The 71,758-nt window shown below is 46.4% G+C and overlaps 1 protein-coding gene across 1 annotated transcript; it reads left to right on the top strand.

Moving 5' to 3' along the window:
- The first annotated feature begins 48,509 nt into the window (after window positions 1-48,509).
- Window positions 48,510-63,258, top strand: LOC100757422 (F-box/WD repeat-containing protein 12). The gene is made up of 10 exons (XM_027409923.2): window positions 48,510-48,624; window positions 51,665-51,702; window positions 53,622-53,782; window positions 54,145-54,263; window positions 56,208-56,417; window positions 57,923-58,081; window positions 59,410-59,620; window positions 60,000-60,175; window positions 60,257-60,384; window positions 61,215-63,258. Exons 1-10 carry the CDS (start codon window positions 48,535-48,537, stop codon window positions 61,321-61,323), a joined length of 1,401 nt encoding a protein of 466 aa, XP_027265724.1. The 5' UTR covers window positions 48,510-48,534; the 3' UTR covers window positions 61,324-63,258.
- The last annotated feature ends 8,500 nt before the right edge of the window (window positions 63,259-71,758 follow it).

Genomic DNA, 71,758 nt, shown 5'->3' with positions numbered 1-71,758 from the left:
GGTCTAAAGCTAGGAAAGTTAAGTTCGATCCAGTGGAACCAAAGCCTCCCTCTCCTCTCTCTCTGGTTTGAGCTGGAAACTTATCATGTAAACTTGGCAAAAGCAGTAGCTGTGCTATCCTGTCTCCAGGAGAAATGACTGTAATCCCTCTAGGAGATTCTACCATGATCTTTACTACACCCATATAATCAGGATCTATAACTCCAGGATGTACTCGTAGACCTTTCAATGCTGCAGATGATCTTCCTATAAGCAAGCCTACTGTGCCAGGCTCAAGGGGTCCCTTAAAATCAGTGTCAACGAGCTGGACCCCCATTCTGGGAGTTAATATGAGTCTGGTGGTGGAGCATAAGTCCAGCCCCTCGGAGCCTGTAGTGGCTCTCCTTGGTCCCTCGGATGTCGAAGAGAGGGCCAGGTTTTGGGACTCTGCTCCTGGTTCTGATCCTCCATGGCCCCATATATTTGTGGGCCCTGGGGTCGTGGGCCCCGTCGTCCGTTTTTTGGCCAAGCTCCTCCATACCCCTGAACAAGAGGCTGGCCACTGATGTCTTTTACTGATCTACAATCCTTAGCCCAATGATTTCCTTTTCTACATCTAGGGCATAAGCCAGGTTGCTTAGGGCGTGGGGTAGAGTTATTGACTTTAGTAATTCCTCCTTCTGGGCATTGCTTTCTCAAATGCCCTTGCTTGCCGCATTTAAAGCAAGCGCCTGAACTTCCGCCTTTCTTAGTTAATTGCATCACAGCAGCTGCTAGGCCAGCATTGGTCAGTGGGCCCCCTAACTCCCTACAGACCTTCATCCAGACCTCAAGGCCTTTACCCTTATATGGAGTCATTGCAGCCCTACACTCCTTTGTACATTGTTCATAAATCAGCTGTTTGATCAAAGGCATAGCAGCATCTGGATCCCCAAACACTCGTCCTGCAGATTCTACCATTCTTGCCACAAAGTCTGAAAAGGGTTCCATAGGACCTTGTAATATCTTTGTAAGATTTCCACTGACCTCACCTTTGTTGGGCAGAGACCTCCAAGCCCTAATGGCTATTTGGTTAATCTGATCATACACTTGAGGGGGGTATCCTGTTTGTTGCTGTGCAAAACGTCCTTGACCAAGAAGCATGTCCACATTCCAGGCTGGATTTCCAGTCGCTCAGTTAGCCACACCTTGATCATTGGCAAATTTAATTTGGAAAGCTCTCCAATCCAAATATTGTCCTGGCGATAAACAAGCTCTTACCAAATTCATCCAATCACTATGTGTCATACAGAAGCAAGTGATTGCTTCTACCTGAGCAATTGTAAAAGCTGCCGTCACCCCATAGGTGCGTGCCGACTCTGCCAGAGCTTTGACTATTTTAAAGTCAATCGGCTCATGATATCTCTGTTGGTTACCATCTGTAAAAACTGGATAAGCCAGTGGTTAAGCAATCCGGAACTCAGTGCTAACAGTACGCCACACTTCTGGACAGAAGGTGGAGCAACCAGGAGCTCCTACTTCCTCTTTCGAGCAGTAGGGGGGAGGAGCAGTAGGGCGGTGCCCTTGCTTTACAGTCGCCATTTTAGGGTGCTGTTTTTCTGGTACTTTTAAGGAATGTTTTTCCATGAGCTCAATAATCTCTCCCTCCTCATCCTCCGTGAGGTCCTCATCCTCACATATATCCTGCTCTGATTCTGAATCCTCTCCTGGTTCTTTTAATTCCTTCCTCAACTCTCCTAGAGAAGGATAGACTCGCTTCTTATTCCCTTTCCGTTTTTCCTTTCCTCTCTCACTTTCTGACTGTTCTGATCTTCTTGAAGCATTTCAAGGGCAGCTTGTCCATTCACTATAGCTTTCTTATGTCCCTCTTGGTCCTCTAGACAGCTGCATACCAGCCACCATACCGGCCGAACACACGGCTTCAACATTCCTTGTTCCCAGGCAAAATCCAGGTCTTTCCCTAACTTATCCCAACTAGCCACTGAGAGGTTGCCTGAGGCCTCGAACCAGGGTGCAATGGTGTCGCATTCATTCAGGAACCTCTGCAACGTGGCTTTAGTTAACCTTAAATTTTTAGAATGAAGCAGCTCTTGAAGAGCCAGAAAACTTGGATGTGATTGTGACGATCCCATTGTGCTTTTGTTTTAGTTTGTGCGCTCCGAAGGCATGCAAGTCGGATAACACCACCAAAAAACAAAAGCCCACACTGCAATGTTAAAGAGCAGCCAAATCACCACTATAATAGCGGGGTCCATTCACTTACTCTCACTCTGCAAGTTAAAGCAGGAGCGAGGTGTTTTGCTTTCGGTTCGTTTTTGCTGAGAACAGTCTTGCTCTTCTCCGGAGACTTTACTGCCTCTTTGCCGAGGGCTTTTATTGCTCCTCTCCTAAGACCTTATCGCCTCTTTCCCGAGGGCCTTATTGTCACAGTTACCTTGGGAACTTACCGGACCCCGACTGTGAGAAGTTCTGATTCCCCGTGCGGGCCACCACTTGTCGTGTCCACCCTTGACCAGCAAGAACGACGCAACACCGAGGAACCTTCTTCTCACAGTTTAATCGGGAACCTTGATTTACAGTGAATGGCGGCCCCGGGTAGAGGAAGACAGGGCCTGATATAGTCTACATCTACCAATCACCTAACCCTACGTGGCGCGCCAGGATAGGTTGTCTCCAAGCAGAATTAAGAGGATACATGGCCTTTACCAAATTAGGAGTTGTTTACCACAGAGAGTGCTCGCCGTCGGGCTGGCAGAAGGCGGAAACCGGCGCCATCTTTTGGGCGCAGTACTTTGCAGCTCCCAACAGGTAAGCAGTGTTCCTCCATGACCTCTGCTTCAGTTCCAGCCTCAGCCTCCCTTGATGGACTGCCACCTGTGAGATGAAACAAACCCTTTCCTTCCCTAAGTTGCTTTTGGTCAGTGTTTTGGGGCAGTAACAGAGAAGCCAGTCAATATATGTATCTGGTCTTTGCAGCAATTGGGGTGTCGGGGGAAGGTTGCTTTTCATTTTCCTTGTTTGAAACGGTCTCAGTGGTATCCCTAGAAAGACAGGAACTTACAGCTCTATTGTCTCAGCCTCCCAAGTGCTGGGATTCCATGTGTGCAGCACTGTGATGTAGCTGGTGGTTTTTTTTTAAATTCCTTGTTCTTGAATTCATACGTGTATATACAATGAAATAGGATTGGGTCTACTCCTATTTCCACCCTCCAGTTTGCCCCAAAACCTCCCAACACAGCCCTTCCCAACTAAATGTTCTCATTAAGTGTTTCTGTTTTGCAGTCCCATGTGTCTGCATTCCAGTGGTTGGTCACTCATAGAAGGCCAGGCAGAAAGAACACAGCCCCCTGAGCTGCATAAGAAGCTCAATGGGATGGTTTCCCCCTGAGCTTCCTGCTGTTCGTTGTTTGAAAAATCTTTAAGCTTCCTGGTAAATAAGTGTGCTACTTGGTAAATAGTATGCATTGGCCATTTATTGACACTTGCCTGTTGTTGGGATTAATTTGCTTGGTAATGTGTCCCGACCCGAAGGACGTCAACCTGGGGCAGGGGGTCCTAGGAAGGAGGGAAGGGGACAAGAGACAGAGAAAGAACAACCACAAGACAGGATTCTGATCAAGTGGCAAATTTTATTTTTCTCAGGCTAGCTTATATAGTCGGCAGAGCAGGATCTGGGGAGGGGTAGAATGGGTTGTTTGTGCAACAGGTGTTAGTGTGGGCAGGATTAGGAAGCCACAAAGAGAGGATGTTTGGCAGGGTAAAGAGTTCATGAGTAAGAGGTCCAGGAAGGGTTGCCTAGTTGACTGAGCCTGTGGGTGGAGGACTGGGTTATGTTGTTCCCTTTGGGACTGAGGTTCTGAAAAGCTGTTATGTAAAGGTTAATATATAACTTTGTGGCCTAGGCCACATGCCAAACCCTGAGGTCTATGGCTCCCAACAGTATTGTGTTTCAGAAACCTATTTAAATTTTCACTAAACTAGGAAATGAATAGTCAAAAACAAAAACAAACAAAACTACCTGCTTGAGAACAGAATTAAGAATTTGCCCAGTGCTGTCTAGCCAGAATCCTCAAAATCCTTTCATATAATTCCACTCCCTGGCAACTAAGCATTGAAATATATGAGCCTCTGGGGACCACTCTTGTTCAAACCACCACAAGCCTCTGCAGATCTTAGCATCCTTCCTCCATCCTGAAAACTCACACTTTCACTGAGGTAGTAAGACTACTTGTCACATTTTATAAAATTGTTTCTCCTTTCCCCTTCATCCCTCTTCTGTGGTCCTGAATGGACACACTGATGCTCCATGTATGAGTCCTGGAGGGTGTTTGTCTGCTTTCTTCATTCCCCTTACTTTCAAATGTTACCCTGCTCTACACAGTGTCTACTCAGTTCCTTGATGCACCGGCATTCCAGGAATCAGTGTTTACCAACTCACTACCCACCCTGTGCCTCTCTGAATGTACTTTGTAATTTCTCTTTGTAGGGTGGCTTTTGTGTGGAAATAACTTGAGGATAGGATTCTTCAAAACAGCAACTCATGTTTTTATTTCATCTCGTTGGCTTTGGATTTCCCACAATATCCTGGCTATGGGACTCTCATTTCCCAGTGGTCCCAGCTCAAATCTGCCTCTTGTTGGGGGAGGCTTCTCAGGGGGTTCATACCATGAGCCAGGCTTAGAGTAAACTCTTCTTATATGTATGAGTGGGAGCACCACAGTCAACAGCAGTTAGCTTTGTGTGGCAGACTTGCCCACAATGCTTCAGGGCTGTGAGCCCCATGGATTCATTTCTGGATTGATAGTAAGACTCAAGACTTTGACAAAGATAAGTGTGACTGTCTCTATGGTAGGAACAAGATTTCATGGACCTGATGTGGAAATTCTCTCATTTCTTAAAACCACACGTGATTTCTTTCATGACCCTTCACTTCTCTTTAAGAGAAACCTACAGCTTCCAATTCCAAGTACATTAGGAACATTCATGTATTTGTCTTTCTCACTCAGGATACCCACTCTCTTTCACACACACACCCCACCATGGCCAGCTACTTTTTGGAGCTATTCCACACCGATGCTTTGGCTTTGACACTTCTAGCCAGGGCTCCTCTGTTGTATTGATGGATGTCTTCTGAGGCCCACAGACACGTAAATCTGCAGCGTGGGCACAGGGCTACCAAATTCTTCACTGTTGGTGAGCCTATGTCCAACCATGTTATAGCATCAGAATCCTACACCCTGCCACAGGTCAATTTTTCTTGATGACCCAGGAAAGTCAAGCCACAAATGAATGCAGAGAGCTTCTTAGAGCAACCTCTGCCCTGGCAGCCCAGAGCTGTCAGTTTTAATCCTTTCCTTCCAATTACTGGCTCCTGGGCACTGCTACACCCCTCTTGCAAGTTCTCAAGACATTTACATCCTTCCATAATGTTTTCTAGCATGTGTTTATCACTGACCTGAGAGAGCTGCTAAAACTGCATGCGATATTCTTTTTCCCTTGTGGTTTAATTTACAGCCAGCCCTTTAAGCTGTTGGCTTCATTTCCTGACATTCAAAATAAGAGATTTGGACTCAGCATTATCTAAGCCCTCAATCAGCTCATAGAAATTCCCTCCTTAGACAACTAACCAGGCTACCAGGAGCCAGGCAGCACTGACTGAGTATTTCAGGGTGGTGGATGCAGCCAGAACAGCTCACAACTAAGATCAGAATTTCTCTTCTTCAATCCAGGCAAGTTCCCCTTCTGTACTGAGGCACATTTTCCAGAGGTTTAAGAAGGCAAAAGTCATAATTCACCACATTTCCAAAGGACCAATCAGGGGCAAGCATACATCCTGATGTACTTCCTGCCTGCATATCTCCTGCCTATGTCCAATCAGGCGTAAGGGTACATTTCCTGCCTACTTGTGATCAAGCATGCCCAGGGAAGATAAGTCTAACAAACTTGTTTAGGGGATTGAAAACATGTGACTTATTATCTCCCATAAACAATAGCTTCCAGCATTTCAGGAACTATCTGTCCTTGGGGAAGGGGCTTGCAGATCAGAGGCATTTTTGTTTCATAGATCTGTAAGGTACAGTAATTAAGACTTAAAATGTAACTTTGGCTCTCACAGTCCCCCTTTGAATTGCATCCCGAGGCAAATCCTTGACTGTGTGATGGATACCTGCTTGAATTGGGATCCAGCAGCTTAAAGGTACCCAGTTAGGAATTACCATTTAGTTAAGGCATCAGTGATGCAACAGCCAACAGCAATTAGCAGAAGCAGAGGGGCCAAAGGCTCTGTGATGGCTGATATCAGTTAATATCTAGAAGTGTTACAATAAATCTTTCCACCAAAGCCGCCTGAGCCAGACTGACACGTGGGCAGTCTCCACCAGCCGCCGGAGTTCTGCCCACTGCGTGGATGGACAAAATAATACAGAGACATATTAAGTACAAATGCTGCTTAGCCAATGACTAGAATTCTCATCTGTTATCTCAGTCTTCATTATCATAAATCTATATATTTTATAAGACTTATCTTATTGGACGCCTTATTGGCGTCCCTCCTTGCCGGTGGATCACATTGTGCTGCTGGAGGAGCAAGGGGAAAAAGGGACCCTTCCTGTTTCTCCTTCGCTTAAATATGAGTCTCCTTGCTATGTCACTTCCTGCCTGGATCACCGCTTCTCTACTACATTTCCCAGAATCCTCTTGGACTCCTAGTCCTGTCTAACTTGCTGTCTCATTGGCCAAACAGTATTTTATTCAACAATCAATAAGATAAACATACACAGAACATTCCCCATCATAGAAGGAGTGTGGAAATGAGAATGGGGACCAGTTATTTAATTTATTTCAGGTCCCCCTTTTTGCAATGCTTTTTTTTTTTGTACAGCCAGATTATCTCTAATAATTCCTGAGTGGTTTACATAAAAACAACAATTTTCTCTTAAAGCCATACAATAATCTCTCTGTTTTATATAGAGCAGGTTGAGTGCCCTATCATATTGTAGAACTATTTCAGCTAATGAATCTACCTGTTGATAGATCTGGGTCTATTTGGTTCTAACAGGAACCTTCCCTGGTAGCCAATAGGCACTATAGGTAGCCATTTTGTCCCTCATGCCAGGGAGTTTCCTTTTGCTCTAAAATTCCAGCTTGTTGGGGGACAAGGGGCAACTTGTAACTTTTGTAACTTCCTACTGAAACTAGGATGTTGTTGTCAGAGCCCAGGAGGGCTGGAATGCTAGTCAAAAGCTGGGAGGGGATTCAGGCAATGGGGCATTCATCAGAAGCAGCTGGTTCACTGACCCAGCTGAAGAGACAGGGAGCATTCACACTGGCTGCACTGGTCCACATCAGCTTTCAGCAAGTCCAGGGCTCACAGTCATTTGGAGCAGGTGGTAGTCGACAGCTGATGCTCGGATGGTGTCTCTCGTCAAGCAGAAATCTTCTGAGAGAGATATAGACTAGGAACAGAAGTTAAAGTTTAGAAACTTAAAGGAAAATATTACATTTGGAATTCTCAGGCCCATAGTCCTGGTAGTTGGGGGAGGGGTGGAGTCTCAAGACTAGGGGAGAGAGGGAGAGGAAAAGCCAATCCTCAGGAATAGACAAGTGGGGAAACTCTTAGGCAGTACTTATCTGGAGTCCTTTTGATCTGTAGGGGGTGGATCCAAGTCTTATGACTCTCTCAATTCTCTGAAGCTTAAATTATTTTTTAGTTTACAAAAAGACATAAAAGTTTTAGATATACTAGCATTACCAATCTGTGCTGAATTCCACATTGTAGAAAAAGCAGGTAACCGATGTCTGTAAAACAGTTAGACTAGACTCACGCCTTTGAGTCCTAGCAAAGGTTTGGGTTTTAAAACATGAACATTTGTTCCTGTTCAGAGAGCTGGATATGTTTTAGCCTGATGAAAAGCACCTCTAAGTCCATACTTAGAAGACAACCAAAGAAGTTTTAAATCTTAAGCTCGTGACTGAACAGTAAGTAGTCAGTGCTCTACCAGCGTCAGAGAAGGGGAAGAAAAATCACTTACTTATACCTTTACAACTTGTATTTCTACATCTGAAATCATTTTCTGAGATCCTCAGATCTTCATAGAGCTTAAAATATTTTCTTAGTCCTTCAAAGGTTGATAGACTTTAATTAACCCTTTGTCTTTCCATCTAGTCATTTACCAGAGACACAGACAGCTACTGCTGAGAGCAGTAATTGCAAATCATGCTCCTTTAGCAGACAGTTACATATGAAATCTGTTTGTCCTTTAATATGAAGCCTGTTAGCAAGGCTGTCTGCCTTTAGTCAACAGGATACCTACTAGCTCAAGAAGAAGCAAGGATTAACTTTTATATACAAAATGAACTTACAAGGAGGCTGTAGGCTTGAGGAAGAATTTGGTTGCCTGCTGCTGCTAAACTAACAGAGCTATGGTCAGCCTAGCCATCAATACCATCAGAAATCTGAGAAGGATAAATTATAGCTGGGAGTATAATCCAAACAGCCCGAGTATCAATTAAAATGAGAGACTAGTCCATTACCCAGATGGTCATCCCAGGCTGCTGTGAGCTCCATGGTGGGGGGGGGGGGCAGAGGTATCAGGGCAGCATCAGTCTTCAGCCTCCAGTCTCAGAAAGTGAGAGGCTTTCCTGTGGAGAAGGAACATGGTGGGGATGGGGGGGGGGATGCTAATCTTACTTTGTCTAGGCAAAGTAGGGCAATCAATTCTCCAGTGACTTCCTTGTCCACAGTTTGAGCCAGCAGGTACAGCATTGGGGCATCCTTTCCCAGTGGTTAGCATACCACAATCAAGGTAGAGTCATCATGGTGCCCCATCATCCATCTTGGAGACATTGGGGTCACTGCCAGGAGCTGGGGATCTCTGTCATAGTTAGCTTTTTCCACTAAAAATTTAAAATACCATATTCAATAGAGCTCTGACAAAATTGAAGAACATTATCTATTAATTATATCTGAGCTAAACAACCCTAGCTTGAAACTTGAAAACACGCGTAGGAGGCTAAATAAAGTCTTTTTCCTATAATTAACTACATTAGTGTTGCAGGATATTTGGTCAAAGTATGAGCCCTGAAATATTGTTATTTACTGAAGAAAACATGTTTCTAGTTGTGGTATGGCTCAACCCTAGCATACACCTTTAATCCAGGAGCTTTCTGCTCATTGTAAACAGGATTAAATAAAGTCAACCATGGGTCAAGTGGCAGAGCAAGCAACCAGTTGACAGGAAGTGAACAGAGAATTATTAAGAAAGGAAAAAAACATAGAGAATAAGAGCAGGAGGGAGTCAAGGGGTGGTTGGAAAGACACACACTAAGTAGAAGGGAGGGACATTCAGTTTGAGAGGCTTGCTGTTCTTGACTGAGGGTTTAAGCCTTTGTCCTGGGGAACATGGGACTTTGTGCAAGCTTATCTGTCTGCCTAAAATATTCATCTCTTCCATCATCCAGGTGGATGGTCTCGTTCTCATTTGAGCTGAAGGCACATCCAAGATCACAGCTTCTCATCAAATGCACGAAGCGCCATTGCCAGAGCTGCTGTGAGCTGCTGCTCTGTTTGGAGACAGTGTGACTGAACAGCAAGGGCTCTCGTGCCGGTGAGTACAAAGCCCAGATTAGTAGAGATGGGGCATAGACAGTGGAGAAGACTTACAGTCGTCCACAGGTTAGGAGAGCATGAGCATCATGCTGGAGGCAACATCTTCCTTAAACACTGAAGCATATACTAATTATTTTTCAATAAAAAAAACTGGGGGCCAGATATCGTGTAAGAACCTGAATGATCAGAGAAGTGACGGAGAAGCCACCATTGACCTCCTATCTCTTCTATCCTCAATTCAAAAAGGACTGAGGTCCTCTCTCAGCCCAGCCTTACTACTTCCTGTCCCTTATCTGTCATCAGTCCTTCAATACCTCTATGCTTAATTTTGTCAACCAGTGGCTAGCTCTGCCCTCTGACTCAAAGCAAATTTCACTGTTAGAATGCAACCCAAAACACACACACACACACACACACACACACACACACACCAGAACGCAGAAAGCACAGGGCTTTTGCCCAGAGGTAGATGAGAGAGTCTGATCTTGAGCATGCTCAGTAAAGGAGAGGAGTACCATCCTGAGTGCAAGTGCACTCAGCTTGAGGTCATGGACAAAGCTCTAGAGATTTAAGCTGTGTGGCAGCTGTTGAGATGGCTCAGCAGGTAAAAGCACCTACTCTGTAGCTTGGCAATCTGATCTAGGCCCCAGATCAAAATGATGGAAGAGGGGAACGGATACCCCAAGCTGCCCAAACCACCACACAAGTGCCTACACGGTGTATACACACATATTAATAAATGTATTTTAAAATAAGATTTAAGTTATAAACAGAAAGTACTGTGGGCATGCTTAGTTTGCACTGTTCATAGTGAAACAGGAAGGTGTCTACCTTGCTTTGAGGCAGAATCCACCACAGTGGACTCTGAGGCTCATGTTGTAACCTCTGAAGCCTGGGGTCACAGGGAGCAGTTTGAGCAAGGGCAGCCACTTCTACTAAACTTCATGTTGAAAAGCTGCTGGTGAGCTGTGTCCACTCTCTGGAAGGAGAAAATGCAGTTGTAACATGCCAGGAAGCACAGAATGAAAACAAATGCAACGAGTCAGCTTGTGTCCCCCTGGCCTTCAAATCTGGTCCCCTCACTCCTCTGCAGGTTGTACAGGGATGTTCATGTCGCCCTGGAAAGTCTTTTGGCAATGATGTCTGTTCACCATTACCCTCCAACTCTGTTCTCTGGGTAAAGTTTACTCCTGCTTAATTGTGGCCCCTGTCCCAGCCCTGGGGTCAGGTTGTGGTGCCCAACCTATGGACACATAGCTTCCTGAACCCTCATTCTCTATGACAGGACAAGGCTCTGCTTAAGTGCGATGGTGCCTGTTTTTAACCATGTGTGGCCGTATTTCTATGCGTGGAGCCTCCAGGCACATAGAGCACAGTTGTCACCTAGGTGGCACTGAGCAGTGGGTAGTTTCTCCAGGCTCCTTGTGCTTTCATTGCAGGGAATCATCCTTGTAATGGGCAGGAGGCTAGCTCCTGGAGTGGTTGACAGACAGTCCTCAAAATAGGTCATGAAGAACCAGATCTGCTGCTCAAGGTCCTGAAACAGGATGGAAAGATAACACTGAAGGTTAACTAGTGGTCAGATTATAAACGAGGTGGTAGTTCACCCCACCCTGAAACTGGGATGCGAAGAGGTCGGTAGTCCATGAAACAGGACCGAAAAGAGAGTAGGTACCACGGGTCAGTGGCTGAAGCAGCTTCAGCTCTCTTCAGGGAGCTGCAGGCAGAGGCAGAGGTGGCAATGTGGGTATGCCATGGGAGAGCTTTACTAATAGTGACATCATTCCTCCAGCATGCACCTGGATGTCCCCATTTGGGCATCATGTATCACAACAAACAGTCCGCCAAAGGTGTGGAGGAGGTGCTGAGGGGAGTTCTGGGGCTTCTGGTCACTCATTTGAAGTTGAGGACTTTTTCTGGTTCACAAACATATGACCCTGGCTGGCATCAGGATTCTCTGCACCCTGCTGTGGCTCTAAGTCTTGGAGACTTCTCTTTTGAAAGGTGATTTAGTGGCAGCAATATAGCCCAACTCACACCTGCCAGTCATTGTGATAGATGTGTCTTCCCCAAACCCAGGGCCCAGGACAGACCATATGGTTGGTACTAAAGGTCATGGAGAAAACCACTGGCAGCCATCATACTAAAAATCAGGATAGGAAAATGGTGTACATCCCCCCAGGGGTGGTGACTTGCTCATGGTAATCTCCAGGTCTGTCCTGTCTTTCCATGTAGGATGACTACAGCAAATAGCACTGTCTCCTAGATACATAAGTATGCTTAGGCCACAATTGTGTCCCATTATTGGGGTATATGAAGTTCCTTGTAGACTTGGATGATGATGTTACTTGGCATAACCATTCTGACACCCTCACCAGTTTGACCTACATAGCCACCCAGGAATGACAGGACGAAGGACACTTTAAATCCAGATGCACTATCCAGGATCGTGTACAACAGGAATATCAGCAAGCACAACCTCCAAGTCAGGGACATGCTGTTCCAAACGGGTGGGGGTGGGCACTGATGGCAAGCTGTAGAACAGAAAGCTATCGTATTGTAGTGTGTAGAACAACATGGGGCATATGGTGTAACAGAAACCCTGAGCTATGTGGTAATATAACTGTAAAGATGACCCCAAGACAGTGGTGGACCAGACTACCTGATACTAGGAATGTCCCAACGTACTAGGTCAGACCAGTTAGTAGTATTCATGTGGATTTTTGAGGTAAGACTGGCCACACCTGCCAGGTGACTAGATTGGCCATTGCACTTGGCAATTCCCCGTATCTTGTGGAGTTCAAGACCTGAATGGTGCAGTGCAGTGTCTGGGTCAGCACCCACAACATTACGTGGCTTTATGCATGTTTTGTTTTGTTTTTTTATTCTTAGTTGGGGATTTTAATTCCAGGTGGGCTGTGAGATCACACCTGTGACAGTCTAAACGAGAACGCCCCCATAGGCTCAGATATTTGAATGCATGGTCCTCGTCTGCACTGCTTGGGAAGGATTAGGAAGAGTGGCCTTCATGAAGGAGGTGTGGCATTGTTAGAGGAGGTGTGTCGCTGGGAGTGGGTTTTTAGGTTCCAAAACCCCACAACAGGCTGAGAGTCCCTCTGCCTGCTGCTGGAGGTCAGTATGTAGCTATGAGCTGCTTCTTCAGTGTCAAGCTATGCCTGCTTGACTGCTGCCATGCTCTCCACCAGGATGATAACAGACTGACCCTCTGAAACTGTCTGCAAGCGCCCAATTAAATGCTTTCTTTTGTAAGAGGCATCTTGGTTATGGTGCCTCTCCACAACAATAAGACAGTCACTAAGACAACACCTCCCACCGTTTTTGTTTTTGTTTTGGTTTTTGAAATAAACGCTGAGTCTAACAAAAACAAAACCTACTTCAGCTGGAGCATCAGTGGACCTTATTTTTCCCCTTTGCCCTAGATCTCAGGATGGCAGTGAAGAGCGGGCAGAAGCATGGCCAGGGGTCATGGTTTCTCAGTGGCGGTGAAGCAGGAGCACCTTACAATCCAAAAGACCCATACTCTGCCCCCTATAGGCGGCAGGCCCTCCCAGCGGGCCACTGAGACCAGATACCAGAGTAACTCAGCCAGAGTCTTATTGCCAAGACAGATTTCTCAAAGAATTTCCCAAAGCACAGGCTGTAAGATGGGTAGCTTTTATACTTCATCATGTGAGGCTCCCCATTTAGGAAAGTGGCTCACTGTTAGACAGGTGTGGCCATTTCCTAACATAACCAGACAGGAAGCCCAGGAAAAGTGCACCCCACTGCCTTGGAGGAGGAGTGTTGCAGAGTATTTGATCTCATCGAGACCCCATGAGTCTGTGATAATAAAGCTGACCTTGAATCAGGAGGCAGAGTCAGTGACTAGTTGACAAGAATTAGTCATAGAGAATATGGATGACACAGGACACAGGTAAAGAGGCACAGGAAGGAGTGGGGAGGGTCTTAGAGGTCTGTGGGCTTTTGGTCCTTCCCTTTTTTGGTCTTGGAAGTGTGGGGAGAAGGTCAGCTGGTTGCTCCTCTGCTGCTTGCTTGATCTACCAGGTTTTCACCCCAGTGTCTGGCTTCCAAGTAATTCTTGATGATAGAACAACTTAGATAAACAGACAGAAGAGGAGGGGTGAGAGAAGAAAGCAGATCTGTGATTAGGGTCAAACTCCCTTGCAGCCAAGAAGGAAAGAAGGAGGCATGGGCTAAGCAGGTGAGGCAGAGGGGCCTGCACTGGCCTGTAGTTGCAGCATTGGTGAGGACTGTCCCCCCTGTGCTGTGTGAGGCCCCCTTGTTGGAAGTGAAGGTGAACTTAGTGCTGAAGACACACCCATTTTCAAGGCCTTCTCCAACTGCCTCTCCAAGGAGCAGGCTCAAGAAATGCCCTGACTAGATAGAAGATGCCTTCAAACCTGCAGAGGAATGGGATACAAGGTCTTAGTTCAGTGTACAAAATTGGCTCTCCTCACTCCAGAAGACTATCTAGCTCTCTGCACAGTGTTACAGACATGTGACCAGACTGAGGCTCGGGAATCTGCAAAGAAGATGAGACCTGAGCTTTTACATTCCTAATAAGGCCAGTTCAGTGACCTGTCCTTAAGCGAACTGAACAAGCAATACTGTGAACCAGAAAAGAAAGATTATTCCACGTGGCCACATTTGTAAGATGGACAGAAATAGAAACTCTTCTCACTACAGCTCACCTTTAGGGTCCCACATAAAGTAAAGCTTAAATGAAACAAGAGATGTGCATGATTAAGTGGCCTGGCCAAGTGTGGTTCCCTGCCTATCCCATGTCTCCTGCAAAGTCTCCTGTCAAGTAACACATCTTCTGACAGACAGGCTCCCAGACGGTTCAGCCCCAGGGCTTCAACCTTTTTCTCTTCTCACCTGGGGAAATTCCAGTTTTTGTCTTAATAGCTTCATGATCAATGTTAAAGACACCAGCATATCTTTGGAATAACCCCATTTCTTTTCTAGGCAAGCTGGTTACAGTAAAGACCTTGGTCATTCTGTGTCCAACTCCAATTTCTCAGCAGTCCAGGGCTGGGAGGAGAATTCCAAAGAAAGATCTGGTTCCTCTGAACACATGCTTTTAGTTAAAAAAAAGGTAAGTTAGTTTAGGAAAAATAGTTGTTGGGTGGTTAACATACTTATGATAAAAAGCAAACAGGGTCTCAAAGTAATAAAGTAAAATTCTACAAAAGTCACACTGATTTAGATGCCTTATAAACCCTAAGAAGAAATCAGTTTTTAATCTAAAAAACAATTTCAAAGTGGCTTAAATCTTTAATGACTTACGAAAATGTGGAACTAACTGGTGCATTTTACCTTTGTAACCATTCAGTATTTAAGATGCTATGTATGCTCTCTGGGTTTTTTTTTTTTTTGTTTTAGTTTTTCAAGATGGTTTCTCTGTGGCTTTGGAGGCTACTTTCTGGGTTTTTGATACAGCCTGTGTTGGGTTATAAAAAATTATCTTTTTATAGAAAAATTGGGAACAAATTTTAATTGTAATAAGAAAACCACCACTTCAAGAGATCAAGGTTATAGGTGTGAGGTATATTTTGGTAAAAAAATGAAAAAAAAATGTCTTATACGGTAAGATTGTCCCACAATAACAATGCAAAAGGGGGGAGGAGGCTGTTGTACAAAGATTGAACCATTAAGCCTGAAGTGGGCATTGCCTTCTGCCTGCTTTGTTCTGGATTAAGTACCTCAATGAAGTACAAAATTATTTTCCTTTGTTCCCACTAATGTACTCTCACTTTTACTAGGGCATGTGGCTTGCTGAGGGTTCCTCAAGTGTTACACGTTTGTGTGTGAGATGAAGAGAAACAGGCAGAAGGGCTGCGCGGACCCTTTCTTTTCTGTACTCCCCCTTTGATGTACAGCCTCTTGAACCCTCATCTTTTCTGCATGTGAGGTGTTGGTGGGATGGTTACTTGCCCAGTTCACAGCATCCTGGATGGAGATGGCAAGCCTGGCTGTGCCAAGCACTCCTCAGCCTAGCATCTTTCTTGGTCTGCCGGTCACTGTGGTGCCCGTTGTCAGGTGGCCTGCCGGGATGAGCACCGTCTAGGTCAGTTACCCTGCAGCACAGAACCCATGTCCAGACTGTGAGCAGTGGGGCTCGCGAGCTGCTAAGTTGCCTCTGAGGCCTGAACCTCGAGCTGTGCAGCTCTGTTCCACGTGCCTCTGAGGAAGAATGAATGTCAACCCTTTCCATCTTGTATTTCCTTTAGCACTCTTGCTTAATTGTCGAACAAGCAGTTGTCTTTCTTTCCATCAGACTGTGCCTTCATGGTATGCAGGGCTAGTCTGGCATCGTGAAGTGTGAACTCTGTAAGGTATACGTAAGATTCATTTGGATCTTGGCCAACGGTGATCCATGCCCTTACTTCAGATCTTTCTTTGTAAAGGAAGGGCGAACAAATTGGGACTGTTGAACTTGTTTGGGCAAAAACCATATATAGCTGATGAGGCTTGTCCTGGGTGGCCATCATACAGAGAGAAGTGTAATCTCATTTGCTGTATGAACAAATTGTAGCTTAACCTTATAACCAAGTCAATCACAGCAATGGAATTTCAGCCAATCACAGAAACAGAGTTCTATCCAGTCACAGGCTGCCAGTGGATCACATGGTGCTTGGCATGAGCCTGCAGCCAATCAGGCTGTTTCTAAACGGTTTGCAGCACTTTGGCGGTTTAACCGCTGGGTCCGTAGTGCTGCTGGAGGTAGAACAGGTCGGGACATAGTTAATGTAACTGCTGTCAGCTGTCCTGTAAGGATCTCCACCCAGACACCAGCAGAAAACCTCTGTCTGTGTCCTCCATGGCGCTTGCAGGAATTCAGAGGTGCTGGGGCTGCCGGGACTTGAACACGAAGCTGAATTGCCTGGCAACATAGAAGCCTCAGCATCTGGGCTTCTGACCACCCGCTCAGGGTCACATTGCTAACTGTAGCCCAGCCTGAGAGCCCTGCAGCATGTGGCATGGGGTGGGGGGAGATGGTGACAGCAGAGTTCAACACAAGGGAGGCGTGGAGGGGGCTGAGGGGACCAGAAAGGGGAGGAGGTGCTAGGGGAGTGCTGAAGCAATGCCAGGAAAGGGCAGGGAAAGCTGAAGGGGCCCTGGGAACTCAGGCTCTACACCGCCCCCTGTGGGCCCCGGGAAAGGTGCAGGCCGATTCCTTCTGCTTTTCGTCCCAAGGTGGTGGAAGACCCGAGGTTCAGGAGCCTGTCTGGAGGAAAAGCGAGCTACACCACACAGCAAATGGAGTGGAGCAGTCCGCAGCTGCTGCCAGCCAGCCTGAGGCCTCAGGATTCACATCTCGACAGGGAAGACAATTTCCTTTCAGTGCCTCCCTCGGTGCCCTTCAGCCACTGTAGGAGCGGGCGTGGTGTTGTCACTGCAGTCAGGTCCTGCACATGGCAGCAGGTAAGTCAGGGGAGCCCGACCCCACCCGAGGGGCAGATGCTGGGTGGAGCGAGGAGGTTTGGAAGGGCCAAACCCCGTAAGGCCCATGTTTTCAAGGTCAAAGCTGCAAATGCTTTGGGATTGTGGACGAGACCTTTACCATCAGAGGAAGTTAGGTAAGCCCTCTGCATGCCATGTGCCAGGAAGTGACAGTGAAAAAAATGACCTGAATGATTATCCAGATTATTTTATTGTGTGTACTGTGACTTTCTAATAGATACAAATGCTAACTTTTGTGCTAAAATGACATTGTTTGATTTTATTGGAAAAAACTTTATTGTGTATGGTTTAGCAGTGAAAATCACATCAGTGACAATGCACAAAAAAAAAAAATAAATAAAAGAATGATAGGAAAATGATCCAGAAGGCTACCATAGTGTTTCAGTCTTGCAACTCATTTCCCTTCATGCAGTATTAACACTCACCCGCTGCCCTGTTTTATAGCTGAAGCATTTGCCTCACTCCAGGGACCACGGTATACAAAACCTGAGCATGCTTCCCTCTGAGCTTCCATGATAGTGAAAATGGTGTGTGAAATGTTCAGCTGGTTACCCCAGGAATAGAAGGGTAGTGTGTGGGGTGCTTATTCCAAAGCTTCAGAAGGATCCCCAAGTTGAGAGTCATCTTGGGGTCATGTGACCATTGCTGAGGAATGGTAAAGATCGTTAAGGCTTCAATGAACAGGTGGTGGGGAGTCCAGGTCCTGAGCTAAGGGAGCAGGTGCTTTGGCGTCATCACTGCAGATGAGAGCAAATGGCTGGAGCCAGGTGAAGTCAGAATCAAGAGGCTTAGTAGGCCACCTTTCCTGGACGACATGTTAGCATATTCCAGTCTTAGTGTAGTGTGGCTGGCATGGTGACATGAGAATGTAAGGGTTTCTGTGAGATCTCTGTGGGCTCTGGAGCTCACGTGCTATTGCTGGTGTTGAGGGTGTTATTACATGTGTTTCTGTGTTGGCCAGAAGTCTCTGGATTCTCAGTGTGAGCACCGAACAATACTCTGTGGCCAGTCTGGAGGGCTTGGTGAGAGTGACTGTGAGGGTGTCTATGAAAGGCCCCATGAGAGTGCTGGGGTTCTCTGTGGAAGGGCCTGTAGAAGATTGCGGGGGACTTCAGAGGTGTCTATGGAGAGCTTTTGAAGGTCTGGAAGAGGGGGTCTGAGAGGGAAATTTGGGGTTCTTTGTGTGGATGTCCCTAAATGTCCATGGGGGAGTGTCTAGGGGTCTCTGGGGAATGTGAAGGTCTGGAGGGCGTGTCTAAGGGGAACCTTGGGTGGGCTCTGTTCCATCAGAGTCTCTAAAGATGAATGTGGAGGAGCTGGGGAGATGGCTCATCAGTTAGGAACACTCGCTGAGGACCTGGGTTTGGTTCCCAGTGCTCACATCAAGTGGTGCACAGCTGCCCATAACTCCAGTTGCAGGGATCTGAAGCCTCCACAGACAATGCAGCTGTGCGGTGCACATATAGACAAACAGGCACACACATGCACATAAGTTAGGAAAACGGTGACTGTGGCCTTCTCATGGTGGGAGACTCTGTGGCTGCTCTTCTGTTTTGGCACATCCTCGTGTCCATGTGGATGGACTCTGGGACCTAAGGCCTGGCTGGAAACTGAGGGAGGCCCAGGCTGCACCCACATTTTCGACAAGTCTCTTCCCTGTGTGAACCAGCCCTGTAGGATACCTGGTCTCCTACTGGTCTCATGGGAAGACAAGGGCTGGAAGCCTAGAATGACTTGCTGTGTGATCCCAGGTCATGCTCTTGATCATGTCAGGTCCCTCTCTGCCCTGACGGTAGCGGTAGTGCCATGTGTGTATGAAGTCGCCAAGGTATGAGTCCCATTCAGAATTCCTGGCTTTCCCATCAATTAGTGACTAGTCCTTCTGGAATTAAAAGGGCAAGAACATTCAGAGTCATCAGCTCTGAGACTCTTAGGAAATAGTATTCCCTGCTTGAAGGCTCTGCTTGGTCTCAGAAGTTTGTGATGGAAGTGAAGGGGCTCTCCAGGCTTGTGGTTGGGACCAAGAGCAAGGGTCCCTGGGATGGAGTCAGAGAAAGGATGGCTCAGAGCCAGAGGTCTGGTCACTAGAGTTAGTGCTATGGTTTGTGAGGGCTGAGTGAGGCTTCCCGTCCATGGAAACCATGATTACACACAGAGAGCTGAGCAAGAGACCCCTGGGCAGGGTGACACACCCCTCAAATGCCATCTTGTAGCCACTACACTGCAGACCTTTAGGTTCAGTTTGGCATGAGACAGGGGAGGGAGGTAAAGACTGGGGAGGATTGTCACACAGGCTCCAGCAGGGAGAGCAAGGTTTCCCTGGGGATTCATTTCCCCCAGGAAACAGGATGCAGGAGTCTTCTAACTTTTAGCTGAAGACCACCACACCCCAACATTCCCGAACCCTCCTTGTGGCATGTGAGCTACTGGATTGGGCCTTCTTGTGCCTCTGCACAGCCATACCTTTACGGGCACAAATGTAGGACAAAACCAGAGGGGCAGGTTGAGCAAGACCCAGTGGTGGGGGGTCGCTGGCAGATTAGTGCGTCTCCACATATGTGAAGGCTTTCTCAGATGCTGGGATGGCAAGCCTTAGCTGCAGCTAGGGATGTGGGGTGAGCGTGAGTCTCAGTGCCACTGTCATGTCTCTGTGCCCTTCACTTCTAGAAGCTGCTTCAAGGACAACCAAATGCTGACCTTGCCTTGTGCGCAGCTTAGTGCAGACAGAAGCCACGCGCTGAAAGCTGAGAGAGAAACAAAGTCAGGAAGCAGTCCCCGTCCCCGTCCCCGGGAAGAAGCCGCCATCAGCACACAGAGGGTGTGCTCGCACAGGAAGGAAAACTTTTCCTATACCAGGATGAATTTTTACTGAAAAATCTTTCCTCTGCCAACATTCATGAGAAACATTGGGTTGATCAAACGTGCCGCTTTATTGAATGACTGCCTGATGGACATGGTAAAGGTAGCCCAGAATCTGCCCCCTGTGGACTATGTAGGAAGAGTCTCCTGGGGACATAGACTCTCTGGGCAGCAAGGTCTGATTGCTCTCCCTATCTGTGACCCACCTGTTCTTCATTGGATGGCTGTCACCTCTGGGGATGGTATGATGGCCACAACTAATGTAGCACACCACTCTGCTTTCTTCTAGGTCATAGTGACCCTTGCTGGTGATGGGAGTAGCTGCTCTCAGAGGGCTGGGGGTTCCTCCTTTTGGCATCTTCAGTGTGTTAGGCCTCTGTGTCAGAGCCCATCTTTTGCAGCAGGCTGTCTCTAATGATGTCATGAGCATCCAACTGCCTCATGTATAGGAAGATATTCCTTTGGGCCCAGCTCTGAAGAAAAGTGGCAGGGACTTCACGCTGCCCAGAGAGCATTCCATTCCCTAGACTATGTTGTTTGCATACTGCAGAACATTCCTTCTGCTTCGTCTGCATTGGGATGTTCAGGTCTTGCTGATGTAGAACCACTAGTTTGTGGTGGTGCCATAGTGCCCTTTAGGATGTTGAGTATATTCTTATACTGTTGTCTTCTCTTCTCTTCCTCTAATCGGTACAGGTGGAGCCTGTGTTTCAGGGGGTCCCTCTTCCTTCTATTGTTGCAGTTGGGGTCTGTGGCTTCATTGTTTGCTCCTCCAGGTTCAGGCAGGGAAGAGCCTCCAGGGATTGCTCCTTCAGGTGCAGGGGGCCCCGAGGCTCCTCCAGGTGCAGGCAGGGCCACAGCTCTGGAGATCAATCCTCTATGTGCAGGTGGTTGCAGATATGGCTGGATATCTCATACAGACAATGACACTGGATACTGGCTGGGACATAGGTGCTCTTTCCCAGAGGCACTTTTTAAGATAGTTTCTGGAAGCCGCTGTTGTCGATGCTTCTGGCACCAGTAGGCTGCTTGCTGCTCCCGGTGGGCCACTCTGATGCTCCCAGAGGGCTGCACAGCTACTCTGATGCTCCTGGCAGACCGCTTGCCCACTCTCACTACAGAACATTCCTAATCCTTCTCTTGAAATGCTGTTCTGGGGAGACTGTCACTTCTTTGACAGGCACAGGGAGGACTTGTTCCCAATAGTCCCTGCCTATTTTCCTGACCTGAGCAAGGGCTCAGCCCACAGGCTTGGCAGTCCCTCACCCCTGCAAGCCTTTTTTTTTTTTCTGTCCTGCTCTGGGCCTCCCATGGCTGCCTCTCTCTGAGGTTGTGGAAATATCCTGCTGGGACTCCTTCTGAAACCTTCTTTTTGGTGACCAGCCCCTGCTGCTCATGGCTGTACTTACAGCTCATTCAGGGCACAGTAGTTCACCAAAATCTCCATCTTGCTTCTATGTGCACTCTGGAAGATGCTCAGAGAGATGCAGAGAGCAGGTTGGCTGGGGTGGGGAAGCATGGCATGGCAGGAGGAGGCCAGGGGACTGTTCTTGGGATTATTACGTTTAAGTGTGTACCTTTGTCACTATTGTGCTTTCAGGCCCAGATACCTACATTCTAGAGGGGAGGAAGGGCTTTTACTTGTCTTTGTGGAACCTAACTTTATCAGATTCACTGATAATTCTGGCAGTGACCCCATGCTGTTGTACACAGTTAATTTGTTGTGACATATACTGCATCTCCAGTGATTTCATTGTCATGGTTTAGTCACTGAGGATTGGAATCCTATTTCGGTCTCCATGGTGGTCATTCTACTTCAGTGTCTTCTGAGGCCACCTGCCCACTCACCTGCTGTGTTACCCATCATTTTTGCAAGGCATGGACTTGACTGCAGGCTGCCTCTCTGGGTTCCCAGGACAGCCTTGCTCTGTCGGGTTCCTGTCCAGGGGAGAGCAAGCTTGGTCCTGGCAAGGCAGGCAGTCCTCCGATGCAGTTGTATGGCCCATGGTGGCCAGAAGATAGGGTCCTCTGAGCCTCCCGAATTCCTACAGGTGGCCAGGAAAAGAGGGTTATGCAACATGGCAGCTGGCAGAGGTATCTTATCACCTCTTCTTTATATTTTGATGTAGTTTTTCCAGGAACGTGGCAACCTTAGCAAGAGGTGGGAAAGGCAGACCAGGGAAGGGATGAAGCTGGAGTGTCCCTCAACATGGGGGCCCCTGGCTCCAGGGCCTGCAGGTGTGGATCCCACTTGAGCCTCACATAATACTCCTGTCTGTTTCCTGACTTAGGTGAGGCCTCAAGTCAAGGAAGAATGCTCCTAAGAGGTATTTTCATGGGATGTCCAATCCTTCCAGAAGGCTAGGTTTATAGGTTCTTAGAGGATGCTGGACTTGCGGTAAGCATGGTGGACAGCAGGCCATGACTAACACACACACAGAGGGATCACTCTGAGAGCCCTGCTCCAACTTCTCGCCATGATTGACTTGCAAGATGTTCTATAGATGTTTCTTGCTTGAGTCATTACACTAGCTAAGGGACTTCTAGAGGGACACTTGCCAGGCCTCATCAGGCACTCCCTGAACCTTTCTTATCACCTCCATCCCCTTTGCTGGGCAATGCTTCAATCCCAGGTAGATCTTCTGTTCCACGCCATCTGCCGCTAGTCTCTTTGTTACATCTCTTAGTTTTACCCTTCTTAGGGTCTTCCAGAGCTGACGGATCCCATCATCTGCATACTTCTTGCTGTCCTCTCAAGCATCCATGGACTTGTCTCTCCCTGGCATTGACACTTGTGAATTTCCCCTTCCCCATCAGGCCTGCCTTGTCTGAAATGGTCCTTGCTGCTGTTCACATCTGGTGCCTGCTCCTGACTACCTTGCTCCTTCTTTGGTGCTCGTGGAATCTGCAAGAATGACAGAGACTGACGTGGAGGTCTGGGTGGCCTGGTTTTCCAGGGGGAGGGTGAGAGTGGGGTCACTAATTGTATCTTGATAATTCTGGAGGGAAAATCCTACTTTTGCCCATTTCAGCCGCTCCAGAAAGGACAGGTCATTTAACTGGCACCTTCTGCTGAGATAGAAGGCAGTTATTACACACTCTAATCTAGGATGTAGAAGGTTCTGGTTTCTGGCTAGAGTGTTGGCATTTGGCCTGGGTCTGAGCCTTAGCCACAGGCTGTAAGTTGGGGCTCCTCGTTGTGCATCAGAACAGGGCCTAGGAAAGCAATGGAAGTCATGGAGCCTGATGCCGAGGTGGGAAAGATTGAGAGACTGGAATGAAGCAGCTTTAGGGTGTGCAGAGAAAGAGTGCCTGGAGACCAGGCAGTGGCCTGCAGTCACTCACCGAGCAGAGACCATATGCTATAGCAGCACTAGCTGTATTTCTGCTTTATGTGACCCTCTGAGCTCTTGGGGGCAATGGCTGCTGAGAATTAGGGAGTTGCTCTTCTATTTCATGCTGCAGAAGGGGACACAGTGGACTCACCTGTGGCCAGTGATAAGCTCTTGTGGTGGCTGCAGGAGACACAGAGGTGCAGTGTGCAGCCAGGGACAGGTGTGATCAAGAGGCCTGGTGGCCAGAGTAGGTTAGCACCTATTGCCCTTGGGCCCACGACTGGCCTGACCTCAGACCACCCTTCCTGTCTCATGCACCATAGTCCTAGACTTTCCCTTCAAGGTAAGGCCCAGGTCTTGGGGTTGCATCACAGATCCTGGTAAGAATTATGCAGATGTGTGGCAAGTCCCTTGTATTTGCACAGTTAAATGCAGGTTCTGAGTCTCCTCTACTGCTGGTCATCTCTACAGGCTGGAATCAGAAACTGGACAGAGGATGGGCCCACAGACTGATAGGACAGAGTCCATTAAAGAAGCCCAGGAAAGCATTGGCTATGGAGTCCCAGCACCAGTGTCCCAGGATAGAGACCAGTGACAGTGATTGTAAAGTTTTGGAGGCCTCATCATTTATAGGGTGCTTCCTCCACCCAACTCCATGGCTTCCAAAGCCCCTGTATGGGTGAGAAAAAAAGGAGTCATTTGAAAGAGGAATAGGTATAAGGAGCTGAAATAGTTTGCCCACAGAAGGACCTGGAGGTCTCCCTCCAAATCCCTGCAGCATGGCTCTCCTCCCCCCGCCCCCCAACCCACGCACATCCTCTCTGAGCATCATTCATGAACACACCTTTACTCCAAGTGTAGAACCTGGATGGTTTCCCTGTGTTTGATTCCCCTGTCAGGATTCTACAACTCACATCCTCAAACACACAGCTCTCTTCCCTCAGGGACAAGGAAGACAAATCACCTTAGGAGAAGAAGGGCAAAGCCTAACTTTCACAGCTACATTTTTTCTTCATACTTTTGTTCTTTCCCTGTCAGACACAAAAAGGGTTGGGACCCGCCTCCTCCCCTTTTTCCCTAAGCAAGAAGCTTGCATTAGGTGTTTCTGAACAATTTGACTTTCTATATTTACAGAATAATCTGCGTGTCTTTCTTCTCCTTTTGCTCATTTGTTATGTGGATAAATAGTCCTGTGTGTTTCAGAAATTCAGTCCTTGTCCAGTGAGCCCCAGTTTCTCCCAGACACCTCCAGTTCACCACACAAATACTCTGAGAGCTTTGGGTAGACCACATGGGCCCTACCTCACCAGTTCCCAGGAGTGAGGCTCTGTTTCCTGAAATTTGCTCTTCTGCCTCCTGATTTTGAAAGTAAAAATATCAGTAGAAGGCAAGAGAACCTCACTCAATCCTGAGTATTTCTCAAATTTTTTCATTTTCCTAGCTGGTAGTGGGGCTCAGTCTACTCCCGAGTCAAGGATGCTCTCCACTGCTCCAGTAGGTGAAGCTAAGGCTCAGGAATGTAATATTTCCTCACCATCTCTGAAAGGTAGCTGAACCTATTACCCCCCCCCCCGCGCCCCGCCCCGTGAGAACAGAGTCTGTCAGTGTGCAGCTCCTGGACACATCACGGGTGGTCCTACATTGAGTTGTGGGGATGGACCATTCTGCCTCAATCTGCTCTAACAGACCCTGCTCTGTACTGGTGGCAGGTGGATTCATAGCACCAAGGCCTCACCAACAGTTTATTGGACCTCTTGTTGTGAATGCTATTGGGTTCATTTAATCACCACCCTCTCTGGTGGCTACCCAGTATCTGTGGTCTTAGAGGCGTAAGGGAGGCCGTGCACATCTGACATTGCTTGCGCACTGCTGCAGTGTAATCTGCCACTTAATAAAGCTGGCTTCCGGCTGTAAGACTTCCTGTATCTCATGAAACATGGCTGCTGGATGGCTCTACTAATAAGTGGGGAGTGCACGGAGGCCTATATGAGTGGCAAGAGGAATTGTTCTCCACCTGAGCAACCACATTGGCAATTTGTATGGTAATGGTCACTGACCCTATCTAGTGTGTCTGTTCATGAGTCCCCTGCCTGCTTGAAAATTGGAAGTGATTTTACTGAGGCCCAGGCAGGAGACATGGTGCTGTGAATATGTAGAAAGTTCTTTGAAAAGTGCTAAAATGGGGTAAAGCAGAGGCAGGATTATCCCTGAAATATGGTGACCCTGTGTGGTCACAACCTAGTGACAGGTGTAGCCCTGCCTCTTGCCCTGTCATGTGACCCACGTGAGCCACAGATATACTGAATTGTCCAATGAGTATGGGGACTGTCAGTCTGACTACACTCTCCTTTATGAAGCAGGAAAGGACATAAAATGTGCCGTGACATGAGTAGACACAGTCACTGGCTGCAGCAAGCTTTCCTTAGCAAGGGAGTTTCAGCTGCCTAAAGCTATGAGCAACTCATGCTACCCAACCAGGTTATCAATGGCTCAGGTCCCCATTTTGCAGACCATGATGTTAGTCCTGAGAACATGATGTGGCACGACACTCATCTGCCACATAGCCCTCGGGCGGCAGGATTGGTACCCACATAGCCCTCGGGCGGCAGGATTGGTACCCACATAGCCCTCGGGCGGCAGGATTGGTACCCGCTTTGGCCATTTGGACCAAAGTCCTTGGAGAGGCATAAACAAAACAATGAGCAGCTCCACATGACTGTCCCTTATGCAAACCTGGGGTCTCCAGCAATTGCCCCAAAGACTGACCATATCCCAGCTGCAGCCCGGTGACTGACTCACTGCCAGGGCTGACAGGTGAACAGAGCACAGCTTCAGCTTGCTAGTGCCTCAGGTCCCAGGTGGCGGGCAACCTAGTGAGGCTAGTTCAACAGGGGGATGAATCAGCTAGCTCACACCACACTGTAAGGAGTCTCTGGCCTTCCTAGCTTAGCACTCTTGATTCTGTGGGTCTTTTCTGTCACTGATTACATCCTGAGTGAGCTAAAGAAAATTCCCCAGTGTCACAGTGGTTTCCTGGTCCTGCATACCACTTTACCATTAGTTCCAAGAAGGCGTATGTTGGCCTGTGTGTGTGGTATGCTCTGTGGTGACGCCCCAGTTGCTTTCACCAAGGTGTCTAAGGGAAGGTGCCAGTGGTGCTGTTTTGTGAATAGTCCAGACTGATTTGTGACATTCCCTAGTAATCACTTATTTTCAAGTCCATTTCTGGAGGCCTCTACCTTTATATTGTCTATAGGAAGTGCTGTTACAGGACAAAATGCATACTCATCTCTGATGTCACAAGCCTCGTGTCACACTGGAAAGCCCAAATCAATGCCTTGACTGATTATCGTGTCTCTGCGTGGATGATGCTGCGTCGTTGGTTTGGTTCCCAGGTCTCCAAGTGAAAAACACTGGGTTGCTGCCCTTGATGCATGGTTACTTTATGCCTTAGCAACACTTGCCTCACTGCTGCTGAGGATTCTCTTTACAAGTTGCACAAATTACCTCCTGGCTGCTGTCTACCTGATACTACAACCTCCCACAAGCTCAGGGAACACTGCAGTAGAGGGGGCATGTGAGACTGTAAGAGCCTATAATGAAGGGTGGAATTTGTAGATTTGGGTTAACATGACTGCAGCCATCTTAATTCCAAATTGTCATTGTGCATTGCAGAATAGTCTTAGCCAGAGTTTTCTGCATGTTCTCCTGGAAACTACAAATAGGTCCGTTAGAGAGGTATGTGGAGCTCTGAAATATGGGACCCTTGCTCCAGGAGTGATCTTGACTCTTGTGTTAAGATAAACTAAATCCCAGTGACAGAGGCCTTTTTGCCCTAATGCATGTATGCTTTCTCTGATGGAAACTGTAGGCAACCAACTGCCCACACTTCTGTAAATCTCTCAATAAACTGTATCTTGTACAATCCTAGATCTGTCTGCTTTTCATTCTTCCATCTCGTGGCCTCTTGCTGCTGCTTCTCATACACTGTGCTGGGTTGTTCTAGACAAAAATCCTCAGAAAACAAAATAAGTTTCATCATGAGAACTGAAAGTGCTTCATCTTTAGCTAGAATAAATAACTGTTTTCAACATTCACAGCCTGCATTTAACAGAGCACATTTTAAGAAGCAATTTTTCCGTTCAAAATCTTCGTGGAATATATGCTACCTGTGTCCTTCTCCACTTTGGTTCTTTGCTCTGAGCATTGCAAATAAGCTTGGATCCACGTTGCAAGCTAAGTTGTCGCCACCTCTAGGCTCCCAGTTCCCGCCTTGCATAGCCAACGTTTGATTTTCTCTCACATTCCACTACCAGTGTCACCCACTCTGTCCCAGATTCTTGTATTCACTCAAAAGGAACATAGAAAGTTGTCCCATGCATGCATTGTCAGCTTTCCATGGATCCAGTGGGTTAGATCCATAACCATCAACACTTCTGTTTCTTTCGGTGCCATATTCAATAAATTCCAATATTCAATTATAAATTAGGCTTTTGTGGCATGACTTTGCCTAAGTGTAGGTAATATAAGCATTAGTTTGCCCAAGACTCTGGCCAAAGGGGAGCCAACTCCTTTGGAGAAATAAAAACTGCACCTTTAAATGTCTCAGAAATCTGACCCACAACCACAGCATCTTGTTATCTTAATGAGCAGCGGTCACCTTATTTCAAAATATCTGCTTACAAGAGTTCATTTGCAGCAGTTCCCTCCCCCCTTAACCCTCTCCCGTACAACTTCAAAGCCGGGCGTTGCTGGCGCACGCCTTTAATCCCAGCACTCAGGAGGCAGAGACTCTGTGAGTTCGAGGCCAGCCTGGTCTCCAAAGCGAGTGCCAGGAGAGGCTCCAAAGCTACACAGAGAAACCCTGTCTCGAAAAACCAAAACCAAAAACAAAAAACAACAAAAAAAACAACTTCAACAATCCTATACAAAGCCAGACTCCCTTTGAGGTGCTCTCCCCCCTCGAGATAGTGTGGCAGTTTTTACCTCAATAAGGCTTCATTCTCAGTGTGGCTCTGGTGGTCTTGCTCTCCTGTAAACTGTACAGTGAGCACTCTGAATACAAGATGGACAGGTGTGCTGTCAGTCTTGCTAGATTGGGTGTGTTCACGTTCAGTTTTAAAAAGGTTATAGCTTGAGGGTTCTTGGCGTATACTCCATGAGTTGAAGCAAATATGTATATGTTTCCAGTATTTCAAGAAACCACCTGAGCTGTCTCCCCCATATTTTCTGTCCCTGGAAAGACATGTCGAGATTGTCCCACCTCTGAACTGGGGGTTGAAACAGTTTGTGACATGTGAAGGCTCTTGGCTCCCTGGTGTAGATCCTCTCTCTGCACAGTGACCCAAACGAAAAGGTGGAACAAAGTAAGGAAGAGACAACACCACAGACCTGGGTGGGGTCTTCAAGGGCTGGGTCATCCTGAAAACCGCTAGACTTCCTTGGTCTCTGCAATGATGGAATGAGAACTGCACAGTGATAGCACCTGGTGAGGGTGACCCCTCGTGGTGACCGTGCCGTCCCCACCTGTCCCATCCCTTCCAGAGACTGCACGGAGACAGAAGGAACGCTGACCAACCCCTCCCCATCGCTGCAAGACAGAAACCACTGTGCTGAAAGGCAGGAGCATGAACTAGGAAGCGGCTCCTATCTGGGAAGGAGCCATTAGCAACGGGATGAGCTTCAGCAGGAAGAAGTTTTTCTTTGCGGGAAAACAAAACAACCGTTATTACCTGGAAAGCACGGGGGAAACAATGGCTGGGCGATGACTTAGTCTGTCTCTTTCCTGCCATATCAAGAAAAACTGACTCTCACTCATGGCTGTATCCTTGAGCTGGATGAATGTGGGGGGGGGGGCGGTGTCTGAAGATGGCAGAGTCATGATCCGCCTGTGGCAAGAAGTTTGAAATCTTGTTCAACACAATTCAGTAGCTGGTATTGGTTCAAACTTTTAGAGTCTGACACCAGGCAGTTTAATTTTTAGGCATTTAAGTACAATGCAACTTTGGAAAGTTTCCTCACAATTATCTCAATCCCATGTGCACAATAAAGCTGCAGGCATGCCTACATCAAAACTCTTGCAAAGTACATGTGACCTACACCCCAAAAATGGGTTCTATAGCTTAAGGGCCTACAGAAAGATCTGTTGTGGTCTCAGTCATACAGACAGCCTAAAGGTTACCAACCTATAAAGGACATGTGACATCGTCCTGTAAGATGGGTTCTGTTGACTGAAAACAAAGCTAAAGATAAAGTCTGGGGAGAAAAGTCTGGGATAAACATAATAGTCTGGGAGATTCAGCTGTGGCCTGGGCCTACGGATAGCACAGCTCACCGAGCTATTAACTGCATTCTCTCCCAGCCTTGTGGGTGGAAAGAAGGTGTACATTTCCCCTGTGTTTAACATTTCTGGTTTCCCTAGTGCTTATCTGTGAGCATGAGGACCATATGTCCTTCTACACCTCCCCATTTCTAAGCTTTAAGAAAAAAAAATGACTAATAGAGGCCATGTTTGAATGCATTGCCTTTCTGGCTTGTCGAATTATATAGGCAAGTACAAGAGAATTATAAAAAACAAACAAACAAACAAAAAAAAAAACAGCTAACAGAGGACCAAGGAAAGGGGAAAACTGTCTTAACCATGATGGCCACTCAAGGGTCATTTGGGAGATTTTGTCTCTTTATGCAAATCACTAATTTGACCATCAATAGTATGGAGATAATGTGACACATTAAAGCAACCAAGATTATGCTTGAGTAACAACTAATCTATAGTAGCTCTATTTTGGAAAACCATGGTCCTCAATTCGCCCATCTCTAGATTCATGGCTGCTAATGTTTTAACTGTGCTATTAGTAGAATTACTGCTCAGACAGGTTATCGTTCAGACCCCTCTGTATTCTAGTAGCCATTCCTGAGATAGGCAATACAAAAGTCCTTGTGGCTGCAACTATTACAGGATTCAATAGATGCCAAGAATCATCACAGTTTCCAGGGAGAGCACCCTTAATTCTGTTTGATTACAAAAGATTTACTGAGAAAAATGGGTGTAATATAGCCTGTCCCGAATAATCCTTTATAACCCCCCAGGCAGGGCAGTCTAAGAAGCATTTTCACACACACACAAAAGGTCTATCCCAGAACAATGCAATAGAAAAAACACCGTCAACATGAATATCAGGGGAAGCCCTGCAAATGAGGGTGTAGGTGGATTCTATTTTGCACCCTGTTGTTTTCCATAGTGCAAATGAGTAACTCCTATGCCACACAAATGTCTTTTTAAGAGCCCAGGAATAGACGGGTCTCCTCTGATACATAAAGATTGTTCTGGTTTACTGTCATGTGCCAAATGAAACCAGAGGTTATTTTCTAAGCCAGTGGCAACAGATAGCACTATTCTAGCTACAATAATAGTAACTTTGGTAAGCAGCAATCAGGTATTCATATTCCCTTTTCCATTGTCACACAACTATAATTTCCACTATCAGAGTTTCCTACAGATACTTAATTATGCTAAAATCCACATTATTGTATTTCAAATGATGAGTTAGATTAGTCCAACCAAAATATCTCTTATTCATGTGACTGAATATTTATCCAGACAACTGTACCTAAAGGACAAAAACTGTCCTTAGTGTGTCACAATTACATCATACTGTCTCCTATTATAGGCGTGTCTTTTACCCTCCCCGACAAAAGTCATTTGAATTCTACACTGACAAGCTTAGAATTAACATGTAACACAGTCAGCAAACATTACAGTGTGAGCAGGGAAAGCATCTATATTCTCAGTAATGGTCAGCTCATTGCATTAATGCTTTGGAGCAGCTTTTTACCAGCCACAGCCACAGCTGTTCCTTGTGTTTTCTGCTTGTGTTTGCTAGAGGTAGAGGTGCCAGAAGTTCAGTATTACTGTTGAGTTTCAGTAGGATTGGATTTATTTTTCTGTTTACCTTTTATTTTCAAAGCAAGGAGACTCGGTTGGAGAAGCAGAAAACCTTTCTTTTATTTTCTGTCTCCAAGTTACTCATGTCCCATCCATTTGAATTTCCTTCCATTAAACCCTTTCCACAATCACACCCTTTTACCACATTCTTTTTTCTCTGGTTAGGCTGGTTCCCATTCTCAGCACATCTCTATCCTTCATGCACTAATTTATAGATGGCATCAGTTAAAATATTCAATCTAATAAAAGCTGACTGATTACATCACATTAAGATTTGTGCTGTACAACCAGAGATGGGTTCCATCTTTTTGGTGGAGTGTGTAGAATTTGTATATAAAATACATGCTCCTTGTCCTATTGAAGAGTCATTTGTAAAAGCATTAAAAAACAATCTCTATGGGATTTTTAGATGTAATTTTAAGCAATACCAATGGGACATGTTCAAAAAAATGTAAAGGGTCTTCAACAAATAGTGTTGGCATAACTGGATTTGGACATGTAGAAGACTGCAGTTAGATCCATATCTATTGCCATGCACAAAACTTAAGTTCAAATGGATCAAAGACCTCAACATAAATCCAGCCACATTGACCCTCTTAGAAAAGAAAGTGGGAACAACTTGATACAGAAGACCACTTCCTGAACATAACACCAGTAGCACAGACATTGAGATCGACAATAAATAAATGGGACCTCCTGAAACTGAGAAGCTTCTGTAAGACAAAAAACACAGTCAGCAAGACAAAACACCAGCCCACAGAATGGGAAAAGATATTCACCGATCCCACATCTGACAGAGGGCTGATCACCAAAATATACAATGAACTCAAGAAGCTAACCACTGAAACACCCAACAATGCAATTAAAAGTTTGAGTGCAGAACTAAATAGAGAGTTCTTAACAGAGGAATCCAAAATGGCTGAAAGACACTCGAGAAAGTGCTCAACATCCTTAGCCATCAGGGAAATGCAACTCAAAACCACTCTGAGATACCATCTTACTCCTGTCAGAATGGCTAAAATCAAAACACCAATGACAATCTATGCTGGGGAGGATGTGGAGAAAGGAACTCTCCATTGCTGGTAGGAGTGCAAACTTGTGCAACCACTTTGGAAATCAGTATGGCGGTTTCTCAGGAAAATGGAAATCAGTCTATCTCAAGATCCAGCAATTCCTCTCTTGGGCATCTACCCAAAGAATGCACACTCATACAATAAGGACATGTGTTCAACCATGTTCATAGCAGCATTATTTGTAATAACCAGAACCTGGAAGCAACCTAGATGCCCCTCAACTGAAGAATGGATAGAGAAAGTGTGGTACATTTACACAATGGAGTACTACTCATCTGGGAAAAAAAAAATGGAATCTTGAAATTTGCAGGCAAATGGTTGGAACTAGAAGAAGCCATCCTGAGTGAGGTAACCCAGTCACACAAAGATAAACATGATATGTACTCACTCATATATGATTTTTAGACATAGAGTAAAAGATTGCCAGTCTATAATCCACACTCCAGAGGAGCTAGGAAACAAGGAGAACACCAAGAGAAGATTGTATAGTCCCTCAAAGAAGGGCATAGGGACAAGAACCCCTGACCAAAGTGGGAGCAGGGTGGGGGGGAAGAGAGAGCGGAAGGAGGTGGGAAGGGAAGAAGGGGAGGGGGGAGGAGAACAGGAGGACTGAGGCAGGGGAGGAATAGAGAATGGCAAGAAAGGAGATGCCTTGATAGAGGGAGACAGTACAGGTTTGGAGAGAGATCTGGCACAGGGGAAAAGTTAGGGGATCCACAGAGATGACCCCAACTAAGAATCCAGGCAGTGGTGGAGAAGATGCCATTGATGCCCTTCCCCTATAATGAGATTGATGACTACCTTGGTTACCATTCCTAGAACCTTTATCCAGTAGCTGTTTGAAGCAGAAACAGGCACCCACAGCTAAGCAATGAACCACTCCTAGAATCCAGGTGTGGAGAGGGAGGAGGGATGAGCAAAGGAGCCAAGACGGACTGGAGAAACCCGCAGAAACAGTGGACCTGACCTACTTATAGCATGAAGACCCTAGTCATAAAGCTGGGGAAACAGCATTGGACAAAACCAAGCCCTCTGAATGTGGGTGCCAGCTCGGAGGCCAGGGCAGTTTATGGGACCTCTAACAGTGGAGCCAGTCTTTATCCCTAGAGCACAAATGAACTTTGGGAGCCCATTCCCTATGGAGGGATACTATTGCAGCCCGGATACAGTAAGGAGGGCCTAGGCCCTCCCCCAAATGATATGACAGACTTTGAAGGTCCTCCATGGAGGGCCTCATTATCCCTGGGGGGTTGGGGGTAGTTTGGGGGGATGGGGAACATGGGAGGATGGGAGGGCAGAGGTATGGGGGGAAGGATATGTAAGTATCAGTAGTAATTACAGAATAAAAAATGTAAAGGGGATCCTTGGGATAATGATTCTCTATAGATCCCAAGTAACATACTATTGCTAGCTGCCAGTTATCACTGTGTAACAAATAGTTAACCTGCATTTTATTTAGAGGCACCATTATTCCTATAGACTCTTTACCAAAAAGTTCTTTAAGACATGTACTTCCATAATTATTGTCTATAATTCCTTGTAAATAAGGAATTATAGATCATTGTGGAGAATCTTGACATGTATAAATTTCTATAATATCATTACCTTGTTGATATATAATTCCCATAGGTGATAAGGAGGAAGGAAGAATAAGAAACTGATCAGAAATTCTCTGAGCTACCATTTAGAGCAGTAATATTTAATGTGCTACAAAAGACAAACATGTTATGTACTCACTCATATATAATATTAGACATAGAGCAAAGGATTACCACACTACAGTCCATACCACCAGAGAAGCTAGGAAACAAGGAGGACCCTAAGAGAGACATGCATGGTCCCCCAGAGAAGGGGAAAGGGACAAGATCTTCTGAGCAAATTGGGAGCATCAGGGGAGGGGAGAGGAAGTTAGGAGAAAGAGAAGGGGAGAAGAGGAGGGGAGAGGAGGACATGAGGGAGCCTGAAGATTGAGTCAGGGGAAGAATAGAGAGCAAGAAAAGAGATACCCTAATAGAGGTAGTCATTATATGTTTAAAGATAAATCTGGCACTAGGGAATTGTCCAGAGATCTACAAGGATGACCCCAAGTAAGAATCTAAGCAATAGTGGAGAGGCTACCTTAAATGCCCTTCCCCTATAATGAGATTGATGACTACCTTATATGCCATCCTAGAGCCTTCATCTAGCAGAAGCAGACACCCACAGCTAAATACTGAGCTGAACTCCTGGAATCCAGTTGCAGAGAGGGAGGAATGATGAGCAAAGGGGTCAAGACCAGGCACTATACACATGCATTTCTAGAGCTGAGTCTCCTGAGTGCTGTGGAGTAGGTGTTTGGAACTGGCCTGGGCTTCTATTGGCCTCCATAGACTCCAAGTCCGTGAGATGGATATCGATGGCTTGGCCATTGGGAATCTCCATGGATCCCAAACTCACTTTCCAGGCAGGAGGTCTCTCTTCTTTCTCCTCTGATCTATTGGTTTGTTTGGCCACTGAAGGTGGGACCCTTTCTTGAGGGCCCAGCATTGTCACATTCCAGCAGGGATGTCCTAAGACCACATTCTCAAACCTGTTCCATGGTGCATGTGTGGGCATTCTTGGGCTGGTACTTGTGTGCAGGATGCCTCTTCCAGTCCCTCGGACAGTCCTGCCTGGCTGGGTTCTTGCCTGGAAGCAGAAAGCCTGGGTCTCAGTGCTCAGGTACCTCTGCCATGCATCTGGATGGGACTTGGAGGGCCCATGGCTGGCAGCTGGTGGAGTGGCTCTTTGCATCTCCTGAACCTCTGAAGGTGAGTGTGCAAACAGAGGACTCTGCAGCCTGGCAGCTGACACAGTTTCTACCATTGTCCTTCCTGGATCTCGGTGATGCAGCTTTCAAACCACCGAATCCTGGGAGTGCATCCTGAGGCTTGTCAGGAGAGCTCAGGCCCACATCACACAGCTGTGGCCTCCTCATCACAAAGGGCTCCTGGCAGGAAGGAGCCACAGCCCCTCCCCCCCCTGCCTCCAGCCCAGCAGACCCTGCTGCCTCCTAGGTTTCCCTGCTCCCTCCTTCCAAGTCCTCCTGCTGAAGCAGTCAGAGGTAGAGCTTCCTCCATGTTTAGTGTCTTCCCCCTGAGCCCTAGAATTTCTCTGACTCCTGGAAGATGTCTGCTTGAGTCCATCAGGTTCAGAGTTTTTGACACACTGGGCTTCTCTGTGGAACTTGAGTTTGTGACTCAGGGATTGTTGCTCACAGGATGTCTCCTCTCTGCAGATCTTTGCCTATAAAATGATCATGCTTTGCTTCACCTCAGACATGAAATTTTCATTTGTTTTACACTTATTAAGCTGTGTCAGTTTTCAATAAAATCTTAAATGTTATAATTTTACTGTCTTTAGCTATAGAGTGCTATGAAATTCTATACTTTGCCATGAGAATGCAGGTAGCTAATTGTGACTTAAACCTTCAGTGGTAATTGGAGTGCTTAGTAATATTTTGCTTCTTTTCCTTAAATGTTCATTTTTTAAATCAGCAAACTAACAGAATTCATTTCGGTATATATTTTTATCCCTAATTGTCTTGCTCTTGTGAGCAGTGCCACAGTCAGTGTGGATGTGTGGGTATCTGCTTGGCTAGATATAGACAGCATCCTTTGAGTTCATGCTCAGGAATGGTAGACCCGGGCATCTGGTAGTTCTGTTTTTTAGCAACCTCTATACCGATTCCCACCATGATGCTCCAGTTTGCACACCCCATAGTAGTAACCAAGCATGCTCTGAGCTGGTTACAGGTGTGCCTGGCCACGCCCACTAGGGCGTGGTCAGGGTGATGTGCGGGAAGTTTAAGAGTGAGGGGCATCGGCTTGTTCTACTTCCCTTGTCCCCTGCCGGCTGGCGAGGCTGCTTTGAGTAAGTGAGGCGCTCCCTAATAAATATCCTAATTTCTATACCTGACTCTGTATTGGTAATTCACCCTTTACCCCTCCCCCACATCCTTCCCAGAATCTCTCATTTGTTGTCTGATCTCAGCCCTTGTGGTTTAGGTGAGATGGAAGCTCAAAGTGGCCTTAACTTGAACTTACCTGAAGAATAAAGATATTGAAGACCTTGTAAAACATGTATTGACCTCTGTGTGTTTCCTTTTGAAAACTGTTCAGTTCAATAGTCCATTTATTGACCAGTTGTTTTATGCTGTTTAATATCCGAGATGCTTTGTACATTCTAGATGTCAATGCCCCGCAGGAAGTGTGACCAGCAGTGATCTTACCCCATGCTCTGGGCTGTCTGTTCCCTCTAATGATAGCATCTCTTGCTATGCAGAAGCTTTTAATTTCATGCTATCTCATTTGTCAATTTACAGGGCTCCTTCCTAAGATATTGGTGTTCTTGTCCATGCCTGTGTATGAAGTTTTTTCCTTTTCCACTCACAGCTTCGGGACTTCAGGGTTTAAATTCAGGCCTTTTGTTTATTTTGCACTGACTTTTGTAAGCAGTGAGGGATGCAGATCTATTTGAATTCTTCTTTAGGTGGATGACCTGTTTTGCCAGCACCATTTATTGCTGGTCTCTTTTTGCACTATGTATGGACGCATACCCCAGTGTATATGCAGTTGAAAGATGAAGAAGAAAAGACACCAGGGCTTGTTTCCCGTTCCTCTCCTATGCCCATGTACAAAATGCTTTTTTTTTTTCTTTTTCTTAAACAGTTTTGAGACTTTAGTTGATTGTGTCACCCAGCCCCAGCGCCAGGCTTGTCCACATTTGTCTGGGCCCTGCCCCTGGCAAACAAACAATGTCCCCCAACCTTCCCCCCCCCCCCACCCCCCCACACACACAGGACTCCACCCTGGCACAGGATCACAGCCCGGAGGCACTCAGATTAGCTCCATTGAGCAGGTCCCACCCCTTCCCATTAGAGCCACCCAGGTACAAGGATGAGCCCCAGTGGCTCAAATAAGGACTGCCCACTGGGACCCTGAAATGTTGTTGTTTTTGGTTTGGTTTTCTGTTTTTTTGTTTTGTTTTGTTTTGTTTTGTTTTTTGTTTCGCTTTGTTTTGTTTTCAAATCTGACACAGCTCATGGCATGTGCCTGTGGTCCCTACTAGTCGGATAAAGCAGGAGGATTGCTTGAGCCCAGTAATTCAAGATCAGCTTGAGCAGCACTTCTTTGATCAAATCTCAAATTATGCTATGCACGTGTAGCTCAGAGACACAGTGATGCTCACCAAGGCGACAAACTGATCATCTGACACATCCCAGCCCTCATCCTTAGGCTTTCACGTCAGGAGGGTGCACCTCCTCGTCCCCCACCCCCAACACACACTTCACACATGTAGGGACTTTTTCTCTTGCACTTTCTTGCCTCCGAAGACACCATGAGACATGAACACAGTCCCCCCTGCCCGACCTTTGTTTTCTGTGCTGAGCCCAGCCCTGATCCAGATTGAGATGACATGTCAGGTCATCCAAGAACTCCCCCAGGAACACAGCCGCGCCCTGCTCCAGACTGAGATGACATGTCAGGTCATCCAAGAACTCCCCCAGGAACACAGACGCACCCTTCTCCAAATGGGTTCCCTTGCTCTTGCCTTCACAATCACAGACTTTACCCACTCACACTTCCTTATTTCTCCCCAGATGCACATGTATGGGCAAGCATGTGTGTATGTATGTGTTCATAGGCACTGGGACTGACCTGGGCCTCATGCATGCTTAGCATATGTGAGCTGTCACCAGGCAGTAGCCTCAGTCTTTCTGAACTCCCATCCAACTAGAGTTCTTCCTGTTGACAGGACAGTGTCTTTATTACTGCAGTGTGTCCAGGATCTCACTGTGCCTAACACATACCCGTCCACACATGGGTCTGCCGAACAAATTGGCACCTCTCATTTGCATTGTAGAAAGTCACTAGAAAGATTAATATACGGTATGGCCCAACTGTCACCATTCCTCATGAGGATGTTGGAAGCAGAGAAGGGCACTGTAGGATAGGTAACTGTGAGAGCAAATGCCACCGACTATAGATGAACACTAATGGGATCCGAGATAGGTTATTAACTGGTGATTTATTGGGGAGTTATACTCACATGAGGAATCAATAACCCGATTGGCACTCCCATTGGTTTGATCCCAGAATGCTTCCCAATGCTGGCCCAATCCCGAGGGGGGGGGCGCTCTCTCTCATCCTTTTCTACCCCTCCTACATACCTGTGACGACGCCCAAAGGGACATGGTCTTTGGTATAGATGTTGGGATCTCTCCCTACAACCTACTGTAGTAGAGTGAGGGGACACCATGCCTCACAGAATGACTGGAGAAGACCCGAAGAAGACCTGAATACTCCACATTTGCACTAAGGTAAATGGCATTTTCACCTGGTGTGAAAGGTTTATTTATATAGGCAAATGCACTGCAAGCCTCATTTGCAAGGAACCCAGAGTCAGCGCACAGCATTTCTATTGACGTGCTTTTTCCTTTAGCTCACAAACATCCAGGGGCCACAAAAGCTTGAAGCCCGCCACACCATGAACAAGAATGTGGCCCTGCAACAGTAAGACACTGGAGAAAACAAGGAGAGTTGGTGCCACCTGGTCATCTCTGCAGGGAAAGCAACAGGAATAAGCACACACCACCATTTTTCAGAAGTGCAGCTGGCCCATCACTGAGGACAAGGGCTCCACCAGGAACCTATGGCCTTAGGCAAGGTATCACTCCTTGACGTTAGTCAGTGCTTCTTCTTGCATGGTTTCTGGGGCCACACCCATATCCCTGCAACACCTGTTCAGAGAGAAAAGGGGGACCAGGTAGGAGGGTTAGGAGGGGGAAATGAGACATTCTACGTTCTTTTCATTAAGTGCTCGTTGCCATGTCTTAGCTACATTTTGCTAATGTAGGCACAGATCGCCAGCAGTTTGGGGATTTAAAGTCTAGCAGAAGTGGCTGCTTGTGCTCAAACAGCTCTGAGCCTTGAGTTGCAGAGGTGGCAACACCAGCCTTTGCCACAGCATCCCATCCACCTGAACCAACGGAACTGGTAACAGAAAGGACAGCCATGAGATGCTCTGGGGTTGACATCTGAACTCCAAAACCCAGCCTAAAGCCATGAACTCCCAGTCTGATAGCCACAGAGTGAGGTGTGCGCCTTCTGGGGCTGATTCCTGTATCAATGAAAACCGAACTCCTACTTTCAGTTTCAGTATTCTAGTGCCAGCTGGCGCGCCCACAGACATGTCCATCTCCATTTGAATAATGCACACACGAGCTCCAGCGCCTTAAACAGATTATGCTCAGGAAAGCCATGTCCTTCACTGGGGATCCTCAGAGTGCAGGGTGCACACACCGCCGCTGCCTATGCTGAGAAACGGTCGCCCACTGTGCAAGCTGAGTAAAACTGCCCATGCTCTCCTTTCCTTCTGGTAGCTCACACCTCTGTCTCTCTTGGTGCCTCATCTGTTTTGGCTTTGTACTCACCCACATGAGACTGCTTGGTGTTCAACTACAGTGTCTTCTAAACTGTCAGAGTAGCCAGACACAGCAGGTGTCAGCAATTCTGTGCTGCACATTTGATGTGGGGGCTAATGTGGCCATGGATCCTTCAGGACATGAGGAAGACAATCCACATGGACAAGGAAAGAGAAACATTCTAGCAAGTGGACAAATGAACACAATGTTTAGTATTATCCAAGATCAAGGTCTGTTTCCTGGTCAGAGGACGGCAAGTGCATTTTGGCTTGTTTCCAGGGACTAAAGAGAGGCAGGTATAAAACATGTCCCCTTCCTTTTTGATACCCTGAGCAGAATCAGTAGGGGGCTTCTCAGGGGCCACTATTTGCAGTGATGAACTTTGCTTCGGTAGCTCTGCTGCTGTCCTAGGCATCAGGCTCTGGGAGTTCAGAGTCAGAACCAGCTCCCACCAGCATGCCTGGACCTGAGCCTTCTACCCATCACACCTCAACTCATTGCAACTTGTCCATTTGGCACAGGGGAAAGACACTGAGAAAATGAGCTCTTCCATACAACATGTGGTCCAACTGAGCCAATAGAATTGATGACAGAAAGAATGGCCTGTCCGGAGCTCTGGAGTTGACATCTGAACTCCAGAACCCAGTAAGAGGCCACACAGAATTATGGCCAGGGCCAAAAGGACTGGCTCATAAGTTCTGTGATGCCACAATGGAAAGCCTGTCCTTTCCCCAAGGGCAAACTACTCACCACCCCTTAGTTGGTCCAGAGTGTTTTCCTGTGAGAGGTAGACATTTGTGGGCTACATGAGGATCATATATGTAAAAAGCCTGATAGAGGAGCTCTAGTGACAGTCTCTACTCCACTGTCAGGGTAAGGATGTGCAGGTAGCCATGGGAGAATGAGCTGGGTTTGTGGGCCTGCCTGAGTTCAAAGTCACCAACCCAGTCTTGGAAGTGACTGTGGTACAGCAAAGCTACTCAGGCCTCATGGAAAGCATCTCTACACATACCAGAGACCAGCCCTCTCTCAGAGACTACCATCATATGCTGAAGCTCTAGGCCATCTGGCAAGATCCCTGTGGGGCAATAGCAACCCTCTTTTTCTTTTCTCAGGCTCTGGTTTCATTAAAGTGAACAAGGCCAAAACCAGCCTCAGTATCAGTAGTCACCCATTGACTCAAGCCCACTCTGGCCCCTTGAGCAAGCTGCTCAATATCTCTACCTCTGCCCCGCCCCTCCCCCCCCTTGACACGCAACTCACCTGGCAGTTACAGTTTTACAGCATGGTGTAAATGGCCCAAGAGAGCACAGCTTTCATTCCATACTGATGGAAGAGCACATGTCCATTCATTTTAATATTGCCTAGTCTCCCTGGGGATTGTGGGAGGCTGGCCTCAGCTGCTTTCTGTTTCCCTTCTTTACACCTGGGCCTGTGTTAAGTCAATACCAGGCTTGAGAAACTCATCTTCTACCATGGGCCAGTACTTAGTGGACTCAATGTCATCTTCGCAGTGAAAGTCCTATAGAGTAGACCCCTGCATTTAGCACCATGGGTGGCCTGCTAACTCAAGGAGCCACTCCCTACCTGAGGGTGTCCACACTGCAGGCACTTCAGTCGGCAGGGCTTCCCACATTACTGCTGGCACCTAGTCCCAGGCCTACGGCAATCAGCTTCCTTTTAGGGCTGATTCCCAAGGTGGCATTAGGCACAAAGTAGACCAATGACTGCTGGCCTTGTGAGGGCTTCTGTGTCCCTGGCCTGGCAGGGCCTACTTATCTTTCCAAAGTGGAGTAGCACTATCTCAGCGGTCCAGTCAAAGTGAAAGTCCAGGAATCCCATGGACTGTAGGGAAAAATCAGAAGAGCTTTGTGGAAGCATGGTACGGGAGGAGATGACAACACGCCAGGCCTCTGGACAAACCAAAATGAGGAGACAAAGACAGAGGTGGCAGTGGAGCTGTCCAAGGCTGCCCTGGACAGAGGAAGAGGAATGGTCTCCACCCGAGCACGGAGCTTCCCTTGTGTCCGTCACACCTGCCGCGCCCTCTCCTACCCTTGGCAGCCGTAGATTGCCAAGGCTGCCTCCCATTCGTGCACCTTGAAGCCAGGCACTCCCTGCCCTCATGGCTGCCCATGCCCTGCCCCCTGCAACTCTACTCTTCAGGGGACTTCTGCTCCTACTCTTGCCTGTCCATGGCCTCTGTGCCAGACAACTCACCCATCCCTTTCCCCACACCTAAGCAACTAGCATTTCCTCAGGACAGACTTTCCTTCCCCCTCCCACCCATTTCATTCTCTACCTTTCCTCTCCCACCCCCCCTACTTCCCTTTCCCTCCCCTCTCTGCATCCCTTCCTCTATCCCCCCCCCCCGTCTGTACTTACACAATTTTTATATTTCTGTCAGATGCTGGTCAGTGAGCAGCCTGAAGGGATCAAGCTGGTGAAAACCTAAGCCTTGTAATGTCTCATTTCTGTTTCCAGAGAACTGATGGGGACTCTGTGGGTGCCCGGTTCCACGGGCACTTCAGGAGCTAGGGGTGGGCGATGCTTCATCAGGTGGACACCATGTGAAGCATCTCTCAATCATTTCAGCACACAGTACTGAGGCCGCTATGAACTGAAACAGCTGGAACTGCCAGCCCAGCAGCTGGAGGAGGGATACAGGGGATTGTGCTTCTGATTCCTGCTGGTATCCAATGGGTATGTAGGCGGACAGCTTCCTGGAGTTTTGTCCTGGATCCTTCTCAGTCCACACCAGGCTGAACACAGACCCACAGTTCAAGAACCGTTGAACTAGACATGTCCCCTTGAAAGAAAATACATGGAAAGGACTCTGTTAGTGACTTCGACACAGACACAGAGCTACCCTGCTGCACCTCAGCTCTTCACCCAATTCTTCCCTTCTGAACTCATGCCTCCTTTGCCAAATTCTCCCTCCCTCCCTCCCTCCCTCCCTCCCTCCCTCCCTCCCTCCCTCCCCACTCCTAGTCACACCCTCTGTTGTCTACTTCTGGCTCAACTTTCCCAGATTCTACATCAGAGAGAACAGGGGGAAATGCCTTCTAAGGTGAAAGACATCGCAATCATATCCTATGATGGGTACAATCTGCAAAGATCATGTAAAAAGCAAATATAAAATAAGATGAAGAGGTATCATGGTGGCCCCGCCTACTTGGCTTCCTCATCTTTCATTGTAGCCTCTTACCTCGGGGATATAGTTCTTCTCTTTGGGTCTGGGAGACACCAGTATAACAGTCTAAGCACAGGACCCCATCTCCTCAGACCCTCCCTACCTGTCGGCTGGACTCAGGCTGTGGGCACAGCCTGGGCTGGTCCCTGGTGAAGCTTGGCCCAGGATGATTCTCGGGAAGACAAACCAATGTTGCCTTCATCAGCCCCTATGGTTTTCATATCCTAGGGTAAAGTTGGGGAGGATGGATCACCATGTGGGGTATAACAGGGTGTCAGGATGTCATGTCACTGCTGTCTGTGGTGTTGGTGCCACAGTATTATTCCACAGGCCTGATGGCAAGGTTCTCCTCTCCAAGCAGAACTGTATGCCAGGCAGCTTCTGCAGCCCACCCCCCTTCCTTTCATCCTCCTCCTACAACTGGCTCTTTCCAGATGAGAGGAAAGTAAGAAAAGCAGGTTCCTGTCCCCTGGCCCCCAGGGAAAGAGGGGGAGAGGGCCTGCAGGAGTCACTTTAGAACAGGGCTGCCCAGGCTTCACGGTCTGCTGATGTGTGTCTCAATAGTGCGGACAATGCTGCAGTACACTGTACACTGCTTCACCTCGCTAAACTTGCCGTTGCTCGCAGATGTCACGATTCCCCAGACGTCGTATCTCATGGTGCACAAGGGTTCCACAATGCTAGTGATTGGGATTCCGGGGACTGTTTCTATGGAACCCAGTGGTAAACTTTCTTCCCAACAGTCTAGCCACAGATGCCCCTTGAACTGGCTTATAGGCATCCTGTACTTGAACAAGTATGCGACAAGATGTTGCATGCTTTTAGATAGATTTGGTGGAATCTGGTAGTGCATGGCTGTGACCAGCCAGTGCAGATCTGAAGGGCTTGATGCTTTATGTGGTATGCAATCAATGACCATATTATAAATCACTATGCCAAGGTACCACATGGCAGTTTCAAGTCCCTGGTAGCCTCTGCCCTCCAGTCACTATCACTTAGGCTAAAAAGAAAAGGTGACCATGGACCCCCTCCAGCTTTTGCCAAGTGGTGACTTCTTTAGCCATTCCAATCACTTTTGGCATTTCCTGTCACATCCACTAGGATAGTCTCCAGTTTTATTCCTGGGTGGGCAATGTGTCTTTCATGAACATAATTAACTCTAACACCACTGAGTGGAAAATGAAGTGTGCCTCCTCTTTCTCCAGATGCCCCCGACACAAATTCCATGATCAAAGAAGGCTTTTCTGGCCTGTCAGCTAAGAAGAGTTTACTGATATTTGGATGCTAGAGAGATTCCATGAGGTCCACCACCTCAGTGGAGATGTTGCAGGCTTTGATGCCCCTGTCAAATATCTTTACAGCTACCCAAGTGTCTGTGTGGATGAGACAGACATGCTTCATCTCTGCAAATGTGCCATGGGCAAAGATCATTGAGATCTTGTCATTGTCTTTGAGGGTTTCTTTGATTATCAGAGGGGCTGGCCTTGAGCTCCTCCTCCAATGCCACCATGTCAACTTGTGGAGAATGACATCACTGCCCAATGCTAAATAAAGAACAAAAAAGAAAAAGAAAGAAAGAAAGAAAGAAAGAAAGAAAGAAAGAAAGAAAGGTGGAAGGGAGGAAGGAAGGAAGGAGGGAAGGAAGGAAGAAAGGAAAGAAGGAAGGAAGGAAGGAAGGGAGGAAGGAAGGAAGGAAGAAATGAAGGAAGGAAGGAAGCAATAAAGCAGGTCCAGGAGAGGAGTTCATGGCTAAAAATTTCCGTATCATAAAAACCAAAGTTATCTTGAACAACTGAATGACAAACTTCAAGGTTATGGAAAAGTAAGAACAAACCAAACCCCAGAGCATAGCCAACAAAAATAATAAAGCTCAGAGCTAGAATTAATAAAGATGTTCAAAGTTCATTCCATTCATGTATGGAAATGTCACAATAAAGTCCCTTGTCTTGTGCAGTTAACATATACTAATGCAAGTTTTGGACTAAAAAAGAAACCCAAGTTTAAAAAAATGACAAACATAAATTGTTTATGTGGTGGTTTGAATGAGAATGATGCCCATAGGCTCATATATTTTAATATTTAATCTCTGGTTGGTGGAACTGCTTGGGAAGGGCTAAGAGGTGTCTCACTCAGGCTTTGGGGTTTCAAAACCCAATCCTTCTCTCTACTTTGCGGTTGTGTCTCAAGATGTAAGCTCTCAGCTACCACTCCAGTGCCATGCCTGCCTGCCCCCATGCTCCCTGTCATGATGGTCATGGACTCTGACCCTCTGAAACTGTAAATTCCAAACAAACTCTTCTATAAGTTGTATAGGTCATAGTGTTTTGTCCCTGCAATAGAAACGTAACCAAGACAGTTTAAAATTAAAACTGCAATAATTAATAAAGAAAACAAATATATTTGCATAAATCAAACCCAAAAGCAAAACCAATAAATAGATAAAAATTTTAAAAACCAAAACAAGCCAGGCAAGGTGGTGCACATCTTTAATCCCAGTACTCTAGAAGCAGGGCAAATGGATTGCTGTGAGTTCCAGGACAGCCTGGTCTACATAATGAGTTTCAGACTAGTAAGGAACTAGAGTCTCAAAAACAACAAGACAAATAAAAAAGAACATAAAAATAATCAATAAACTGGCAAACTTACTAAGTAGAGGTCCAACTGATCTGGAAAACCTGAGTTTATCAGAACCAACATCCAAGTCCAAGCTCTCTCTACCCAGACAACAGCTTCTCTGTGTAAGCACAAAATCCAGCTGGAGCCAGGGCCTTACCTGAGCAGGCATCTATAGTTACAATGTCTCCTTGTGAGATCACAGACAGAGCAAACATGGCAAGTCATGACCCACGTGCCTTTCTTCTTTCTGTCTCCAGGTACCAGTTATTTTCTCATGGTTGTTCACATCACCTTGACAAAAAATGACACAGAGAATGACACTTTGCTCAGGCTTTCAGAGGGCAGGAACATATGGCGGGGACCTCGTCTGGTGGCACTGGCAACAGGGTGTGGTGCAGCTGGTTACATTGTATCCACAGTCTCCCAGGCCTCCCAGAAACCCAGCGTTCCCAGCTAGGCCCCACACTCAAAGGATCCCCAGCTTTCCAAAACAGTGCCACCTACCCGGGACCAATGGTACAAACACATGAGACAGTAAAGGACATTTACCATCACACCATAAAAAGGGCCCTTTTCATTTTCTTAATGTAGTGACCCCGCTACTGACAGACTCAGGAAGCTCTGTGCTTCCCTGGACTAAACATACTGGCATTGACTAGTTAGTGAATATAGGGTGCTTTAGTGGACTTGTGACTTGGGCCCTAAAATTCTGCAGTAATTTGACTCTTAAAGATCTCATCTCTTTACTCTAAGCATGCAATCTCTTTTCATTTAAACTCCAGTCAATGGATTTAAAGAATGGTAGCCCCTCACCGATGCTGCAATGCACAAGGATCGTGTGTACAGGTCTGGAGGTACCAGACCCCTCCAGGGCAGGTCCATGTGTGGGGCCACATCTCTGTCTTCCCAGGTTTAGGAGCACTATAGCGAAGGTGAGAGTGCCATGTGTTGGGAAGGTGACCAGGTGTCTCAAGGCTCCATAGGCATAGTCTAAAGAAACCATCGGCTTAATTCTCTTCTCCATACTCTTCTTGGCCACCCCTTCTGCCCAGCCCAGGGACCAAATTTTTTCCCCATGTTCAAGCATCCTGGTTGCAGTGCACTGAAAATGTCCATAGGAGATAGTTATTGACAACTATGCTCATTAAGCCAATTAAAGGTCTTAAGTCCTTTTTATTGATGGCCAGACAAGAGTGGGCTTGTGCCTCTGAAAAGTCTCTTGGTGTCCAAACTCAGGGATACAGAGTTTTTAAAGACAAACCCCACAAAGACCATACTTTACGTCAAAGTTAGAGTCAGGGTAACCTTCAAACACTCATGACTGGCACAATAATTTTAGACATAGCATGCATTTTTTTTACTTATGTATTTTTTAATTATTTTAGTTTACTTATTTAGTTACTACATCAGGATCATGGTCAAGGCCATGGAAATCTCATATGAGTTGCCAAGGCAGGAGTGCTGGTTGAGGGCAGGTTGTAGAGGATTGCGAGCTATTTAAACAAACACAAACTGGAGACAAAACAAGATGGCATTACTGAGGTCATTTCAGTACCACACAGGTCTCATCTTGTTTAGGGAAGATGTGGCCCTCTTATTAATCCCACAGATTGAGAATAAGACCACTACCACAGTTTAAAGTCAAATTTGAAGCAAGCTTTAATTAAATGCTGGCTGGGTGGATGGGCTTTGGCCAGGTTCATACAGGTTCCCAGGAAATGGCCCAGAATCACAGTTTGCAGCAGCTTAAGAAGGAAAACCCAAAATTCATTGCATTTCCCATCAGGTTCAATCAGGGGCAATCATGTATTCTGATGTATGCCTATGTACCTCCTGCCCACATGGGATCAAGCACATCTGGCATAGAAGGGTCAAACAAACTTGTTTAGGAGAGTAAAAACGTGTGGCTTATCATCTCCCATAAACAACAGCTTCCAGCATTTCAGCAACTATCTATCCTTGGGCAAGGGGCTTGCAGAGCAGAGGCATTTTTATCTCATTAATCTCCTAGGCATAATAATTGAAACTTAAAATGTAACTTTGGCTGTCACACTCCCTAGGGAAATGTCTTCACCTGAACATCAGTGGCAGTAATGGTTGTCGCTAGCCAAGGATAGGAGTATGGACTTGTTGCTGCCCTGGCAGTGGTTCAGCAGGCTCTAGCTTGTCCCCCCATCCCTAGAGAAGTAGAGAAGAGTTCAGTATAGACACGAAGTACTCAATACTTTAGCTCTTCTAAGGCTAGATTTATTTGTTCCTGGGTTTTTTTGTTTTGTTTTGGTGGTGTGTGTGTGTGTGTGTGTGTGTGTGTGTGTGTGTGTGGTGGAGATGGTGTGATGTGTGTGTGTGGTGTGTGTGTGTGTGTGTGTGTGTGTGGTGTGTGTGTGTGTGTGTGTGTGTGTGTGTGTGTGTGTGTGTGTGTGTGTGTGTGTGTGTTGTGTGTGTGTGTGTGTGTGTGTGTGTGTGTGGTGTGGTGTGTGTGTGTGTGTGTGTGTGGTGTGTGTGTGTGTGTGTGTGTGTGTGTGTGTGTGTCCTGGAACTCAAGATATCCGCCTGCCTCTGCCTCTCAAATGCTGGGATTAAAGGCGTGCGCCAACCCCACAGGGCTTGTGGGTGGTTTTAACAGCAGCTATAAATTGTGGTAAACAGCAGAGGAAGCAATTGATTACAATAGAAGGTGCATGCTTCCTAGTCTTCGTCCTGCCGAACAGCCTGTTTCTGGAAAAGACCAAATGTACGTGTGCTGGCTTAGTTGGTAATAAAAACAATATAGAATCACATACACGGAGGAAGCTTTAGTCAGGACCCGGCAAGGAGAAAAGCGTATTTTAGGGGAAGAGGCTGAAAAACCCAAAGTCAAGCGTTGCCTGGGCCAGAGCAGGCTCAGGGAAAGGCGAGCCCCGGAGCGGAAGTAACAAGCACAAACTCAGCACGTGGGCGGGTTTATGTAGCGGTGGCGGAAGAGAGGCGGCTGCGCTGGGGCGTGGCGAGCAGGATGGCGGCGCAGCTTGGCCCGCACGAGCTGCTGCACGTCTTCTCCTTCTTGGAGGCCCGCGACCTGCTGCTCGCGGCGCAGGTGAACAAGGTGAGGTTCGGCGGGGTCGCCCCGCCGCCGCGCTCGCCCGCGTCCCCATCCAGGAATTGGCTTTGCGGTCGGCTCCCTTCCTTGTCCGGTGGCCTCGGGTGGCGCCTCCTCACCACCTACCCTTTGCCTCCTTGACCGCGCCCCTGCCCTGCTGGTCACCTGCGCTATCCATACCCTGCTGTGCGCCTCCTCCCAGGGACTCAGTACAAAGCGACAAGATCACTGTTGGTGTAAGGTACCTGTTTTCCCCTGCCAGATTCATTACTGAACTGTGACAGAAAAGATGCTAAATGCTCTTCAGTGCCTACCCCAAGTACCCAGTGCATGCCTTGAATTTTAGTCTCTTCATTAAGTGAATCAGTGTTCATAAGGTTAGGCAAATCCTTGCTTGAACAAAGCATTTAGATAGGCAGTTTCAACCCAGTTCAGTTTTGAAACTTTGACCCACAGAAAGATACCAATACTATTCATTCAGATCTGGTCAACTTTGCCAGAACCTACAAACTGCAAGTGTGCCATGCGTTAGACTTTATCAAAGGACCCAGAGTGGACATCAGGCGGTGAGGCTGAAGGTCCTAGGCCCCAAGTATGTATATAGGCATCTCCTATTTTTTTTTTTTTCTTTCGTAGTTCTGGGGAATGCACCTAGAGCCTTGAGCTAGTCATGCACAGGACCACCCGAGCCCTCGTGTCTGCCGGTCTTGGCTTTGAAACCTGAAGTAGTTTGACTGTGTCCTTAGCCACTTTTTTCCTTTGCTACTCTGTAACACTTCTTAGGGCCTGCATCTTTTACCTGTCTGTTGCCAAAACTTTGTGAGCCTGTGCACTTACCTCACATGGCCCCGGTTTGTAACTGTGTTGTCTTCTATACTTTTTCCTTACCGCACCCTGGAGAGAAAATAGAGGGCATGACTGTCTGCCCACAGCAGCTGTTTAACATCTTTGTTTATCCATTGCAATGGCTAAAGTTATGTTTTAAGTCTAAATTACTGTGCTTAGATCTCTGTAGACAAAACTGCCTCTAGCCTGTAAGCCCCACTTGCCCAAGGACAGGTAACTTCCTGCAATGCTGGGAGCAGTTATTCATGTGAGATAGCAAGTCATGTGTTTTCACTTCTGTAAACAAGGTTGGCTGACCCAGCCGCACAGGGTGTGCTTGATCACATGTGGGCAGGAAGTACGTCAGGACGTCTGCTTACCCCTTATTGGACAGAGGAGGGAAGTGCATAGCCTTGTAGGTCCTGCCTTTAGAATTTCCTGTCAGTTGTAATCTGGTGCCATTCTCTGAGAATTCTAGGTATGGGCCTGGCCAGTGTCCATCGCCCTGGCCAGTATTTGATAAAGGTTGTTTCAGATTTGGCTCAAAAGTTGTGGTAGTGGCCTTATTCCTACCCAATGAGATTAACATAATGAATGAGTACATGATCTCTTCCTCTGAAAATGGGTTAGTTAACACACTACACACAGGGCACTTTTACCTTTTTTTTTTTTTTTAAATGAAAAGGCATTTTTAAAATGTCTTGTCTTCCATTTCTATCCCATGCCTCAAGTCCCACCAAAACTGATGGAAGCAGGGTGCGTACTCAAGGTGGCACGGCCTGCTATAAGAACCTGGCAGAGTCTGGGGAACACCTGGGTTAAATTTGGTTTCTTATATGGAACCGATGTGGCCCAGTGTTAAATTTAGAACACAAGCAAAAAAAGGTATCCATTTGGCAACACAAGGCCTCTGGTGGGGAGGGAAGACAGGGATCCTCACTTCTCCCAGGTGTTTCTCAGCCCAGACAGCGCCTCACAGCTCGAAGTCTGTGAGGATAGTTTTAAACAAATGCAGGAAACTACCGAGTTTCCATCCCATGTTTATACACCAAGAAACTTGAGTGTCACACAGTGACTTCTCTGAGGTGATGATGAGTCATGGCAGGGCTTGAGTTGAGTCCCCAGCTGTGTGTGCATAGTAGGCTGGCACAGTTTAGAGACAGAGTTTGAAAGAGAAGTTCCTTCTGCCCTTTGGTATTGCCAACTTTTTGTAGTCACAATCTACCCATAAGTTAAATGAGGCCAGTAATCTTGAAGATGGCTAGCATTTGTTCTGTAGAGCACTAGAGCACACCACACGTTACATTTTCTATTTGAGAACTGACATCCTAGTTGGCTTTCAATGGGAAGACGCTTAGATCTTTGCTTGGTTTGATTTTGCAGAATGACAACATCATTACTGGATGAAAAAAAACTTCTTTATTTTTTTTCTTTTTTGAGTTAGAGTCTCATAGTTCAGGCTGGCCTTGAACTAGCTGTGCAGCCGAGGATGACTTTAAACTTATCATCCTGCCTCCACCTCCCAAGTGCTCTGACTTCAGTCATGCAACAGCACACTCAGGCAGCCTAAGCATCTTGCAGATAGTTCTACAGAGAGAAGGGAGAGAAGGGATTGCGTAGGACCCGCCCTGGAAGACTGTTCCCATTGGATCCTTGTGGCAACTCTGAGACATCCCCATTGCTGCAGTCCCACATAAAATGTCTCAAGTCATTCCAGTCCTCACAGCAAGCAGAGAGATCTTACTTAAACGCAGCTTGACCTGGGTACTCCCCATTCAAAATGCTCCAGTAGCTTATCAGTATTTTTACATGGAGACTTTTAGGAGTGGCAGAAGCCACCCAGCCAGCTCCTTTAGCTGCTTCTTGAACCTAAACCTTATGCTCTAACTGAGGCAAATTAGTAAACTATCCTTTTCATAATTATGAATCATGTGTACATCCAATGTATTTCCCTACACTGCTGTAGAACAACTCTCCACTATTTGATTACTTATTGTTTCTCTGAGTCCCTAGGCCCTGACTCATCAACCCCATTGAGTCTCTTCTTTTTCATCATTTGGCGATTTTTAATTATCTACTGTTCTTAATGCGCCAGGTTGAGCCATGTTGGATGCAGAAACTGGATTGGTTTTGTTCTTTGTCCCCTCCGTGGTGTTTGGCAAGCTAGGTGCTTAATACTTATTGACTGACCAGAAACTGTCTTTCCCTGTCCTTATTCTAGGTCTGGAATGAGGTATCAATGACCAAGGAACTGTGGAGGTGAGTGAAGGAGGAGCAAGGTGGTCCTGTAAAGGAGAGACGTCCACTGGAAGTGGTTTCCAAATGCTGCCATCACGTTTGCCTCTATTGAGGACGGAGAAAGGATTACTCCCAGTCCTTACCCATGAGGGAATCCCTCTGTGTTTAATAGTGTGCATTGGCAGGACTGCCAAACTCAACCAGCTGGATTCATTTCCTGCAGTTTCTGTCAGTATAGTCAAATTACTTAAAATAAATAAAAAGTAAAAAAAATTAATGGGTCCACTTTATAGCCAGGATGGCCTTATACTTACTTTGTAGCCTACGCTAGCCTTGAGCTTGTAATCTTCCTGCCTAACCCTCCTGAGTGCTGGAACTGGAAGCATGTGCCACTGTGCCCAGCTCAGATGACCTCTAACAGTACAACAGCATAGGAATATAAGATTGTATAAATGAAAAGAATCACCGTTGAAAAGAGAAATCTTTAAAACATTAAATTTTCTAAGTCCCTTTAATTTATTCCTTCTTTGGAACCTGATATCTTTTATTTTATACTAAGATAAAACTAACAGCAGGGGGGTGGGGACCGGCCCTCTCCTATCTCTGGCTGAATGTAGGGCCCTTGATGGTTAGGTAGGAGTTACCTTAATGGGGAACAACTGTGCAAATGTGAAGCTTCCTCGAAGCTGGAAGGGAGTCTTTGCTCTTATTTAAGATAATGGTGGCACCCTGGAATTTTTGGTCATTTCAAGGTTATCTTAGCATATTCCATTTTCAGCATCATAGAACACTGCTCTTTTGTTGCTTTTTGTTAGCTTTAAACTAATATTGATTAGAAAAACAGTCCCAGTCAGTTTTGAAGTGGACTTTCATTGGGATCCGTTCTTCTATCTTCTCTTTGAAGTACTGACTTTTAAGTAGTCATAGATACCTAATTTAAATGAAGATAGGTCTTGCCAAGTATGTGACTCAAAGGACTTGTCTGAATGGATGAACTGACTGGTGCAGCTGCTGATGTATCAAAATCTAAGTTATAATCCTTAAGTCAACCACTAAAAAGTAACTAAAAAAATACAGTGGAGGTGAAGGAAATGACAAAGAAGTAACAGGAGATTTGACTATACTTCACACAAATATGATCGTAGTTGAATGGGTGGGGGCGTGAGACAAGAAAGCACTAAAATAACAAAGATATGATTACACAACCTAATGAAAAGGCAAAGACAGACAGAATTGACAAAGAAAAATAGTCCAGCTTAATGCTATATATTGGAGATACACTTAGTTTTCTTTGTTTTTGTTACAAGATTTAGAGATCAAATCCACTAAGTCCCAGTACGCAGGCTTGGCAAGCACTCTACAGCTGAGCTGTGTCCCCATCTCTGAGACACACTTTGGGTTAAAAGACATAGATATGTTGACAGTGAGAATTTGGAAGAAGATATACATGCAAACAGAGATGAAGAAAGCTGAGTGACTAAGGACACCAGGCAGAGTAGACGGAGATCAGACATGTAAAGAAGTATGTTATCCAATGATAAATAGCGGAGCCTAAGGAGAAGATATGGCCCTGTGGATGCCCCAGGCAACAAGCAACAAAACACTTGAAGGGGCAAATAGACAGTGTGACGCAGACAGTTGGAGACTTAAAAAAGCAGGTTCCTGACTCCCAGTTGTTTAGCCTCTGTGTCCCCAAGTGTAGGGTAGTAGTGAGCACCTTTTCCAGAGGACTACTGTGAAGGCAGTTTGTCACATAAAAGGTGCAGCATGGTTGACATGTCACCATTCTTTTACTATGAGCCCTGCCCCCGTTAGATAAAGAGTTGAGGATTAGTTAGGGACAGTAAGTTACCCAGCGTTTCAAAGCCAGAAAGAGCTACATCTCTTGGCTTCAGAAACCAGGCTGCTGTACCCTGCCTAAGCTTGCATCTGTGTTTCAGGCAGCTGTGTCTGAGACGCTGGGCCTCCTGCGGAGCCTTCCCAGTGGTCCTGGGCACACAGACATGGAGGCAGTACTATTTCTGCCGGTCTGAGCTGGAGTTCCGTGTGGAATCTGGGCGGCCACGGGACTTCATCAGCAAAGCTATTTCTGGGCACGCAGGTATGAATGTAATAGCCATGTCCACTCCCACTGCCCACCCTCTTCTGGTCAAATCTCAGGGAATCGTGGCATCTCAGCTAATGGCTTGGCAAGTGCCACTTGATGAATGCAGGGCTTGCTGGATGCTGTGTCATGGGAGGAAGGAGTGGATGTCACCTCCTTTTCAGAGTAGACTGGAAAACTCAAATAGGGCAAGCCAGGCCTCTGGTTATAACTGGGTTCTGCTCTCGGGAATGTTCACCCACCAGCTGCCTGGGTATGAATTACTCCCAGTCTCTTGCACTCATTGTGTTCCTGAAACTGGAGAAGAGGAACAGTTGTGTATCAGATCTGAGTCTATCTGTGTGTGTGCTGTCTTCCAGGAAAGATAGATCAGCTGGCCTATGTCTCACCCCATGAGTACCGCTTTGATGAAATGGCAAGGTCCGTGGTTTGCACTGTGTCTTCAGACTGTACCGTCCGTGCCTGGGATCTTCATCAGGTGAACTGCCCACCCCCCCACCCCCGGTGGAAGGGTCCCTACTGTGTCCTTGGTTTGATCATCTTAATGCAGAGTAGGAGCCCCAGTTTGAAGATGAGAAATCTGAGCTCTGTCATCAGCTGTCACCAGTAGAACATTCTGGTAACAAACATGGAGGGCTTTTGAAATTTGAGTGTAACCCATCTCACGTGACACATGCTCAGCTTCCTCTTGGAACCAAACTTTGCCGGTGGTGGTGGTGGTGGGGCTGTTGTGCCCTGTGCCCGGGATGACAGCTGTTCTGCCATTCCTCACATTTACTACAAGCCACTTAGTCATGAGTCTCCATGCTGGAACTCATGCTGCCCAAGTTTTGCAAGATGACAGCTTTTGGTCACCCCCAGGTGTGTGCACATCAAACTGGACAGCTGCCCTAGAATTTTAAACTTCGTTAGTGCTGGTGCAGATGTAAAAATGGAAGACTTTTAGAGTGGTCTTTGTTTGTTTGTTTGGAGATGGGATCTCACTCTGTAGCCCAGGCTAGCCTAGAACTTGCGGGATATTCCTTCTGCCTCATGCATGTGCGTGTGCGCGTGTACACACACACACACACACACACACACACACACACACACACACACACACACGCTAATGACTAAGTAAATAATTTAAAAAGAAGTTGAGGGTTGGGCTTTCCTTAGTTTGAGCTTGCCAAAAGAAAATTGAAGGCCTTGCTGTATGGACCAGCAGTGTTTTCTTTAAACAACGAGACAGAAATATTTTACCCTGCTTAGGCCAGAATCTCTGTCATACTAACTACTTAACTCTGCTGCTGTGATACTAAAAGAGCTACAGTATATAAACAGGTGAGATTAGCATACTCCAATAATACATGATTTCATTAAATATTCTGTTTTTAAAACAAATACAAAAATACTCAATGGCCAGTGTGGCTGCAGGCAGGCCATGATGTACCAGATATTGAATTAGTACTCCGTTATTTCCAGTGTGGGACACCTCAGACTGCCAGAAGCCCTTCCTGCCATTTGACCTGGCTTCCCAACCTTAGTCCTGTTTGAGCAGATCTTCAGCTGCAATTTCTTCCTTAAAGATTCATTTGCTAACATTGGTGCTGTGTGGCATTGAAACTTGCTTCCCGGTTGCACAGGATTTGTGTGTGCTCGTTGTAGGCATTTGAGGGTGTGTGACCCACAGCTGGCTTCTTTGCGTGTTTTTGTGCCTTGAAAGCTCCTAAAACAAAAATGGCAGGCTGGGACTTTAGCTCAGTGGGACAGCATTTGCCTGGCATATATGGCACTTGGGGTTCAATTCCTAATTTAGCATGAGGGCTAAAGTCACTTTAATTAAACAATAAGAAATTAATTAATTCAAATTAACAGTCTCTATCCCTTTCCCTAATCCTTCAAAATAACTGTTAACAATTTGGCTTTTCTCCTGCCTTTTTCTTTGGCTTTTTGATACCAGGTTGGATTTTGCCCTGTAGTCTTGCTAGCCTGGAACTTATAGCAATCCTCCTGCCTCCTCCTTCCTGTCACTGGGATTGCAGGCCTGAGATACCATGCCTGGCTTATTTTACTTGTTTTTATAATTCCTCTGCTTCTACATCCAGATATCGGATTCCTTAAGCATTTTGTAAAGGTTTGCTGTGTGTCTGTGAGGTCATGGGGGTCAGAAGAGGGTATCAGATCCCTGAGAGCAGCCCAGGACCCCAGCTCATCAAATTAGCTCAGTTAACCTAATCTCGAAACTCACTCTCACACACCACAGAGGTCTGTTTCCTTGGTGATCCTAGAACCATTCATAGATACATCACATGCTTTCATCTATGCTCCCTCCATGGAACCTGGTAGAGTAGGCCCTGGGAAACCTGGGCCAACTCATGAAAATAATTTATATCTCTGAAATAAATGGGCCAGTCAGTTATGTTAATTTTGTTGTTGCCAGGGCACAGAGATCTGGTCCAGCCCTGTGCAGCCTGCTCCTCTGGTGAGTTTGGTGGCCTATCCCCTGCTGCAGTTGGTTGTCACAGTGGACACACAGGGCTTGATCATTGGTTGGAAAGCGGATACTGGGTCTGAGTGGGCCTCGTTCTGCCTGCCGACCTCCTGCTCGTCCATGGAGGCCTGTGGCCACCCAGAGGGCCCCTTCTTGATGGTGAGTGATCCCACTCTCAGGAGCCCCACAGGGCCCAAGCACCTCTTTGTCTAAGCCACTGTGATGGGGGTGTCTGGGTCCCTCTTCACAGCAGATCCTGCTCCTGACATTCCAGCAGGCTCCTCTCTCCTTCAGACTTCCATGTGGCATCAGCCTTTCTCTGTAGCCTCCTGTGGTGGGAAGCTGCTGCGTGGAGTCCTTGTGTTTGTAGCCACGTGGTCTTGCTTTCTTGTGTGCTGAAGTCTTTCTTCTACCTGTGGTTTTTCTTCACTCATTCATTCTTACCAGATTTTTATGGGGAACTTGGCTCCTGGCCATGGAGGATGGGACTGCCAGCCGACACTGGGCTTCCTGACACTCCTCTGGTTTTCAGCTCGATGATGTCTGTCCTTCCTGTGCCTCTACAGCTGCCTTCAAGAGCTCTCACCCTGGGGTTGCAGCGGGTTAGATTCAGGCTCCCTACCTTGGGTTTCTTCTCTGCACTCAGGGCCCCACAGTTCCTGGATAATTCCCCTGCATCATACAATGACGTGATGAGTCTTCCCCAGCATTGACTTATCCACTGGAGAAATCATGCTGTCACCCAAACCTGCAGCTGGGTGTGAGGGGTGTGGGCTTGTCTTGAGAATAAGATGAGTAGTCCTCGTCACCAGATGAGGCCTGGCTTACATACATACATACATACATGCATACATACATACATACATACCTGGCTTACATACATACATACATACATACATACATACATACATACCTACATACATACATACACACACACACACACACACACACACACACACAGAGAGAGAGAGACAGAGACAGAGAGAGACAGAGACAGAGAGAGACAGAGACAGAGAGAGACAGAGAGTGCCATGGTTGGAGCTGGTTGTCTTATTTCTATTGCCAGCTCTTCCTCTTCCTCCACACTCAGTTTTGTGGGTTTGGAATGGCATCTTCCTGTTCTGATTCTTGTCCTTCACCAGGTCACAAGCAGGCAGCCCAAGGTGGATGGGCACCTTACCCAGAAGCCTTAAAATGTTTATTTTTCTACGTGTTAGGTGGGAATATGCTTAGAGTTAGTTTCCAGAGTTTGCTGGTTGTTTTAATTTTGTGAAACATTTTATATGTGCTTACCCTTTGACCTAGTAATTCTAATTTTAGGCAGCCCCTGAATATGTGTGTGTGTGTGTGTGTGTGTGTTGTATGGGCAGGAGCACACAGTGTAGCAGTAATTGTAGTGACATTTGCATCCCTGGCAGATCTTCCCAAACTAGTAATTTTCCTTGGACTTTTTAAATTGCTGTCAGTGTGAGAGGGACATAGGCAGGCTGCCTCTGTCATTGACTGGAAGGGCACTTGGAGGGTCACTGCACTGGGGACTGGGGCTCTGCTCTGAAGACTTACATTGCTGTGGGCTGTGCCCACCCTTTGGCGGGGAAAGGGCAGGGCACAGCATCCTTCAGAAGATGGCGGTAGTCCCCATTGTTACCTGCTTTCTGTTCCAGGTAGCCTGTGCTGATGGGAACCTCTATACACTGACAGTGCCTCAGCTGCAAGTGGTCTCCAAAGTGGCCACATTTCCTCGTACCTCTGTGAGCCTCACATGCTCACCTGACCAACAGTGGGTGTCTGTGTTGGCACAAGGGTCAGACGTAGGCCCAAAGGTCAGTGCCTGGGGAACCTTGTCCCTGGGAAGCCTAACGCAGTGGAAGGTTGCTGTGGAGCATCAGTCTAAGAGGTGTCACAGCTGTTTCTGCTGTGGAACATTTGTTTAGTGATGCAGAGATGGGTTTTATTCTTTTATGTTGCATTTGTCTAACTCTGTGGAGCTGTGTTACTTTGCCTGTCTAAAACACCTGATTGGTCTGATAAAGAGCTGAATGGCCAATAGCGAGGCAAGAGAGAGGATAGGCGGGGATGGCAGATAGAGAATAAAAAGGAGGAGACAGATGGGAAGAAAGGAGATCGGGGAGCCAGAAAAGAAGAGGCCAGCCACCCAGCCAGACATGGAATAAGAAGGAAAGAAAAGATACGCAGAAATAGAGAAAGATAGAATCCCAGAGGCAAAAGGTAGATGGGATAATTTAAGTTAAGAAAAGCTGGCAAGAAACAAGCCAAGCTAAGGCTGGGCATTCATAAGTAAGAATAAGCCTCCGTATGATTTATTTGGGAGCTGGGTGGCAGGCCCCCCAAAAAGAGTAAAATAATAATAAAAAAAACCCACATCCACAGGATTTGCCTGGACCCTGAGACTGTAAGCTGGGGTCTCAGAGCATCACTACAGGGCCAAGCTCTGCAGCCAGGCAGGAGTGTGCCTCTCTCTTACTGGAAGCTTGGCCCCTGCCAGTCTCCGCTCTTTGCTGCCTGCTGTGCTATGATCTGGAAGGGCCAGCTCTCAGCTGGGGAGGGAAAAGTCAGTTCTGAACAAGTTTGGGCTTGGGCATCTCCACCAGGATGCTCCTAAGGAGCCAACTTGCGTGCTGAGGATGGTGTGAAGTGATACCCAGCACAGGAGAGGAGAGCATACCGTGTGTGTGTGGGGGGGGGTCAGTTTTGCTCTCCCTCCAGCACCGTGGTCAAGAGGAATGTCTTGCAAGTCACAAAGTCCTGACTATGACCTGGTTCATAGGCACACAGATGTCTAGTCGTTTGCCAGAGGTGTCACCCTTATTGAATGCCAGGACCTAAACTGAAAGTTATATCACAGAAATAAGAGCTCGTGGGGGGCACAGCAAAAGACCTGGTAGCCAGGGAAGCAAGTCATTAGAGAACAGCAGTTAGGTACAGAGGTCATGCGATGCTGCACACCACAGCCTAGAAAGGAGATGTTAAAATGACTTGGACTGCCCTGCCTAGTGTAGACGGTGTGGGTTTGTGGGCAGCCAGCTGCCGAAGACAGTCCTACCAGAGGCTGAAGTCAGCTTGGGGCTGGAGGGCTTTAGGAGTTAAGGGATCCCTCGACACTCTGTGACCATATGGGGTGTTTCCCCAGGTGTTCTTCACTCAGCCCTTGCTTCACCCATTAGAAGACGAACTTCCTGTCTCCACCACCCTCCCTGTCAGGCTGAGTTCCAGAGCCTGCTGGGCTCCCGATGAGGCCTCCAGGCTGATGGTGATGCACAGAGATGACAGTGGCGTGCACCTGGTCATCACTACCTTCAGTTTAAAGGCCAACAAGTCCAGGGACAGAGTGAGCATCCTGGGTAAGGTCCCTGTGCTGGCCACAGCCTGCAGTTTGGTGCTTCAGGACAGGCTCCTCACAGTTCCTCTAGGACGTTTTTCTCTTCCCTTTCAGGGAAATAGGAGCCAAGTGTCCTAAACACTTGACTGTGTGATTTCATGCACTGAGTGGTGGCATGTTGCTTCCTGTGTGGTCCTGGGCTTCAGGTGTAAATTCCATACCCATGGTTCCCCTCCTGTGTGGGTGGCAGCACCCCAGCATTTTGCTGCTGCTGGGCGGGGATTTAGGGTCTGAATAATGGGCCCAGGAGCAGAGCTCTCCTGACTGCACCGCACTACACCACTGGGTGAGGCACCTGCCCGTGCCTGAGAAAGCAACCTGTGTGTTTTTATTCTCCCAAGCACAACAGCTGGCCAGCTTCCCCCTGCCGGGCACTGTGACTCCTCACCTCATGCAGGGCCACGGCTCCCAAGTGATCTTGCTGGCCTCCAGGTCAGAGCTGGTGCTCTTCACCATCCAAGGCCTGCAGCTGGTGGCCTTCCGGGACCACCAGAGGCCCATCACGTCCATGTGGGTGGTGAGTGCAGCACCTCTCACCCGAGACATGCCTCCCACCCTGGGGAATCCACAGCCATACCTCATTTGACTTCATTTCAAGGACCCGAACCGTGTCGTCACCTCTTCCTTGGACCTGTCCTTGCGCGTCTATGTGTGGGATAAGAAGAAGACATGCCCTGTCCTCAGGAGCTGTTACCAGCTGCTCGGGGGGTCTCACAGATGGGCCAGGTAATTGTCTGTTCTCCTGCCCTGTGTCTGTAAAGTGGAAAAGCAGCTGGTTTTCTTTCTTCTGGAATGAGTCTTGTCATGTTGCCCAGGCTGGCCTTGAACTCCTATCATCAAGTGGTCCTCCCACCTAATTCTCCTGAATAGCCGAGACCAGATGTGCACACCACATCTGCTCCAGGGAATGATTCTAAAGGAGATGTTGGAGAGAGTACAAGTCAGTCCAGCCTCATTAACTGGGTCTCAGGATGAGCCACTGTCAACATCGTGTTTCTTTTTCTGCTAACAAAACTCAAAGCCACAATCCAGATTTCCAGCTCCCACTGCGCGCTCTATGTTGTCTCTTACATTGCACAAGGCCAGCCTGTGTTGGCATTACCCACACTCTGCAAATGAAATAGCTGAGACATTTAGATGTTTCGTGCATAGTCCACAGAGACATGTGGCCAAACCCAGGTTAGACCTTGAAAAGGCCTTGTCAGTTCTGGGAGCTCCTGTGGGCACACCACCTTTGACTACCACTGGGTTCCTTGCAAATTCTGGTAGAGATGCACTTGGTATAATGAAGTCACATCTGGGCCATTTCCCCGGATGTTTCTCACCACACTAGAATCGTTGTGATGCAGGCAGCACTGCCAGGGGGGACCTGACACAGTTTTCCCACTGACAAGTAGGATAGCATTTCCCATCGAAGCCCAGAGGAAACGGGGGTGGCAGTGGACTGGATAGGGTTGCGAAGATGAGGCTGGGCTCCAATCCTCATGAAAAGCTTTCCTATGTAAGCATTTGCCGTTATCCCCAGTTAATGCCTGGCCTGTCCTTCTGCTTTGTAGTGGATTTACCCACGTGAAAAGTGACAGCATGAGCATTGCTGGGATTGAAGCCAGAAGCAATGGAACAAGTATCCTGAGGTCATACTGCTTCAAAGTTCAGCTGAGCTAGACTCTGCCCATTGAAGATGCTCTTACTTTGTGTGCATGCAAACTCCTGACCAAAGATGTTGTCAACTTTGGGAAATGAGCTGGTAGGATGACTACTGTATGAGCATAATGGGCCGGGGAAGTATTTGCTATTGTCTTGTGTTTTGTTGTGTTACTCAGAAAAACAAAGGAGAGTAAGTAGCCATCTTCAGCTGGTCTTCAAGGAGCTAAGCAATGGGCCTAAGGCTTCTCAGATTGCTGGACACAGACGGAGGGGACTGTGGTAGTGCTAAGAGAACCTGCTTGCTTACAGTGTCCAAACTGCACCAGAGTTGCTCTTGTTATCCAGGCTGTAATTAAAATATGCTTATCTGCCTGTGCTGTGTTATATACTGGAGACACACATTCACACATCAACTTTGCTGTTGTTGAGATGAATTCTGTGAGACCCTCTCAAAAAAACGCAAGGGTACCAACAAAACAGAATAAAGATCAGAGCTTTTAGAGCTGGTCAGCATGGGAGCCCAGGCTGGGTTAGTGAATTGAGAGCCGTATGTGCTCACAGTCACCCATCAAAACCAAAAATGGAACTTGGTGGGAGTCAAGAGAGCATCTCACTTTGAAAGCCAAGGCTGGAGAACCAGCATGGAGCAAGGTAGAGAGGCCGTAGGAGGCAGCCAGACCTGCTCGGTTCTGGCTCTCTGCGCCCTTAGTGTTTCCCTCAGGTCTGTCCTCTGCTACCACTGAACAGGGACCAGTGCCTCCATGGAAAACACTCCCCAGCTGCTCCTGAGGGGAATTCAGAGTGTTGCGTGTGTGTGTACATGTATGTCCATGCTTCTGTGATACGCTGTCCTGGGGTCACAGGTCCACATAAAAAGTAGAAGCCTGATTTCTTTCAGCTGCAAGAGGTACCTCCACTAAGACGCTTAATGGGGATTTTTCCTATGTTTGAGGAGTAAAGACAGGAGTTGTAGACTGCTTTGCCTCATATCTGAATGCAGCCTTAAGTGACAATGTCTAGATACTGTGGGCGACCATGGCCATGTAGGACACAGGTGATAATGCCATAAGAGTGCCTGCCCTTCCATGCTGAGCTGACCTGCCCTTTGCTGTCCCTAATATATCTAGCTCTGCCCCTCACTGGATGCTGCAGCAAGAGAGCTGGCTCCCCTGCACTTAGGAGAAAAGGCCCCACCCCTCACCATGGGCAGGGACGAGCTGATCCTGATGGCATGGGCATAGGGGAACCCCTTGCCTGAGGGGAACAGCCCCAGTGGCCTGGACTAGCCAGCTCAACTTCCACCCAGGTCCACAGCCATTCCTAGGTTGGCCCACCCTAACACCTACCCCATCTAGGACCTGCTGGAGCTTGTGAAGGGGCTGGTCCTGTGGAATAATAACCACAGAATCTCCATGACTGAGGGTGGCTGCAAGACCAGTGACTCATTGCAATGAACATTTGCAAGCAAAGCAATGATTGGACAAAAGGGTATACTGTATGACACACCTTGGCTCCCAATGCCACTAGGAAGAATGAAAAGATTTGTAGAGGGGGAGAAAGATGGAGGAGCAAAGAGATTTTTGTTATTGTTGTTGTTGCTGTAGTTGTTTTTGATTTTTGTTTTTCTCTTTGTTTTGGTTTGATTTTTTTTTATTTTCATTTGGGGGAACCACTGCAGGGTGGGGTAAGGATATGAAGGGACTGGGAGGTGAGTGGTATTGGAGTGCATGATGTGAAATTCCCAAATATTCAATAAAGAAATTATGTTAAACCAAAAAAAAAAAGAAAGAAAGAAAAAGTGCCTGTCCTTGAAGCTGTCAGTGGAGGAGTCCTTGCCTAGTGCCACTACAGGACCACATGGTGTCCAAGGCTCATGGCTTGATGATGAGGATAAGCAGGACTGAGCCATCCCTGGATGGCAGTGGGGAAGGGGATGGGGACAAAAGAGAAACAAACCAGCAGATACACATCCCACAGCCCAGCAAGCAAGAAGATCGTGTGCCGAAGATGATGGCAAGGTTCAGCTCAGCCAAGATGCTGGCATTTTCTGATGGAGACCTCGTGGGCATGTTCCATTGACAGGTCCTCTTAAGGGCAGCATCTTCAGGACACAGAAGTTCTGTTACATTCCTTCTTTGGGAAAGTAGTTAGCTCTGATGTCGTTAGACCCGGCATGTCTCAGCCTTAACCCATGAGGTTCGGCCTGAGTGGGGGTGTGTGGACCTGGAAACTCCTAGCAACCCAGCAGCGATAAAGACCAAACACAGGCATCTTGTCATGTTTAGAGAGCTCTCAGCTCCATGTTGTAAAACTAGAGTCTTTTCTTTATTTGCCATCTTTTCGGCTGTTTCTTAACCATCCTCCCATGACCAAATATATTGTGTTGACTATGCAAAACCATGGGAGGCTTATGTGCTCCCCACAAAGCATAGTCCGACTTCTGTTCTATGGCAGAAAGAACCACTATTATGGTTACATCAACCATCTCGCCAGCCTAAGTATTAAACACTTATTTTAAAGCAGTAGCCTACATGGTACAGAAATGCCATGTGGATTCTAGGAGGTATTTTAGGAGAGAACCAAGAAGAGAGAGAACCATGTATGTCCCTTATACTAAGCAACATTTTAATTGGTTGTTTCAGAACAATGATTCATGGGAGATTGCCTATGCTCAGTTTTCAGGAAAAATTAATAATTGGTTTGCAGCTTATAGGCTGTTACTATTTACTCTGATACATTCATCCCTATGTTTTGCTTTCTCTGTCGGAATAACATATTATTAACTGAAGTTCCTGTAAGGTAGCCACCATCCCTCATCCCTGAGTGTAAGCTAGGTCCATATCTGAAAAAATTTTAATGAACTCGCCTACGTCAGTCCTCTTCCTGTGAGGCCTTAGTGTGGCCTGGCATGCAGTACCAGCATTCTCATAAGCTAGCTGTTTCACAATCAAAGTTCCAATACCTGTCTCTCTAACATTTTGTATAATGGCCACACAGGCCTAGAAACCAATTCTGAACTAACTCCCTAGGTCCCTGCCTGCTCGCTATAACAAATATCCTCCTCCTGACTGGCAGGCTGTGGTTACCTGCTTTCAATTTCCTAGGGGTGAGGCTTCTACAGCAATATTCCCTATCAGCCTCTGGGTAAAAATTGCTGTTGGTCCATACTGGACACAAGCCATTTTTAGTTCCTTGAGCTGTTTGAATGGTATTGGCACATAGTATGTTCCCCTGAGCCTGTCTCTCTCTGATCCGAGGAAACCTGTAAATTTCCATCTCCTGCGAGAGAGATTTAGCTAAATCTTTCAAGTCTCTTAGCTCCTGTTGAATTTTACCATTGAGTATTTGCCTTTCTGTATTCCCAGTTAAAATGAAGGAAGGAGGTGAAGGCTCCCTCCATCTTGGTACTTACTAACTCTCTCTCCCTGCTCATCTCAATCATTGGTCCTGTATATTCTTTACCATCCGTCCACCCTTAAGTAGGCTCGGAGTTTTCTGTTCTCCATTACATTCCTAGACATCTCCCGAGGGCCTGCGTGTATGCGAGGCCGCACCTATGTCTTCCTAAGCCCCTGAGCAACTCAAAACGCTGCATCATGGCGGTGGCTTTTGTAAGCGGGAAGGATCCTTTTAAAACTCTTAAAACTCTAAAATCTCCTGTACTTGCTTTCACTTTGTTTTAGCTCTCCTGGCTATTAAACTATACCCAAGTAAATAAATATACAATCATCTGAGTAATAATTACCTGCCTAATTTCTCTAACTATATACATTTTTACTGTCAAGGCTAACTTACTTCTCTTTACCATCTGGCTAATGTTCCTGTTTCATATTTACAGTTACCTGCATTTTTCACTCCGGAGTTTAACACATTACATTTTACCATTTTATCACCTGACTGACATTTCAGTCTCACATCTACGTTGTGCACCTTCTCTTACTTTAAGGGTTAAATAACCCACTTTATCTTTTTTCATCAGCTGCTGGCTGACGTCTTCCTATTTTATATTACATATGTGTTTCCTATTTCTACAATTATATACAGTTTTATTCCTGACTTAACACTGTTCACTCACCACATCCAGCTACTTCTTTCTTCTTTTTTCTGCGAGTGCTTCTTCTCCCACCGGACTGACCGTGATGACTATCTCTTCAAAGTGTCTATGCCTCTTGCCTTGCCCATGGCTTCTCTGGTGCCCTTTTCTTCGTGGTGTCCATGGCTTCTTCCCCCGTTCTCAGGCCCCACGTTCGGGCGCCATTTTGTCAAGACCCGGCTTGTCTCAGCCTTAACCCATGAGGTTCGGCCTGAGTGGGGGTGTGTGGACCTGGAAACTCCTAGCAACCCAGCAGCGATAAAGACCAAACACAGGCATCTTGTCATGTTTAGAGAGCTCTCAGCTCCATGTTGTAAAACTAGAGTCATTTCTTTATTTGCCATCTTTTCGGCTGTTTCTTAACCGTCCTCCCATGACCGCGAGGAAACCATTTCTCTCTCCTTCTCCTCTCCTCTCTGGTAGCCTGCCCCTCACCCCGTCCTCACTTGTTACTCACACACCTCACCCCTCTGCCCAGGTGCAGGCCTATTCAGATGCTTAGTCCCATAGAGATGCAAACTAGGAGGCATCCTATACTGAGGCTATGGTAAACAATAGTAGACTTTCTGGAATTAGCAATACAATAGTGGGCTGGAGCTTTGAGGTGCTCCTGTTTAGTGAAACCTAAGGCTAGACCTCAAAATATTTTATAACAGAATTATTTGGTCCCCCACACTCTGGCATTAAGGTGATGGAAGGATGAGCAGTAGGAATCCTGCTCTGGACCTGAGAGCCAGCTTGGTAAGGGAAGTTTTAGTGAAAACAGGAAGCTTGGGTGCGGTGTCCTATAAAATATGCTGCACTCTTGAGTCCTCCAGTTCCAAGTTCTGACATTTCTTCCTATGGCCATCAAAGGGCACAAGTGCAACTTCAGACAAACATGTAAAGCTGTGTGAGCCTTCTTTCTGCAAATCAAGGAGTCAAGCCTGGTAGGACAGGCTTATGACTTCTGCCACTCTGCAAGTTCAGTCTAGTCTACCAAGTGAATTTAAGGACAGCCTGAGCAACTTAGACTGTCTCAAACCAAAAAGTAAAATGAGGGCTGGAGGCTGGAGATGGGTGTCATTGGGTGCTACAGGGCTCTTGCCTAATATGTGAGGCCCTGGGTTCAGGCCCTGGTACTATAAAAATAATGAAAGAACTATATAATCCTAAGTATTACCTGAAGGTGATAATATACACAGGATTTTTCAAAAATAGAAAGTTATAAAGATGTTGAACTCTTCTGTGTTTTAGAAACCTAAGCAAATCATTAGAATTACTAAGCCAAACTCTGCAACCCTGGCAGAAGCAAGCCACATATGGAAGTCAGTTTACCAGCGACTAGACAAGATGAAAGGTCTCCTATTCACATTGATATTCCATGTTCCCAGGTAGAATACTGAGTGAAGATTCGTCAAGACACTCTTGTAGAATCAAGAGTTAGAGGATGGAATAGAGCTGCCCTGTGAGTTATAAAGGAGAAGTCATCTTGGGTAATAAAGATTGGTATCAATGCTTGCAGCAGGATAGAAGGTCAAGAGAAAGCATGGAGTCTTAGATGCACTGCAGGTGAGGTCAGGTGGTATATGGGGAACAAAGCTGAGGAGGCCTTTTCCCAGTGAGTGAGGACAGGCCTCCCACACACCATCTCATTGTCATCTCTCAAATGGAGAAAGACAAAAGTAAAGTTACAAATTATAGCAGGGGCTTCAAAGCGGGGCTACAGATAACCCATAACAAAATCCCTAATTCATGCCCCCTATCTTTTTAACTTATAAAGGAAGCACACTTTTATTTACTGGGTATCATGACATCAGAAGACTTATTTATACATAGTGTGTTTTCCATAAGAATGCATGCTTTTAGAGCTATTATGAAATGAACAAGAAACTTGTGGGGACAAGAATTTCTAATTGCTCACATGAACAACAAACTGGAAAACAAGAGCCAGATCAGATTGCTGATTTTCAATAATAAGTGACACAGAGTGAAGTAGTGTGGAGCAAAGTGTGACATCGCCCCACCCTGAGCTACTGTTTCCCTACCAAAGTGCTGCTAGCTAGAAATGCCCTCCCTTTAAACTCTGAAGACCAATCAACACAAGCAACTGGTTAAGCAAAGAAAAACTTGAATTCCCAAGTGTTTGAATTCCATCTTGTTTTTATTTGAATTAGAAACAAGATTGTTTTACATGTCAATCCCAGTTCCTTCTCCCTCCCCTCCTCCCCTACCACCCCTCCAGCTAAAACCCTACCTATCACATATCCTTTCTGCTCCCCAGGGAAGGTGAGGCCTTCCATAGGGGGTCATCAGAGTCTATCATATCCTTTGGGATAGGGCCTAGGCCCAACCCCATGTGTCTTGGCTCAGGCAGTATCCCTCTATGTGGATTGGGCTCCCAAAGTCCACACCTATGCTAGGGATAAGTACTGAATTACTACAGGAGGTCCCGTAGATTTCCAAGGTCTCCCACTGAAACCCACATTCCTGGGGTCTCGATGAGTCCCATGCTGGTATCCCAGCTATCAGTCTGGGGACCAAGAGCTTCCCATTGTTCAGGTCAGCTGTTTCTGTGGTTTTCACAAGCCTGGTCTGGACCCCTTTGGCCATCACTGGTTCTTCTCTGCAACTGGATTCCAGTTCAGTTCAGTGATTAGTTGTGGGTGTCTGCTTCTACTCCCACCAGCTGCTGGATGAAGGCTATAGGATGGCATATAAGTCAGTCATCAATCTCATTATCAGGGGAGGGCATTTAAGGTAGCCTCTCCTCTATGGATTAGATTATTAGTTGGTGTCATCTTTGTAGATCTCCAGACCTTTCCCTAGTGCCTGATTTCTCTGTAAACCTAAAATGTCTCCCTCTATTATGCTATCTCCTTTCTTGTTTTCTTCTATTCTTCCCCCAACTCAAACTTATTGCTCCCTCATGTCCTCCTCACCCCTCCTCTTCTCCCCTTCTCACTCTCCTAGCTCCCTCCCCACTCCTCCCTTGCTCCCAATTTGCTCAGGATCTCTGGTTCCTTTCCCCTTCTCCACGGGACCATGTATGTCCCCCTTAGGGTCCTCCTTATTTACTAGCTTCTTTAGCAGTGTGGATTGTAGGCTGGTAATCCTTTACTCTATGTCTAAAATCCACATATGAGTGAGTACATACCACTTTTGTCTTTTTGTATTGGGTTACCTTGCTCAGAATGGTTTCTTTGAGTTCCATCCATTTTCCCGCAAATTTCAAGATTCTATTGATTTTTTCTGCTGAATAGTACTACATTGTGTAAATGGACCACATTTTATCTATCCATTCTTCAGTTGGGGGCATCTAGATTGCTTCCAGGTTCTGGCTATTACAAATAGTGCTGCTATGAACATCATTGAACAGATGCCCTTGTATGAATGTGCTTCTTTTGGGTAAATGCCTAAGAGTGGGATTGCTGGATCTTGTGGTAGACTCATTCCCATTTTATTGAGGAGTCGCCATACTGATTTCCAAAGTGGCTGTACAAGTTGGCACTCCCACCAGCAGTGGAGAAGTGTTCCCCTTTCTCCACATCCTCTCCAGCATAAACTGTCATTGGTGTTTTTGATTTTAGCCATTCTGACAGGAGTAAGATGGTATCTCAGAGTTGTTTTGATTTGCATTGCCCTGATGGCTAAAGATGTTTAACACTTTCTTATGTGTCTTTCAGCCATTTTAGATTCCTCTATTGAGAATTGTCTATTTAGTTCTGTACCCCATTTTTTTTAATTGGATTATTTGGTGTTTTGGAGACCAGCTTCTTGAGTTCTTTGTATATTTTGGAGATCAGCCCTCTGTCAGATATGGGGTTAGTGAATATCTTTTCCCATTCTGTGGGCTGTCGTTTTGTCTTGCTGACTGTGTCCTTAGCCTTACAGAAGCTTCTCAGTTTCAGGAGGTCCCATTTACCAATTGTTGATCTCAGTGTTTGTGCTACTGGTGTAATGTTCAGGAAGCAGTCTCCTGTACCAATTAATTCAAGGGTATTTCCCAATTTGTCTTCTAATAGGTTCAGTGTGGCTGGATTTATTTTGAGGTCTTTGATCCATTTGGACTTAAGTTTTGTGCATGACGATAGACATGGATCTATCTGCAGTCTTCTACATTCCAGCATCCAGTTATGCCAACACCATTTGTTAAAGATGCTTTCTTTATTCCATTGTATAAATTTAGCTTCTTTGTCAAAAATCAGGTGTTCATAAGTGTGTGGGTTAATATCGGTGTTCTTCAACTCTATTCCATTGGTCTACCTGTCTATTTTTGTGCCAATACCAAGCTGTTTTCAGGACTATAGCACTGTAATAGAACTTGAAGTCAGGGATGGTGATGCCTCCAGAAGTTCCTTTATTGTACAGGGTTGTTTTGGCTATCCTAGGTCTTTTGTTTTTTCCATATAAAGTTGAGAATTGTTCTTTCAAGGTCTGTGAAGCATTGTGTTGGGATTTTGCTGGGGATTGCATTGAATCTGTAGATTGCTTTTGACAAGATTGTCATTTTTACTATGTTGATCCTACCTATCCAAGAGCATGGGAGATCCTTCCATTTTCTAGTATTTTCTTTAATTTCTTTCTTTAGAGACTAAAAATTCTTACGGTGCAGGTCTTTCATTTTTTTGCTTAGTGATACCCCAAGGTAGTTTATGTTGTTTGTGGCAATTGTAAAGGGTAATGTTTCTCTGATTTCTTTCTCCACCAATGTATCATCTGTATATAGTAGGGCTACAGAATTTTTTGAGTTAATCTTGTATCCTGCCACTTTGCTGAAGGTGTTTATCAGCTGTAGGAGTTCCCTGGTAGAGTTTTTTGCGTCACTATTGTAGATTATCACATCATCTGCAAACAGTGAGAGTTTGACTTCTTCCTTTCGGGTTTGTATCCCCTTGATCTCCTTTTGTTATCTTATTGCTCTAGCTAGAACTTCAAGAACAAAATTGAAGAGATATGGAGAGAGTGGACAGCCTTGTCTTGTTCCTGATTTTAGAGGAATTGCATTGAGTTTCTCTCCATTTAATTTGATGTTGGCTGTCAGCTTGCTGTATATTGCTTTTATTATGTTAAGGTATGTTCCTGTTATCCCTGATCGATCCAGGACCTTTATCATGAAGGGGTGTTGGATTTTGTCAAAGGCCTTTTCAGCATCTACTGAGATGATCATGTTTTTGTTTTTTTTTCCTCAGTCTGTTTGTATGGTGGATTACATTGATGGATTTTCATATGTTGAACCATCCTTGCATCCCTGGGATGAAGCCTACTTGATCATTGTGGATGATTTCTCTGATATGTTCTTGGATTTGATTTGCCAGTATTTTATTGAGTATTTTTGCATCAATGTTCATGAGGGATATTGGTCTGCAGTTCTCTTTCTTAGTTGTGTCTTTGTGTGGCTTGGGTATCAAGGTTATTGAAGCCTCATCAAAAGAGTTTGGCAATTACCCTTCTGATTCTATTGTGTGGAATACTTTGAGAAGTGGTGTTAGCTGTTCCTTGAATTTCTGATAGAATTCTGCACTGAAGCCATCTGGCCCTGGGCTTTTTTTTGGTTGCAAGTTTTCTAATGACTGCTTCTATTTCATTAGGGTTATAGGTCTATATAAGTTGCTTATGTGTTCTTGATTTAATTTTGGTAAGTGAAATCTGTCCAGAAAATTATTCATTTCCTTTAGATTTTCGAATTTTGAGGAATACAAGTTTTCAAAGTATGACCTAATGATTCTCTGAATTTCCTCTGTATCTGTTGTTATGTCCCCCTTTTCATTCCTGATTTTATTAATTTTCATGTTCACTCCTTGTTGTTTGGTAAGTTTGGATAAAGGTTTGTCTATTTTGTTGATCTTCTCAAAGAACCAATTCTTTGTTTCATTGATTCTTTGTATTGTTCTCCTAGTTTCCACCTTATTAATTTCAGCCCTCAATTTGATTATTTCCTGGCGTCTACTCCTCCAGGGTGTATTAGCTTCTTTGTGTTCTAGAGCTTTCAGTTGTGCTGTTAATTCTCTAATGTGATTATTCTCCAGTTTCTTCATATGGGCACTTAGTGCTATGAACTTTCCTCTTAGCACTGCTTTCAAAGTGTCCCATAAGTTTGGGTATGTTGTGTCCACATTCTCATTGAATTCTAGGAAATCTTTAATTTCTTTTTTTATTTCTTCCTCCACCCAGGAATTGTGCAATTGGGCATTACTTAATTTCCATGAGTTTGTATGTATTCTGCAATTCTGTTGTTGTTGAATTCTAACTTTAAAGCATGTTGGTCTGAAGAGACACAGGGGGTTATTTCAATTTTTTGTACCTGTTGAGGTTTGCTATGTTGCCAAGTATGTGGCCAATTTTAGAGAAGGTTCCATGTGGCGCTGAGAAGAAGGTATA

Source organism: Cricetulus griseus, chromosome 3 (assembly GCF_003668045.3).
Source record: "Cricetulus griseus strain 17A/GY chromosome 3, alternate assembly CriGri-PICRH-1.0, whole genome shotgun sequence".
NCBI lineage: Eukaryota > Metazoa > Chordata > Mammalia > Rodentia > Cricetidae > Cricetulus > Cricetulus griseus.
Note: the sequence above shows the minus strand (reverse complement) of the source record. Positions and strands in the feature narration are given on the sequence as shown.

Coding starts and splice junctions, on each gene's coding strand:
- LOC100757422 (XM_027409923.2), top strand. CDS start 48,535: ATGGCGGCGCAGCTTGGCCCGCACGAGCTGCTGCACGTCTTCTCCTTC. Junction 48,625..51,664: donor TCGCGGCGCAGGTGAACAAG/GTGAGGTTCGGC, acceptor TCCTTATTCTAG/GTCTGGAATGAGGTATCAAT. Junction 54,264..56,207: donor GTGCCTGGGATCTTCATCAG/GTGAACTGCCCA, acceptor TGTTGTTGCCAG/GGCACAGAGATCTGGTCCAG.